Source organism: Camarhynchus parvulus, chromosome 4 (assembly GCF_901933205.1).
Source record: "Camarhynchus parvulus chromosome 4, STF_HiC, whole genome shotgun sequence".
Lineage (NCBI taxonomy): Eukaryota > Metazoa > Chordata > Aves > Passeriformes > Thraupidae > Camarhynchus > Camarhynchus parvulus.
The window spans coordinates 50,666,658-50,738,746 of record NC_044574.1 but is presented as its reverse complement, the minus strand read 5'-3'; positions in this window follow the sequence as shown (position 1 = coordinate 50,738,746).

Genomic DNA, 72,089 nt, shown 5'->3' with positions numbered 1-72,089 from the left:
AATTTTTTATATTTTAAACTCTCCAGAATTATAAGTATGAAGAGTGTCTTGCATAATGTGGTTTCAGTCTCAGCTGGGATCTTGCTCAGAAACAACAGTAACGAGAACATTGTACACCACATTACATAGAGTAGTGACATGTCTCTTTAATCTCTGAAATAGAGATAGAAATCCTATTCGGAAGCAATTTCTAAATGAAATGTATAAGTCAAATATGTGCATATACTGTACACTGAAATGTTAAGCCTTCAAAAGAAAGCTTTCAACAGATAGGAAGTACTGGGACAAGAACTGCTAGTACATTTTGCACTGCAATATTTTCTTTAATAATATATTGACTGATTTTCTAGAGAATCCTTCCAGCATTCAGGTGAAAGTACTTGCTTAACATGTTATGAATTTCCTCTTCACTAGTTTGTGTACACCTTGTACAGCACACTCACTTTTGTCCTCAGCTGAATATAGAACAAGCATCCTTACAGTCTTTTCTATGATGCTGCTGTTAAATTATCCAAAAGCTTGTCTTTGCTCATTTACTTACTCTGTGAAGCAAACACATGTTAACAATTCCACTTTACAAGAGTAAGAGTCTAAGGCATGACCGAAAGTCAAAACTTCCTACTGTCTTTTAGTGTTACCTCTTCTCTGTGTCTGAACTTCCAGCAGGCAAGATTAAGTAGTCACCACCCAGAAAGTCTGTCACTGATACTGAAGTCAAACCTCCCTAATCAATTTTTCTTTTATTCTTTACTTAGGCACAAAACATTATACACTTATGAAACATTGCATGATGTGTGGTAATTAATAATTTTAATAAATTCTTGTAATGATAATGATAAATCATAAATTATCTTATGTTTTAATTTCCTTGGGTAAATATATTGAAGCACAACAGCTCATTTTCACTGCTGACCTGGGGTGAGAGTACAGCAGCATGACATTTACAACAGATTCTTCAACAGTAATTACCAAAGAGTTAATATATCAATTTAATTAAAATCCCATAGTGATGAACAGCATAAAGTATAAAATAGAAGTTAACCCAATCCAAAACAAACAAGAGGATCAAGGCAGTCAGTTGAGGCAAAATGAATTACGGTACTTGTCTCACCAGCTCAGAGGGCTATTTTCTCTTTGGAGACAGTCTCAAAAGGATGTTCATTATTAGACAGTATACAGGAATATTTGGAGAAACCAAAATGAAGAAAGAAAAAAAAAAAACAGGTTGGATTTTCTACTTGGGAAAAAAAAAAAGCCTGTTGTTCGTATCAAGTTCATTTTCTGATAAAAAGAAAGACAAAGGCATGTTATGTCTTGCTGAAATTTCATCTACTGGTTCCACTGCAGAACTTCTAGTCCAAATTCCTGTAATTTCTAGACCAATCAGTTGACCCTGGATATTGTCAAGCTTCTCAATATCTTGCTAACAGTTCCTGCTGGCGCAGTTCTTTCTGTCTGAGACAATGTTGTCATTTAGCAGATTAAGAGTGGCCAAAGTGAATTAACATCAGCAGAAGAGAGTTGATGTACATCAGCAGGAAAGTCTTCTGCCATTAAAATTTAACATCTGAGATTTCCCCATTCAGTCAAATTATTTTTTCATCCTATCTTAAGAGAAATCTATCCTTTACATTTTGCTGAAGTGAAATATTAATTTTTCTTCAATATCATTTTATATAGCACAGAGAATGAGTATTTGAGAACCACAGTGGGAAAGATGCATTTAAGTGTGCAATTTGAGGCTTGGAGCAGGCAGAAAAGCAAAAGCAATTGCAAACACTACAGCAAAAACAAATTATTGAAGTGGATTTCCTTGTGAAGCATGAATACAACTCTTAAGACACAAGTCTGACAAGTACATTTTCCTCTCCAAACAGCAGCACATTCAAGGATTAGGTTATGGATCATGAAGAGAATAATTTTGACATATGAGATTTGGCAATGCCTAAGATTTGGTAACTGCCTAAATGGATTATTTTTTTCTTCTTCCCCTTTTGAAAGTTTCTACAATCTCTTATTGCATGACTGGTATGTAGATGATTTGTCTCACCTGTCATTGACCTGATTCACTATATTGTCTCGCTCTATCAGATTAATGAAATCACTGACTTGAAAATGCTCTCAGCAATAGTTCTAAGAACTTACATAAAATAAACCACATGCTAAATGAAACCAACATGAAAAGTTGTAGTGAAACCCAGGACTAGGTTAGGTGCCAAGGAGCAGTTCTGTGAGCTCTCAGAACAGGATCCAAGTCAAGTAATAAGCTAAGCACAGAGACAAATGTACCCTAAGCACAGCTGAGAGGACCAGCAATAGAACATGCTGCTGGGAGCAATCTGTGTCTTAAATATGGCCCCTGGGTTTACAGTGCACATTATCTGGGCCTGTGTTCACTCAAATGAACATGGCTCTAAAGCAGAGTGTGGTTTTCTAAGGACAGAGGGCTACATCTTTTTTAAAAATCAGTCAGATGTCAGACTTTTAGAATTTGCTATGGGAGTTGATTCAAATGATCAACGCTTACATGAAGAGTGTTTTAACCACAAGGCTATTTTACTTGGAAGACCCTAGAAATCAAAACTGAGCCAACAGTCTTTCAGCTTATACCTAGCATTCCCCTTTCCATGCAAGTGTTCCAGACTATGGATTCATCCCCAAGTTTACTCTTTCTCCCTGACCTAGGAAATGCTTTTGTACTGCAACAGAATTTAAACAAGAACAGAGATGTGCCTGTTCAGTGTCACCTACCTTAGGTGTCTAAACATCCATCTTTTACCATCCACTTTATAGATAAATTCTCTAATTACTTGGTAATCAAGCAAATAGGGTTTTTACTCTACACACCAAGAGTAGGAGCAGTCATCACTGGATTTGGGAACTTGGTTCTGGGTGCAGATTACAAATATTCTGAGATTGCTTCCTGGTTTGAACTTCTCAGGGTGTTTGGAAAGAAGCTCTGGCTCCTGCTCAGGACTGAAATAATACAAGCTGGACATCTGCCTTAATAACAGCTGGACATTCTGTCAAACGTTTTGCATTTCTAGGAACATATGAACAAAGTTGCAGGAAATTTGTCCAATAACTACAGTGCTCCTGGAACTTAAACACCTCTGGGTATAAAGAACACTTAAACTGAAATTTTCATGTCATAGCTTTGAACCTTGGCACCTAGACTTCACTGAGGTTCTGCTCTAGGCAATTTAAATTTGGGGTTAGCTCCCTCTATTTCTAAAATACCCAGTAGTAGTTCTAAGGCCCCTTAAGAATTATTCACTGGAAAGTGCAATGTTGTGCTTACTCTGGTTTTTTTTATGTAAATATCACTCAAGCACAGTAAATTCTACTTAATTTCTGCAATAAAACTTGCAGGTTTTTTTCTGAAAAAAATTGTTTAAATAGCAACAAAATAATAGTGCAAAATAATTTAACTGCTATTATTTTTATTATTATTGTATGCAAGTATTCAGCTGATTCTTAAAGGACATCATCAAGTCCAGCTCTTTACCACTCCAGGGTTCCAAACACATATTTACACTTCCTCATACTTTCCTTCCTTCTGGCCAGCCTACTGAGCTCCTTTGTTGAGCTGAGCTGTACTTATCACAGGAATTGGAGAGTGGGAGGAAAAATCAGCTTTAAAACACTCTGTACTGGAAGTAATGTGGGCCTAGTCTTTAGTTGTTGTTAAAATTTATTTTGGTTCCAGCACTCTCCAAGAATCTGCTTCTCAGTGGAAGTGAACTGAAGCAGTGTCCTGAGGCCCCCTTCCCTCCAGTCAGCCCCCCAGGATTCAGTAGAGAACCAAGCAGGCTTTTATGGTTGTAAGACCCCTCAGACAGGAGTGCTTGCTAGGAGTTTGATAAGGCAGAGAGAGCATATTGGTGTTATTGCATTAAACTGTTTATTTAATTTTGCAAATCTGAATTTATACCTCTAAAATCTCATTAATTACAAAAATACCAGTCATTTTTTGAAAAGCTCTGTGAATCCCTATCCCATCTGCACAGCTAAGACAACAGCTGATGCTCCTATAATATACTTTTCTTTCTACATTTCCAGCATTGGTTATTCTTGACAGATTTCTTATCATTATAAATATATACTCTAGTTTCATCATCTTAGCTACCCTTCACTTCCATATCCACTTTAATAACTTGCAACATTCTATCTATACAGTCATAATTTTCCAAGGCATTCCTATTTCTGTTATCTCACAGAAAAATCTTTCCCCCAGTTTCAGTTTGTATCTTAAATCTAAGTCCACTTTTTCTTTACCACTGTCCATATGTTGATGATGGGATGAAATGAGTCCTAAGAAACCATGAGATGTTAAACAACTTCCAGGAATTTCAGAATCTGTTCTGTGAGATCTAAGGAGATGCATCCAGCTCAGGGGCCCCCAACATGAGAAGCACATGGACCTGTTCAAGTGAGTCCAGAGGAGTCACAAAGATGCTCAAAGAGTGGGAGCTCCTCTTTCATGAAGACAGGCTGAGAGAGCTGGGACTGTTCAGCCTGGAGAAGAGAAGGTTTCACAGAGACCATAACCACCTTCCAGTCCCTAAAAGGAGCCTACAGGGACGCTGGAGAGGGAGTTTTTACTGTCCCTTGTAGTGACAGGATAAGGGGGAATGCCTTTAAACTGAGAGTAGGTTTAGATTGGATATTAGAAAGAATTATTTACTTTGAGAGTGGTGAAGCTCTGGAAGATGTTTCTAGGAGAATCTGTGGATGCCCCATCCCTGGAAACGTTCAGGACCAGGTTGGATGGGACCCTGAGCAACCTGGTCTAGTGGAAGGTTCCCTGCCCATGGCAGGGGAATTGGAAATAGATTACTTTTAAGGTCTCTTTAACCCAATCCATTCTATGATTCTATGATTCCATGATATAGTACCCTGTTAAAGAAATAGCAAAAGAGAAGCAGGCACTAAAAATAGAGGGGGAAAAAAGGTCATCTGTGGCTTAAAACAGTGGGGTCCAAAATTTCAAACTGTTTGAAGTCTTAAGCACCTGTATTCACCAGTTAAACGGAAGCTCCTGTACTTGCAGTGCGAACTCCAATTCCATGTTGAGAAGTTCTAGCTTCAAGGATTTGCTTGTAAAGAGTGGAGCTCCAATCCTCAGAATATCTTGAATTTGTGTCCAAGCTACTTTGCACTAAACTTATATAGAATAAGGTTAGATTGATTTTTTCTATTTCCTTTACTAAAAATACCTACTTTCAAGGTGAAGGACTCAGAATTTGTATGTATCTATTGTATTAAAATAACAGTCCCTTTAGTGAGAGCTTACTTTTGCAAATGGTGTCGTTTGATCAGTTCTACTCACAGAATGCAAAATGGGAAGGAGAGAAGCTGTGCTACTTCCAAACATTTGCAAACCTATTGCCTTTGAGAAACAAAATAATTTTGGTTATTTGTGATACCAACTCTCAGCAGAACAAAGTATGCTTGGCTAGTTTTTATAGCCAGATGGAACTACGTAGATCCTAATCTTGAATACTGGCCCAGTATTTCCAAGGAGAAAGGAGATGGCAGATGAAATACTGTACTCCAATTCTAAGAGAACAGGAGACACTTAGATATCAATGTTGATTGGCATAAGGTACAACTTATATCCAAGGAAATGTATTGTATGTAACCACAAACATTTGGCATTTCAGAAACAAAGCTGCTCTTCTTACCAGTCAAACATAAGAACTCAAATACAAGCATTTTCAATAATCAAGTCTGGAAATGGATTTATTTCCAATAACATAACTTTGCAAATTCTAACAAAGAAGGAGAACCTATTGTAAGTAAACAACTAGAAATAATAAGGATTATTGCATAAATGCTGCTTTCACTCAAGTTATAGTGGCCCTGGATTGCTTTTCTAATAAAATATAATTTATAATTTATGCCTGGGAAAAAAAAAGTCTACATAAAGAAAGTTTGTTTCAGGTTATACCATTGCCACATTTTTTTTCCTAAACATATTCTTGTCATACAGAGCTGTAACTTGAGAGATAACATAGCTGAGGTGCTAATGTCTGATAAAATTGCCAGTTTAAACTGTGGCAGGAGTACTACATTCATTAGCTATCAGCTTGACTAACTAGTATCAATAGTAACCAATCTGCAGTCTCTGGAAAATGACACAAAAGTATCAGATGCCATAAAGAGGCCTCTTGCTATGTTGAAGACCAAATTCTACCTTACAATTCTTGCCATTTATAAAGTATCCAAATTCAAACAACATCCACTTATATACACCAGTTTCCTAGTAGCATTTATTATGTTATAAGCTCCAGAGGAAGAAAACACAGCCACATGTAATTGGGTGTCAAAACCTAATGAGCAATAAGTTCAGAACAGGCTATTCAGGAGATCTAATTGTTTCCAAAGAACGCATGTAACAGGGAAGAGACACTCTTATCATTAACAATCCTATTTGAAATGACAACGAAGTAATTCTATAAATCATTGTCTGCACTTGAATCTCTCCTACTATTCAAAGTGAATTTGAAGAAGGTTTTATTTTTTTAAAACACCAACACAAAACTATTATACCCCATGCCTTGGTGTAGGTCAAACTCTTAAATCCTCCCTGGCATAACTTTCTGTCTTCCTGCTTCCATTTCAATATGTGGGTAGTTAAAAATGTCAAATATCAGGAGAGAAACTTTTGAATTTTTTTATGACATTTTGGAATAAAACTTCAATATACGCAATTGCCTTTACATTATTAAATGGGAAAAGCCTGTAGTCGTAGGCCTCCATTAAATGCATAACAGTTATTATTAAGACCTGTTATTTAATTAAAAATCAAGACTTCTTCTTTTCAGATGTACCTCATGTGGCATTTAAATTACAGACAGTAATGAGATGTGGACATAAAATGAGAAAAGAGCCACACAGGACTCCTTTTAGTAGAAAATTTTGTTCAAATTTCCAATCTTGCAAAAAATTATTTAGACTCTTAAGTGCACTCACCAGGAGCAGTATCACTTATGTAGCAGAATGGTTTTCAGCAGGCAGCATTTAAGATGGCCCCCAAAAGAGTGACCTGAAGGCCAAACCTCTGTAGAAGTGCAGATTTTCAGTAGAAGTTTAACATTGTGAAGGAATATAAACTTGATGCCTTTGGAGGAAAAAATGTATGACTGTGTCACATTCCATGCAGCAGCAACTTTTATGTGCTTTCTCATCTGCCCTTTCTGACAAATCATTCAGACATTTTTAATCTCTGGGCCACTTCATGCCTTGACTTCTTGGAAAATATAAGCAAGCTGGTGCCAAACATGCACTTTGTTTCTGTGACACCTCTAATGTAAGTCTACAGCTTAAACCAAACCTTTTAATTCAAGCCTGTAACATCTGCTGAATGAGTGCAACCATGCTGCTCTTATGGAAATGGACTACCTTTGGCTCCATCAATCTAAATACCATATGAGCATCCTGTCTTTTATGCTTTCTTAGTCTTCTATATCGGGGATATGAGCCTTACTCTTGAATTGTCACTTTTTTATTAAAATCTTTAAAAGTCTTCTGACAGTAATAGACACCTGTCCATCGGGTAGATCAAGGTGACCAGTTTATACCAGATGAGATGCCAATCAGCCATCATACAGATGTAATGCGTTATCTATAGAGCTGAGCTACGTTTTATACATGTGATCTACAGCTTAAAGCTGTGAGCATTGGCTGCCAACTCACTAAAGTTATCCAGTTCCTCTCCAAATTCTTCTAAACACAAAAGCATAACTTAGGAAGTTTAGAGATTTATCTGTTTATTAGGATTCCAGTTACCACTAGAAAATCTGGGATAACTCATCCCATTTCTAAAAAGAGATAGAAAAGAAAATGCAAAGTTGCATTGTCATTTCAGTCCGTGTAGAGTGCTGCCATAAAACAGTGACCAACGAAATTAGGAAAACCCATGGTTTGCATAGGTTGTCAACATTATTGAAACATATCTCTTTATATAATAATGTAACATACATCCTTTAGCTCTGTTAATATCAGATTTCAAAACTGAATTTTGGAAAGATGAAGTATTACCAACTTTTGAGGCACACATTAATACTGCTGACTTATTTTGGAGTTATCAAAACCAGGTAAACTTGAGGGAGAAAAACCTTACGACCATGCTTTTGATAGCTACACAAATGGTTAGCTGACTTTGAAAAGCCTTCCCTGCATTTGCTGCTTTCTTATGTGCACAGTGACAACAACACCATTGTTCTGAAGGTGAAATAATGAATTATTATTAGCTACATGACTAATATTAAATTACAAGTGTACTTCTACCTTGGGATAGATCAAGTGGCTTTTAAAGCTCTTCAGTATCTTTGCCTTTATCAGGCTGTGATGGTTATTAATTAAATCTTGTCCAACTGAATTACTTAGCAACATGGGTTGTGGTGCAGGCAAGATAATATCCCTTTTGTGCTCTTTTAAGACAGATTTTGATTTGCTAAAAGCTTGCCCAAGTAATATGTAAACCCTCATACTTGAAATCTGATGCATGTGGTTCATCTCTGCATGAGACTCCACTGACCACATCAGTTCTGTAGTTTACTCAGAAGAAAATCCCTACTCATTAGCATCCCTCCCTCCTTCCTGATTCTTTAGGAATGCTAATGTTTCAGGTAGCAACTGAAAGCACTGGCAATTATTTTGACTCCTGTAACACAGAAATATAGAACTAAGCACTCAAATGGAGTGTTCACATGGGCAAAAGGCAAGGGAACAAGCTTCAGAACCAAGGACCTCCATTCAAACCACTGTCTTGGGGAAATGTTAACAAAGGCAAACTGCAGAGTCATTTTCAAGACAAGGAACTGTTTAAAAAAAATTGATTCAAATCCATTGAACAATTGAGCCTGTCTCAATTTTGGGATTTCTGCAAAGCCTCCTAGCCTGTAGAAACACCTCCTGTATGGAGCAACTAAACCACCTCCTGCAACTTCCTTTGCCCTGCAAAAGGTATCTCCCTACAGGCAGGTGATTAGGATTTGACTTTATAATAATGATTCATAAGCAAACAATGGTCAAGGTCCCTCAGTCACAAGGTTCAGTAGCTTTAAAGTCCTATCTGAAGAAGTTCCTTCACATGTGAGCTTTGTTATGAAAAGCTCCATGCGATATGACAGATTGATTAGGGGACTAGGAAAACTGCCTATGACACAGCTTGTGATAGTACTTTGTGAAACAACGTACCAGAAACAGAAATCCTTTCCCCCCTTCTCTTTCTTTGCAAGGTATCTTTTATTCTTCATCTATACTTGAAATATTCTTTTATTTCAGTTTAGCAACAATGACAGATTCCTCAGGCATTTCCATAAGAAACCCAGGTAATGCCTCAGGAGCAAAACCAGCTTAAAATAATCAGGAGAAAAATGGCAATGGTGGAAGAGTTTTCCAGACTCTTGTGGTACCAACAGCAAAATTCACAAAGTAACTGCATGATTGCTTTACAAGGTAGCTTTATAGGTTTTGAATAAAAATACCCCCTTGAACATTAAATGAAAAGAAACATATCTAATTTAATGACTAAATTAAGGCCAGTAGTCTTTTTGGGAAGCTTGATCCAGGGATTAAACAGAGACAATTTTAAATGGTATATGATCAGGTAGGTATGTTGAAAGACCAAAATTTTTTGAATGCTAGCCAGGAACTGAGAGAAAAACAGCACTAAAAGCTCAACCTTAAAGCCTTGAATTGCTTCCTTAGTACTTTGACCATACACAGTGTGAGTTAGAAACCATAAGGTTTTGAACTTTCACAAATGTGAATAAAAGAGGTTGTACATAGAATAAAGCTATAATAGTGAAGGCATCCTGGCCTATGCTGGACGTCTTGTGTTCTCCTTTTTAAACTACAAAATAGAAGAAAAATAAAGAGAAAAACTTAATGACAGTTTTCAAATGGATAGATGAAAATCTTTTTCTCAAAATAGATTATATTTGTTTTATTTCTGATGGATTACATATTTGGAAGAAAGTAGGAAATATGTAGGCAGAGGTACTAGCATGCAATGTTTTTAATAAGGAATCAGGTTATTAACAGAACTAGCAGCCTAATAACTCTTTTTTTTTTTTTTTGACTGGTCAAATCTGTTTTATGTCCTTCAAAGTCCCATGTGGTAGCTCTTATTGACTTATGGTGACATTTACCTGAAAAGACAGAACTCTTCCCTCACCATCCGCTGCCTATTGAGCTCAGCCAATACACTGCTCAGGACTAACCAAGTTGCTTCCAAACCCAGAGCCTAAAGTCAATAAAAGCTTTATAGAATTTTCCACTTTCCCCACAGGAGAAAAATAGCTGTGAGTTTGTTGTTTGGAAAGGCATTGATTAGCATATTGCTGGAACAGACTGTTGACCTAACTATCACAGACTCAGCGTGAAGAAGTCCCCTAAGTACAAGTATCTAGCAGAGTAAGAACTCGTTTCTCTCGCCTCATTAACCATTTCCTGAACTTAGAAGTTTTATATTTCATTTGTTATATTAGTCATGCAACACAATAAATGAAAAAAAAATTCAACATCTAATGAAAGCAACTATCAACTCATAGAAGTAGAAGAAAGAATTCAAATTGAATTGAAAAAAAAAAAGAGGTATTATTTTCTTGCGCTTTTTATTTTTCAAGCTATTTATTTAAATAAAATTGAAAATGATCAGGAGATAGTTCAGGTGTCAGGACACCCCCAGAGCATAAAAAGTGTATTTTCAGTCACTCAGCTATCCAATTCAAGACAGCAGGACACAAGCAATGCGGGACTGCTCTACTTGTAACACTCCTGTTAACCCAGTTGAGATACAGAAGGCTTGCTACAAGCTTCCAAGATGTTTAGAGACACTGTGTTTCTCTTGATCTTGGTTGGGGGGGGGGGGGAAAGAAAGGAATGAAAATAGTTATGCTGAATGAAAAAATCTATGTGGACTGTACCAAAAGACAGCTCACTGCAATGGCAATTTGCAGTGGGACAGAGTATTTTTAGGTACTTTAAGAATGGGAACTGTAGGCTTTTCATGTAGAATTAAGGGAATAAGATGTGAGAGAGCCACACTGCCTCCTTTCTTCCTGCCTGCTCTTGGTTTGTCTTCTCAAAAAATTGCTCTAGAATTATTATCAATTCCAGTTTTTGATTAATGGGGAAATCTACACTTCCTCAGGGAAGATCTGGTTTTAAAGTACTGTTTTTTATGTTCTGTCTGTGTTCATTGTACAGCTGTTATTGCTAACAGAGTAATAATGTAAAACACACACTTTTAGCAAAATAATACCCCAAATAGATCTTAACATATGTTTCTCTGTCATTGCTGGACATAGTCTATGTCCCTTGTCCCTAGGAATCACTGTATGTCTCATACAGTTTCTCTAGCTTTTCTGATAAAGAGCATGATGTTTTGCTGTTCTCAGAATGCAGAGTAGTGCTTCTTCACCATAAGAAAAACCTTTCAGTTAACCAGTTCAGAGGGTCCAGTGAAAAAAAAAAGGTTGGATAAAAAGTTTCTGAATTCTGATTCATTTGTTATCATGAATCCACCAGTATGGAATTAGTTTTATAAATACTAGCTCTGTTAGGATACGCTCCACTGTGAATGTATTCAGCAATATAAATCAGAAAGGATTTAGGCCCACGTGTATGTATATGTACAAACACACACCTACACCCCTTTTCTAAACCAACAGAACTGTGTGCAGCATGATTCTCCCAAGATCTAAGTTGACAAAGATTCTGTTTATTAACATACATCCCTGCCTCATGGCAGAAAGCTAAATGCCTCATTACCCAATTATGCCTACAAAATAACTCTGAATCATTCTCATTTTTACAAATGAAGCACTGAGGCAAAACATAAATTGATTGCTCAGAGGCCAAATTTTAGCTGACCCAGGATTGAATCCGAGCCCAAATCTTTATGTACCAGATGATGCTTCCGTAGTTTAGCTCTGAGGTCTAGTTCATATAAAGGGAGAGAGAAGTTTTTCCTGAGAAAAAGATTCTGAAAGAGCAATGGATCTTTGTAAGATCATACACTGTCTTTAAACTTCAGTCTTTGAAGGCTGGAAGAAGAATGCAAGACAAGATTGAACATGTGAATGAGAAAGTGGGCATTTGAGAGTTGTTACGGGAGAAATCTTACTAAAGGGAGACTTAAGGTAGGAATGCAAGTCAACACAATTATGCTAATGTACAATGGGCATAAATGAGGGGAAAAAGAAGCACCAGAGTAATTTCATCTTGCATGCACTTTAGTTGTTCACGTTTGTGTCTATGAACCAGTAACCCATAATTCATCACAGAAAAAAAAGAAACAAAAAAATGAATTTGTCTAAAAACTAAAAAATGAATTTGTCTGTTTAATATTTGGAATAAGAGAAATTGCATTTTGTGAGTTTCTTTTCTTTCTCTCCCTTAGGGGGAAGTAGCAAATTTCCTCAGATGTAGAAATATATTCCATTACTGCATCTCCCCAGCTATTTTTCTGCAACACTGGTCATATTTTAAATGCAACTAAGCATCTGAATAAAGTATGGAGAATTTCTAAAGTGACAAATGAATGAATCCAGACGCTTTCAGTGCTTTCTGTTCTCTAACTCAGATTTTGCCGATTTATTCAGGATTCTTCACTTCAGACAGTTTTTCATTCATTTCATCATCCTCTCATTGACCCTAAGATCTTTGAATTTTCATATCAACTTCTTGTGTGAAACTTTATCGAAGTCAAACAGATCCATAGCATGCCCTAATGTCTCTAATTTCTATGTCCCACTTGCTCCTTGATTAATTCTATCACGTGCTTCTGACAAGATCTAATTCTCTAAACCCATGGCTCTTGGCTACTGCGTAAGAGACTTTTATCTAACATGCTAACAAGTTCATCCTTTATGAATAATTCTAAACATCTTTCCCAAAACAGCAGCAAAATCTGCTGGCCTGTTGTTCTCTGCTTCACAACCTGAGTTAACTGGCAGTGAACAAAATGTCAAAATTACACAATTCTGGCAGTTCTGATCAAATGAAGATGTCCTCTTAGTGTTTTGTACCCACTTAGTGTTACATCTATAAGACAAGGTTTAGGATGTGCCTTGTCATCTGATCTGCTGCGGCATCAGTGCAAGATCGAGCAGGGAAAGAGACAAATAAATTGACTTCAAAGGCTCTTATGTGTGAGAGGATTTAGGGAGCAGGGATTTCTTTCCTGGGATGATATCACTTTCACAGAGTTGCAGGAAAGTATAGACAAAAACAACATGAAAAGATAAACCAGTAACCCACTTACCCAAGTCACATTACCACTGTATCTTGCCAGACAGTTTTTTTCTAACCTGTCTTTGAGGAGAAACACTGACAGATCAGCATAAGCTCCAGTCCACTACAGAGCTCCATTGCCTTCTTTCTGACAGAAAGCTTTTTTGTGGAACTCTTTATTGAAAGATAAAAATATTCTAAATGCCTTAAAAAGTATTTAAAGTACATTTAACACTTAAACCAAAATGATAGCTGAAGAGCATGATACTGACACATGAGAGCATGATCTTTGAACACAGGAATTCCCAAAATTTCAGCTAACTATATTTCTGTGGAGTGCATCAAGAAGCATATTTCTCTAGGCCTATTTCTTTCTCTAAACACTCACTGCTTGTTAGTGATAGGGGCAAGATACTGAATCAAACTGACTGCTCATGCACTATTGCAAACTTTGTGTTTCTATGATCTTTCTCCTCTGCACTGGACTCTCTCAAGTGGGTCTGTTTCCTGAAAAATGACTATCAATTCCAAAGCTCTGTAGGTTACCCTGGCAAAAGCTCAATGTTGCAGTCCAGCTGCTGTCATCTTGCACAACTGGGCCTGCACTGCCACCTCCCCTGTCACATTTATATTTCTGCTTGTTGCATAGAGGCTTTGTAGATCATGGATTCTAGATGATGGCCTAAGAAATAACTCTTTACACTGGCACACTCTGTCTGCCTGCAAAAATATCCCGTTTTCCACAAGGGTTCTTGGGATGATATCTATTATCTGCAGTTAGCTCATCTTTTGCAGTAATTTTTACTCCTTTTATCTACTTTTTGTATTAATATTATTTTATCTGCTCCTTTGTAAGGACTCCGGTGAAACAGCTCATCTCCTTTAGAACTGCTTGCCCTCACCTAGGAGAAAGAGTTCTATACTGTTTTTCAAGGACTGAATTTTTCCCTCTTTCTTCTTTTATCACCAAGGCTACAAGCCTTGGCAACAGGGAAAACAGAACATCTATTTTTAGAACCAATGAGTGAGAAGTGCAAAGACCTAGAGAAGGACCAATTAGTAACTAGTCTGTATCTGTAACATTCAGTTTTGGACGGAATAGAAAAAGGCAAATCTGAAGATCATCTCCATGAGATACTGGAAACAATGAGAGCAATCTGATACTGCCCATGGGAAATATATAATGACAAAATAGTATGGGATCTAAAATTGGATCCTGTAGAACCCCAGCATTAATGACTGCTTCATTAAAGAGGCTTAACTGCAACAAGCAGGCTCCCCTGAAAGAAATACAATTCATGAAATGCTAGATAATCCAGAAGAGATAGTTAACCTCTGCTGTAGAAACTGATGGTCCTGTGTAACAAATGATGCAAACAAATACTAAAAGAGTGGATTAACATGGTCTTTTTTAGTAAATATATGATAACAGCTCTGCTGAATACTTCTATTAAGCATCTGGGGTGAATGACATTTGAAGTCGACACCGAAATTTCTTGCACATGTTGATTACTAGAGGATGTTCTTCCACCTGAACTACTACCTCATATTGAATAAATGGATGCTAAAATAGGCTGTGTGAAAACTAATTCTCCATAAGAAATACTGATCAATTCAGGCTGTATCACAGTTAAATCCAAACATGTAAAATGAAATATGGTTACACAGATATAATACAGGAAATGATAAACTATCTGTGGGGAACCAAATTAGTACAACACTGATTACAAACAACCACTTCAGATTAAATGCTCAATCTTCTATTACTGTGTTGCTGAATAATAGGTTAGTTGAAAGCAGGCCTAGATCTAATTTTTCCATAAGAATATATTCAAGATGCTGTATTATTCCTTTCTTTGGGGAAACAATTGATTTTGAAAACACATTACTATTTATTCATGCTTCCCAGACAATTATAGCTAAAATTTCTACTACTTGAAATTGTATTAATGACATACCAGTAAATACTGAGTGGCAAATAAACACAGCTTTAACGCCCTTGTTCTGCCACACAGTCTGAATACAGGAAGCAGTAAGAACTTACTAGATGGGCAATGAAGCCTTACCAAGACAGGAAGAGTAGTATTTGTGGGATTACGACTGTCATTCAGATCGTTTCTGGAGACTTCTCCTCCTGTAGTTTTGCCTAGACAGTTTAAAGGCTGAGGGTCTCACCTATTGTACTGGTATTTATTGAGGAGAGCTTGCTGCAGATCTGAGCCATCTATCTGCCTGGAGATTCTTTCTCACTCTTCTAAATGTTAATATTTAAATCTTTACCATCCCCATTATACTTCTCAGCCTTTCACAGTTAGGCAAGTTTTAATTTCACCAGCAATCAGACTGTTCTCCTCAAAAGGCTTCTGGGCAATTCCATCTGTCACAGGAGCAACAATTCACTCTCATCAACCAGGCTCTTCCAGAAGCAATTTTGGCTCTCCGCATGGGAAGTACTCTACTGTACTAGTGAAAAACAGATAATTGTGACTCTTTCTTGGTGATTACATTAATTAGCTGAAAATACAGAGGGAACATTAATGTCATCTTATTAAAATAAATTGCGAGAAAAGGAGTTTGATGGTTAAGACCCTAGAATGAAATATCAGTAAACTCACAGCACCACTGTTTGAGTGTCCTCAAAAATTATGCTATCATTACACCTAAACTTATCCTGCTAATTACTTTTTTGTGGTCCTTGGGTCAGGGACTTGGTGTGTTTACTGCAGCCATCACTGCTCTGTCACAAAGATTTCCAAAGTACAGAGAACATGAGAAGAGTTGATTGCAGAATCATGAAGAGATGGCATTAAAGATACTCTGCTGATGCCTTGGAAGTTCATCGATGTAGTTATACAATTTCTTGGCTAGCAAAGGACTGTCAGAAGGGGAAGGATTAAAATCAAGGGTGTTGAAAAGATGAACTGTAATATTAAATGCTGCTCTTATGCAGTCCTTCGAAATAACAGGGTTAGGACTTTTCAGTGTACTTTTCTTTATCAACAACGGAGAAGAAAGAGCTATAGAAGTACATGTATATACACATATATGCTTGCATATGTTTGTGTAAGTACAAGTTCCAAGAGAAAAACCCTCACATTTGTGAGGAACAGAGAAGGACTAGTCCTGTGTCCCATACCACCAGTGTGTTATCAACCAAGTCCAAGCACTGAACTGCTGGGCAGAGCACACTTTAACAAAGGCAGTTTCTCACACCCTGAAAACTTGAACATCCCTTCTCACACCTGAAGTCCCCTAGGCTCAGAGCAACTGGCATTTAGGATTCATGGAACTCACCCGCTATATGGCACATGTCCTTCCCACCTCTGCTTCCTCTCACAACTTCATTATAAAGCTAACTCCAGTTGCTGTGGCCAGGTCATAGCTGTTCTGCCCACAGCTCCCAGTTGTGAGACGAGATCTGAAGAATGTTTAGACACAAATATATGGCAGGAAGAAAACCAAACAAACATAGCAAAACAACAAAACCAGAAAAAAATCCTACTTAATTGATCACAACTGAGAAACTTCCAGTCATAATCCTGGACAACTTTTTCAGTTGCAAGTGTACCCTTTAATTTGTAGATTACAATGAACACTTTTCTGATTAGTCTAAGCTCTGCTTTTTATACACTGCAGCTGAATCACTGCCCGCATTCCAGAACTAACATTGTTTACTGATAAAGATTTCAGTAGATTTTGAAGGTTTTAGAAAACATTGCATATTTTAACCTGTCTTTGGGACATTCAAAATACTGAATATTCAGCAGTCATACAGCACAAATGTCTGGCCAGACTTGAAACAAATCATGGAAGCAAGAATGTTGTTTATTTTCCTCATCCTTCCATTAGGGCTACTTAATAGGTAAGAGTTCTGCCACAAAACAGAAGAATATCTTGTTCAGTGTCAGAAGAAAGCTTGTAACCCCAAACCCCACTCTCATGACCTGAACCGGGCCCCTTGCTGAAAACTGAGCAAGCTTCCTTTCCTGCTTACTCAGAGTCTGGTGTTGCTCATTTTCAAATGGATGGCACTCTTCCCATCTACTCCAGTTCACAGAGCTGGCTCCTGGTTTGCCAGCTGATTCCACCTTCAAAGGATTACATTGTTTTCATCTTGAACTCTGGAAACAAGGCAGTTTTTTAGTGTTTTCGGCCATATTTATGAGCCTGGGTGGTACAAAGAGGGGATCGGTTACACAGGTCTTTTGTGCTTTTATAGGGAAATAAGCTCACACACTGAAGGGGCTACAGTTCCGCAGGGTTAATTGGCTTTCAAGTTTGAGCCCAAATCATACCATGTATTAAAAAGTTTATTTAAGGTCTACGAATGATCACAAGGCCACCATCCTTTGTCTCTTTGCAGCCCCTCTCCTAAATATCTCTATTTTCAGGACTAGCTGTCCAAAAATTCTGAAATAAGCAGTGATCTGAAAAATTGCTGAGTCTCTGGGTTAACATCCTGACTTGCCACTGATGTTGGCAAGCAAAGATACTTGAGTTTACTGTTCACTGATGTAATTGCCTTGAAAGAATAAACCCAAGGCAGAGCCCTAGTAGGTCACGGGCTTACAGTTTTAAAACTTTATTACTCATTAAATGGCAAGGTCACAAAACTGCAGTTTCCCTCAACATTTTTTTTAAACTGTCAATCACACCTACGTATATAGTAAATAAAGTTGAACTGACTGCTTCACAGGAAAGTACCTGGCTGGAGGAAACAACATTGTGAGCTAATATTAGACCATGGAGCTTTGCGAACAAAGTTATTCACTTGATCAATAGCCCAGCTACAGCTGTTTTGATTTGTGATGCTGATTACTTAGTAATAGGGAAATATGCACCTTCCTGAGGACACAACCACCAATGAATCTAATTTTTAATTAGACATGCTCTTAAATAGTAGGGTTTTTTTCAACTAGCATATCTGGAAGGAAATAGAGAAGAGATTTGCAAAGGAAGTTTAGAGGCGGTTACTTTATAAGCAATCTGAAAGGTGAAAAGGGGTGTAAGGAAAAGGTGATACTGAACTTTGAGATCAGTGTCAGCAGGCACCTGACACTGATCAGCAGTCAGGCATCGCAATAATTTAATCCCTTTTTTTTCCTCCTTTTTGAAGTTTCTGAGAAGTTTTTATTAATGCAAAAATTCAGGTCTATTTGGGTTATACAGTGATTATGTATCTAGGGAATTTCTCTTAGGAGTAAAACTAAACTCTCTGCATTTTATCAGTTTTATATGACATACAAGAGAGGGAAAGTAATAACTAACAAAAAAAATCATTACACTTGGAACTCTAAGAAAAGGTGTTACATCTTAGTCCACTTTATCAGCTATTTCTCTGACAGCACAATACAATGGTGATTCCCTAAAGTAGAATTTCATCATGACACAGATGTTTTTGCCACTTAATTCCTGGTCATTGTATCATGTAGTATTAGAAATTATACAAGAGTAGAGAAAGAGCTTCTTCTGGCTGCAGAATCAGTCTTCAATGGCCATTACAAAGAGTGATAATTGAAATGGGATAAATGTGTACACAGGTAGGACAATGTCTGTAGAAATATGATTTCTGTAAAGCTGGTTTGGGCTTTCCTTTGTTTTATGTGACATGCAGAGGAAGCCACAACCTCACAGTTACTCACTCTTCCCTGCCAGCACTTTTGGTAGGCTGATCATAATTTTATAAATAAATGCATCCATTTAAACCCTTATTTCATTAAGCTGCTTTTATCAACAATGACTTTTCAACATGTGCATTTTTAGAAATTGTGGTCAAACACATGGACTGGTAGCTCTCTCTTCTCACCCAAACACATTTACAACCTTAGTTCCCATTTGTAAACACTCTGCATAAAGCATTTTTTCATGTGAAACAATCCCACAGTATGTGACCTTGCAATTTTAAACCTAAATTAGAAGCAGGGAGAAAGACACAGCACCTGTGAATCAGAATGGATTTTCCCAGCAAGTTTCATTTCCTATCATACCCAATTCAAGATTAGAGACGTGATTTCACTTCAGAAAAGTACAATATTGATTGTTATCTTATGTCTTTCTCCTTTATTCAACATACAATATCATCTCAAGGACCCTGATGCTTTTGCAGCTGTGTAACAGGTGAGGAGTTACATATATGCAGAGAATTTTCACTAGTGAATTCTTCATTGTGCGTGACGCAGGGTCATGGCTGTTCTTCATTTGTTTGGGAAATTGATTACATCTCTTTAAAGCCTCTCAAGCAGCACAAAGCAGACAGAAGAATTACGAGCTAGTTTAGTGCACTTTACCTTGATAGAAAGAGCTTGTAGCTCAGAGAAGCAGGTAGGAAATTATATATACACACAGCCTTCAGGTCGAGGCTTTCACTGCAAGCTGCATGACTAAATCAGAGGCTTATTAGTAGCTTGCTGATGACTTTGCTTTGAAAATGTACTGGGGGAGGAAAAACGTTGTTTGCTACTGGCTAGGGATATGTGTAGCTGGAATATTTATCAAACCACTCTACCTGGTTGACATATGTTATTCAAAGAGCAATCTTTAAAAAATGGATTGAGGTATAATAAATTGAGTTTATTACGCTAACTGATTGAGTCTATCCTGTGTTTGTCATACATTTTACATTTGCTAAAATTATAAGCAAGATTTCATACCAAAGTTAGATTTGAATCCAAACCTAAATTTCATGCGGTATCTGAGGCTGGGCATAGGCATTCCAGTTTTGATATTTAGTAGCTTTTCCATTATCTACAAGATTAGGGCAATTTGGTACCCTGGCCCACTGCTGTGATTCCCTCCCTGGCCATGAACCAAGCCCCATGCAGCCACTCCCTCACTTCCTCACCAGTAGGGCTGGGGAGAGAACTGGCAGGGCAAAGGCTAGAAAGCTTGTGGATTGAGATTCAGACAGTTTAATAGAAAAAGCAAAAACTGCATGTACAAGCAAAACAAAATAAGGAATTAATTTGGTGCTTCCCATGGGCAGGCAGGTGTTCAACCATCCAGGACAGCAGAGCCCCATCACACATAATAGCATCTTGGGAAGATGAACACCATCACTTCAAATGTCCCCCTCCTTCCTTCTTCCTGCAACTTTACATACTGGGCATGATGTCACATGGTCTGGAATGTCCCTTTGGTCAGTTTGAGTCACCTGTCTGGGCTGTGTCTGCTCCCAACCTTACAGGCGTCCCTGATTTCCCCACCAGAATGGCCATATGAAAAGCAGGACTGGCCTTGGCTCTGTGTAAGCCCTTCTCTCTATAAACATCTCTATATTATTAGCCCTGTGCTCAGCACAAATAGAAAACACAGCCCCACATCAGCCCCTGGGAAGAAAATTAACTCTACCCCAGGCAAAACCAGCACACACATTGAACAGGAAAATTCTGCAGACTGCATAAAATGTATCTGACCTATCATGAGTATGACATTCCACATAGAGCTAACTGTGGATACAAGATGGGTGTGCCTCAAATATGTCAGCATCACCAAAAGTCATGAAACCAAAACCATCCAGGGACAAGTATGTTTAATTTGCTAAATGCCTCCTGCATTGTCCCAGACTCACTTCTAGGGGTAAGTTCCCTAGGATGTACACCTTCTGCTTTTCAAGTAGGAATACCAATCTGGGAGATAAAATCCAGTCAAGACATCTAAACTGCAACATTTAGTGAGAACAAGATCAGACCAGATTAGACTAAAACAGAACACTAGGTAGGAAGGGACCTCAAGGATCACTTGGTCCAACCTTTCTTGGTAAAAGCATCTAGACAAGATGGGACAGTACCCTGCCCATCTGAATCTTAAAACTATCCAGTGTTGGAGAATTCTCCACTTCCCTGGGGAGATTGTTCCAATGGCTGATTGTTTTCATTGTGAGCAGCTTTTTTCCTGTGTTCAATCAGAATCTCCCATGGAATAACTTGTACCTATTCCCTTTCCTCTTTTCCATATGACTATTGGTAAAAAGGCAGTTTTCATCTGTAGCCACCCCTGAATACTGGGACACGGTGATAAGGTCTCCCCTAAACGTTATTTTCTCAAGGCTGCCCAAACCCAGGTCTCTCAGCCTTGCCTCACAGGGCAGCCTTCCAGTCCTTTGATCATCTTTGTTGTGGCCCTTCTCTGTATCCTCTCCAGCCTGCTTCTATGAGCTATGATCCTGAGGCACAAGGCCAGATCATCCTTTTAAGGCTGATACAGAATGAGGAGACGTTTAGGAAGACTGTATTTTAATCAGTTGTAGGATAGGGTCTGTAAATTTTTGAAAGTCAGTTTCATAATTTCCATGCATTTATTAAATCATTTATTGAATCTACAGTGCCTTGTTTCAGAAAGTCACTAAATAGGTTCTTGTTAAGACTTCTGGTACATTATTTCACTGCCAAAGACTGACAGTATTCCCTCCCTTTCCTTGCCCCACCTTTTTCCCCCCTGAGAACTGCTGTATAACTAGCACTTCCAAAAACATTAATTTGCCCTCTGCTTGTCAAAATTCATGTAGTGTTTTCAAGCACTGACAGCAGATACTTACAATTACATCATTTGCCATTTGTTGGGGCCATTTCTTGCCCGCGTAAATAAGTATAGTAACACAATAAACTGGAAGAAAAGTCTGGTTTGAAAACTAGATGCCTCAATTGAAGATGTCACAGCAGAATCTGTACATCACTATTTAATAACAGAATGCAAGTGGCAGCATTTGCAGACAGCAGAATATTTAGATTGTTCAAGCCTAAAAAAAAGACTGAGATAATGTCAAAAGGAGAGATAAAACACAGTGACTGCTGTCATTCTATGACAAAAGCATTGTGTATACTGAATAGATAATTAGTGATTGTAAATATCCTGTGAGGGAAGAAAGATTTTGAACTTGAGACATCACTAAAAATACCTACTACATTTTTGTCAGTAGTGAAGTATAAGATAAACACAAAGACCGAGGTAGCAAGTAATTGAAAATACATCATTAAATCAATTATAGGTATTAATGAAAAATAACACTTTCACTCCCCATTGCTTTTGAGAGAGAAGTGCAGGCATACAAGAAATCCAAACACAGTTAAGAGAAGTCTAAGGGAATGGACAACTTTCAAGAGAAAATGAACGTACAGAACAGAACTAATCAGTCCAAGGAACAGACTAAGAAACAACATGACATAAGTATACAAATAATGAATAGCATGCTTAATAAGAACCATGATACATCTACTTATCCATGATTATTCTGCAATTAAAAATCCACTTAACCTCAGAGGTTTAAAAAAGTTGGGTAGCGGTAGCAAGATTTTACAACTTCATATGAATACGATGGTCTTCAAGACAATCAAAAATGTTCAGATTCTGGGGACAATGAGGACACCTTAAAGTGGGAAAACAAAGAGCATAATTGTTTGAGTTTGGGTATAATCCAAATTCAACTTTGTTTCTAGAAGACATTATTTTCTGCTGCATGCTGGTCATTCTCAGTGTCTCCCACTGCTATGTTTAATTTCCTAACTTATCTAGATCTGTAAGTTTGATCTGCTATGGTGATTCCATTGTGCTATAAATCAATTAAGTTATTAGCTTGTTGAGGATCTTTCTTTTTTTTCCTCCCCATGACAGCATTATCTTTTTTCTAGAACAATCTGAAGTTTTCTAGCAAATATTGACACTACTCTGGAAAACAATAGATATGGTTGGAGGATGGAATTTCCATCTTTCCCCTAGAAGCAGGCACCACAGTTACGTGAAATTGTAACAAGAAAAATTACTCATTTGTGCAGGAACCTTAGTCTGAAGTTTCTTCTAAGGGTCCTTTTTCCATTGCTCCTTAGGCAGGCAACAGAGAGATGAACCTTATTTGGAAGTGTAGACTGCGCCAGATGGAGCAGGCTGGTTTAAAAATCAAAGGGACACAAGGGCCTGTTTTCTGTAGGACATAAACACAAAATGTTATGCACTGCCAGCACTTAGGAGCCCTCCTGTACCTTGGTGCAGCAGGCATCAGTTGGCTTTCAACTGCTCTGACGCCCACTTTGGCTGAGCTGCATCGAGTCTGGAAGCACCATCCCACTGAATGCTGCTTCCCAGTATTATCAGTGGGTGTAAAGTACTGGTCCTAATTTGCTGTATTTAAAATTGTTAGGTCTAGTGCCTGAAATAATCAGTGAAAAGCTATCTGCAGGATGGTGTGGACTCCACATACCATAAGCATCAGTTCAGCATTAGAAAAACCCTCAAGTTGACATTTCAGGGTAGTTTTTTTTAGAAGGAGTAATGGTGAAGAGAGGACAAAGTAAGAAGAAGCCTTAAGCCATTGAGTCTGAGAATCCCTTTGGTGTTAATACCCAAGAACTATTTGGGTGTCATTTAGAAGTCATAAGCACTATGAAGAGTTGCAGAGAACTGTAAGTATTAACCACACATGAAGGTCTCCCTCTTTCTGATAATAATGTCAGAAATCTCTTTAAAAATCTTATAAACATCACAAGATTTTTTTCCAGCTTCTTACTGCACTCAACTCAGTACTTTTTTCCCTCCCTTGTATAATAACCCCTCATAGCTGGCAGTAAATATGAAACAGGCATACAGATAAAGCAAGTAATACTTAGCAATAGGGGATTTGATAAAATTCCTATTTGAACTGGTTTTTATTTATTATTTGCATCTAGAAAAACCTCTTGCAATATCTTTGCCTAGTTAGGACTTGGTTTCCAGGCAGTAAGATGAAGAGTCCTTTATGAACTTGTAGATACACACTTAATATCGGTAGTCAATTATTTTCCAAAATACACAAACATTTTTTCTGCAGTATAATAGCGATAAATAAGGGTTTCTTCTGTAACTCTGGACAGTGTTTTTACTATACTGTACTGTACAAGACTTACAAAAATATGAATGAGAAATGTATTCACAGACTACAGGTCTCTGACAGGAGGCTGTAGCCAGGTGGGGGTCAGCCTCTTCTCGCAGGCAACCTGTGACTGAATGAGAGGAAATGGCCTCAAGCTGTGCCAGTTCAGGTTGGACATTAGGAGTTAGGGCGTTAAATATTGGAATGGGCTGCCCAGCAAGGTCGTGGAGTCACCATCCCTGGAGCTGTTCAAGATACAACTGGTTGTGGCACTCAGTGTCACATAGGTTGGACTCAATCTCAGAGGCCTTTCCAAGCTAATTGATTTTGTGTGATTCTGTCCTGCCTGTGCTCCCTTCCTCTGCGCCTGCTCACTGCCAGAAGACAGGGCACAGAAATGTTATTGATTTAGAATAAACACTAAAAAACAAAACATCAGTGTGTAATCGACATTATTCTCATACTGAATCCAAAACCCAGCTCTGTACCAGCTGCTAAGAAGAAAATTAACTCTATCCCATCTGAAGCCAGGACCAGGCTGCACATACTATAGTTTTTCCTGTCATTTAAACTCTAAACATTTTTCTGAACTAGTTCAAATGGTGTGATCTCTAATTTACCCTTTAAACATCTTTTCAAGTAATGAGTAGACTATGAGCATGAGCACGTGGTAATTTTTTGAGAATTTTTGAATTCTGTAAGGACAAAAATGTATCTAAATGCATTATCTTGAGCCCTCTTCAGTTTTTTCTTTGAGGCAGTTATGTGGATTAATGTTATTGAAAACCATGCTATACAAATGGAACCACACCACTTGAAGAAATTAAGGATTTTGAAGGACTGGAAAAGCATCCCATCTTCCTACCATGACGACAGCAATATGTTCTGTTCAAGTTCTTGAATATGATCAAGAGAATCAGATGATAGTGTTGTTACTAATAGCTGCAGCCCTTTATCTGTTTGACTAGGTAAAGGAATCTATTGAGGAAGAATATGATAGATCATACTAAGCTGGTTTAAACCCAGAAACAAAGTACCATGAAATGACTGGTGTGTCTCAGAAGTCGGTACTGGGACCAGTACTGTTTAACATTTGCATCAATTACTTACCCAGGGGATCCCTGGAAACACTCAGTGTCAGACTGGATGGCGATCTGATCAATCTACTCTAATTGAAGATGTCCTTGCTCATTTCAGGGGTTGGACCAGAGGGCCTTCAAAGGTCCCTTCCAACCCAAATCACTCTATGGTTCTAGAACTTTATAAAGCACTGTGTTTGAAGTTTGCTATAATTAATTGGGATAGGAAGTCAAAACAGGGCTCTTCCCACAGTGATGCTTCTGAGTGATCTTTTAGAGTCCCTAAAAACAAAGTCTGTTTGAAAAATAAAGTGAGTGAGCAATCTGGTACCACACTAGAGCCCAGACAAGTCATTGGAAGCCTAAGCCATTCAAGAGTTCCCTCATTTACTAGAACTTGCATCATAAGAAGAAATTTTATGTAATTAAAATAGTTACTTGTATCATACCTGTTTAAATGGCACTAGCAGAGTCCCTGAATGACAGATATCCAGTATTTCTGGTGTTGACAGATTTTCACAAAATGCCATTCATCAGTCTTGGCATAGTTACTCCTATTAAAATAGGAGCCATATTAATGCAACACATACATAGCATTTTAGGTTTAATCAAAGTAATTCTATTTTTGAATTTTTGATTGACAGACTCTTCTTTCTGCTCCCTTAACTCAGCTACGTCATTATTAGCACACACACTTCTAAACAACATACCAGTAAATTTCCAGGTTGATCTAACCATGATTTACCCACAGAAGAGGGTAAATAATATTGTTTGTAATGCACGTTCATTAACCTCCTGCGTAACAGATCATGCTGTTGTGTTCCAGGCATGTAGACCCTCCCTGCAAGGAAAAGTTCATCTCTGCATCTCTTCAACAGATGCTGCAATACTCATTAATACAAACTTTGCAATGAGAAGGCTTTGCTCCAAGCTGGGCAATTGACAGAGATGGGTTTGTCTCTATGTACTTATCAGCAGAATACAGAATGAACTGGAGGCTTGGGCTGTCGTAACAGCTGCTTTCAAATCTTGAACACTCATTTTGGAAGAAGGAGTTTTTAATATTAATTTTAATACATTTTAAAATGTAATTTCAAACCTAGAAAATCAGTACTGATTATTTGGTTATGAAAAACAAATAATAATAAACAGATTTATGTTCATTAGCATTTCTCACAAGTGGACCACATTCATCTGAAGGCAAAATGCACTTTCAAGAATTTTGTTCAGCATGAGTTGTGAGCTGATATAAATAAAAATAAAGAAGAATGGTGTTCAAGCTTTGAGGATGGCTATCAGAATTGGTGTTCAAGATTTGAGGATGGCTATCAACTGGTAAATCAGAAGCCAGTAGCTTCAAAATACTGGCATTCAAGACTGATTCTTTATAGCACAAGATTTCTTTTCCTGGATACATACAAACCATTCATTCACATATAAAATGCATGAAATGCTGAAGCTCACCTTTTGGAAACCTACCTTGACTTCCACTTCAATAAGCTTACTCTCATCTCACAAAGGCCTACTGAGAGTACAAAATGCAGAGTCCTGTACTTCCAAAACAATTCACGTTCCACTTACTTCTTTTTTTTTTTTAACCCAAGCTAAGTAGGGATAAGTTTAAAACACACAGAGAATGTGAAAAGTACTGAAGAAATTAAAAGGCTTCTTTTTATATGACATTTTCAGTAAAAGTTCTCTCACTGCTCTACCACTGTCACAATATCTGCCTAGCACTTTGCAGTCCTACTTTCTCAGTGGTGCTGATATTCGTGTACTACACAGCACCACTACCTGTGCAGAAAGCCTCATTTATTTTGTGGCACTTTGTCAGAGATAAGCTCAGCAAAAGCCATCCCGTTGTTTAAAGAGGGGAGTATGTCATTGCAGAAGGGACTGTGACCATTGCCTGCCAACTGTGTTGATAAAACATGAAGCAGGAGTACAGCGAGGATTCAACTTTTGATCGTGACTTTCCAAAATAATGTTACACATCATTATACACATCACAGAGGAACAGACAATTATGCAAGATACTTCACAGAATTCATTTTTTCCTCTGGAATTGTATGTATGTGAGACAGCATGAGGGACAGAAATGACAATCCCTCTGCAGCAAAGGGACAACAGCGAGTTGTGCTCATTTCAATGCTTGAGAGCCCTTGTAGCAAAAAACCCAAAGCAACAGCTATGGGGAGAGATGAAAGCTAGCACAGCCAGCAGTGTCAATGCTAATGAGGAAAGACTATCAATGCAAACTCTCTGTTGGCCACATCAGTAGGACAATGAAGCTCAATCGGCTGAATGTTCCAAAAATAAAATGATAAATTACGCGTCACCTAACACTTCTAAGAGTATGACAACAGCTTTTATGCTTCCTGTAGAAAACCATATATTATTGTGGTACACATGTAAATACACATTGTGTATCACAGAGCCATTCTTCACCCATAAAAATGTGCCCAGCTGAAGTCTGGCAGGCATAAATGAGAAAGTTTAAAAATTACCAGCAAAAATATCAAGGAAATAAAATACACAGTGGATATAATTTCTACTGGCCATCTTCACAAACCAAATGATGGACAAATATTAAAAAACATCTGTACAGATGCCCTACAGATGACAAACAATTCATTTTTACTAGTGATCTGTACTGCTTGAGATTTTAAATTTGAATCAATAGGTGTGTTGCATTACCACCAAAAGCAAGATCAGAGAAAAGAATAAATGTGCCACTTACTGAGAATAAATACAGTGTCTCATGAAAGAGAATGGTTATGAGAAGACCTGATTATAGGCTGACACTGCTTCAGCTTAACCAAATATCACAGGTATTTTCATAGGGAAAAAGGGCAGCATCTGTATTATGGGGAAGAGAGTTTTGAACCTGAGCCTTCCAATACTCTCCCAACTAAAGTAGCAGGTGTAGGAAGACCTAAAGATCTTGCAAGAAGCTGCATAAATTTAACTCACTGCATGGTTTGTATCACAGAATAATGTGTTTTGTCTTGGGAGAAGCACAACTAATCACATCAGTATTTCTATTTTGCAAATGTTTTCTTGATCAACTTGGCACATGGAACACTCGACAACACAACCACCATACTTACAAGAATCATACTGAACAAAAAACTGATAGGCAGACCTTGGTGAAGGTGCTGTTACTTAATCTCCAAAACAGGTCAGTAATTTGTCACATCAGCCCTTCTATGAACCATCAACCTCATTATCGTAGTTCACTGCACAAGGTACCCTTGGGAGTCCAGTGCTAATAGTGTGCAGAGAGAGTTAAGACACACAGCCCAAACTCCCTCATTATAGATCCACTTTAAGGAAACACTTACATATTAGGGTGAAACAAGCATTACATTTAGAAAAACAAAAATCAATACAAGGAACCCAAAAGCTAAATGTGTTTTTTCAAGTAATACCATCAAAATTAACTCTGAGAAGCAGCCCAGGAAACTACTCATGTGACAAGTATCATTGATCTAGCTGTTATCAAGCCTGTATGAATGGCATCATTATGCACTCACCCTTACTGGCAAAGAGCATCAGAGAAGAACTGCATATTTGAAGAGGAACATGCTTTAAAACAAAGGATAAAAAGATCTTCAATTTTGCTTGTATGTCTGTATTATTCTCCAGGGGTAAATGACAGCAGTGCCTAAGGCCTCAAGCCTTTAAGTTGCTGGCTGTTCTGGGGAGCTCTTACTGCTTTTATTGAATTTATTGGAGCTGGGGATATTTAGTGCCTTCTTGGTATGATTGATACAATTTTCTCCCTATGAAGCTTTGAAAATCTCTGTTACGGTAAAGCAGAGATAAGTTTGGTCATGAAACTTCATTAACAACACTGAATATTCTAAATGGATTGCACCTCTATTTTTTTATGTAGCTACTGGCAAGTAAATAAGAGGACCATCAGTCTTTTTCTTATGGATGAAGCTAAGTGAGAGGAAACTTAAAGGCGAGATAATTTGTTGGCAATAACAAAATACTTCTTTTTCTTCAATAACTCAGAAGTAGATGACCCCAAAACCTCCAGTGCTTTATCTCTGGTAAACCCACTTGTTTTTTACCCTTAAATTTCATCTTGGCCCTAATGTCCTCTTTGTGGAACTACTGTACAATTCAGTAGGAAAAGGGTAATGCATTAAGCGTCTGATAAACCATTGTTGAGAATTTAATAGACACAAATTTTGTGTCAACTTTACATTTTCAGTTTAGATCTGAAAACAACTTACCCATGAAGAGAAAAAAAGTATATTGTTAAGACATCTGGAGGTCTGAAAGCAGATTTGTTGCTCATTTCTACAAATTTTATGGGTCATTATTTTTCTTAAAATTTAAGTGGACTCAGATCAACCTTCCCTCATACACATTTTATTTGTTGTCATAAAACACCAGTGATCCAAAATAGCCTCTGTGGAGAATTTTATTCTTTATAGCATGCTTTGACTAGATGTACTAGTACTACTTTTCTTCAGAAAATAATGTTGAGAAAAAGGAGGTGGATGAGCAACAGGTCATAGAAGGCTAGACAAAACAAATACATTTCAAATGCATTTCAATAACTTTAAAAAAAAGATATGATAAAGCAGAGTTATCAAGTTCTGAAAATTTTGTCAGCTTGAAGTTTAAATTACACTGAGTTACTTCAAGTTACCTTGAAGGCTGGAAAACAATTGGAGGAGCTAAAAAACAGTAGTAGGGTTTTACTTCCAAAATTTAGTTCTGCTTTACAGACTAGGTCAGCTAAAAATGCAAGACAACAGTGTAATTTTTGGTTAGTTACCAGCCCACTGGAAGATCATACACACCCATTTTGATTTTGTTTACTTAGATGTGCTGACCTTAACTGACCTGACACTCTTCAGTACATTATTTTTAGTGATGCTTTTCCCTGTTTTCTTTTCCATGTTCTGCATTGGAAGTAGAGCAATTAGAATTGAAATACAGTAGGTTTCAAACAACATGGACCAAAATAAGAGATGGGAAAATAAGATTTTCCATGTTTTTCTACCAATCTGTACCAGGTAAGCCTCCAGCTCTTTGGACTACTTGTTTCTATTGTGGTATGATGGTTTCAATTTTAAAATGTCAGCCAAACAACCTGCGGTAACAAAGGGGTACTTCTGCTACCCTCCATCCTCCTTTCTTTCAACACTTCTCTGACTGAGGAGTAGCAAGTTCAGGAAATCACACTGGGAACTCACAGAATAGGGGTTCCCCAAACCACCTCATTGTGGGGTCAGCCAAACCTTAGAGCCAGCCCAGAGGAGTCAGATGGGACCATGAATGTGAAAGTAGCACAAGAAGCCCCCTGTTTGGTCCCAGCTTCTCATTGGACTGGCTTACTAGCTGAAGGCACACTCTCAGAAAGCCTATTTCTTTTCAGAAATGTTCCTTTGTAAAACACAGAATGTGTTGGAAATGTGTCCTCTAACAGTATTAGCAGAAAATTTCAATGTCTCCTCTAAAACATCCTGGTAAACTCAAAATATTGATACAAACAGCCTTGATGCTTCCTTCTTACTGTTACAGGTGTTTTTCTTATTTCCCCTACTCCTTTTTTTTTTCTCCACACCTACACATCATATTTCAGAATGTGTTGGTCTAAAATGTGGTGTCAAAATTCACATTTTACTACTAGGATCAGTAGTTTGATTATTAACATATAATCTGGCAAACCTTCAATACCACTGAGAATCAGACCCCCTTAAACACACAGAGTAATTATCTGCCTTTGAGATTTGCTTGTGAAAGTCTGTTTTCTTCCCATAAGGAGCTGACAAGAGGTGAAGATGTCTTCTACTACCTGCACAGAACCTGAATAAATGTGTTAATTTACTTTTCTTTAGCTGGCCCAAAATAATGAAAACAGTGTCTTGCTTTGGTTTACTGACTCTTATCCCTGAGGCAGAAGAATACAAGTGAAGAAAAAACTGTGACCAAATCTTAGAAAGTGTAATGAATCGATAGGACTGAAACGCACTGTGAGCTGCTTTCATATTGTGTGATAGTTCACATAAAAAATCCCATCAGAATAAATTGGAAAATGCATCTACTGTCTCCAACATTTCAGATCTTATATGAAGAGTATCTCAAGTTGCGCAAAGAAAAAACTGAAACAACATACAAAAGGGAAATGTGTGATGTCTGCGATAAAGATATTTCAGATATGATTGAATGAAGGTTTTTTTTTTTAAAGTACAGTTATTCTTGAGTAGCATGAGGCCTTCTCTCGCCTCTTTGCCCTCTTTTTCAGCACTTAAAGCCCTGGCAGAAGTAATTTTGAAGTTTTCTCTTGAGACAAGAGCGAGACAAATCACAGCACCAATAACCTTGATTTCATTAAAAGGGAGAAAATTTCCTTTAAAGCACCCTCCTACTTGAGGGACAAAGGACACAAAAAGCAGAGTAACACCGGTGGGGCTCGCAGCACTCGCTGGGAACTGTGAAAAACAAAGCACTCGGTGCTGACGAGAGCACAAAAGGGAAAACAAAAGCAGCGGTACCTGACGGTAGGAGCCTGGCGGAGCTCAGAGCGCTCCCGGTGGCGGTGGCGATGCTCCCCTCGGTTTTCCTGGGAGCGCTCCCGATGGCGGTGGCGATGCTCCCCTCGGTTTTCCTGGGAGCGCTCCCGGAGGGCAGGCCGTGCCTCGCTCGGCCCCGGAGGTGCCCTGGGGTGCGCCGCCCCACGTGCGGGCCCTCAGCCCTCAGGCGCCCCGGGACGGCCTCGGGAAAAGGAGTTCTGGGTGCCTGGGCTGGGAGCGAAGCGGTGCTCACTGAGCGGACATGGGGCGCTGTGGTCCGGGGTGGAGGGACGGGAGGAAATCCAACCTTCACTGTCTCCTTGCTGCCTGTACTCAAGGTAGGTGCTTGGGCACGCTCTCCTGTGTTCGAGTGACTTGTTTCCGGCAGATCCCAGCCTGCGAGTCCTTTGGATTTGAGGGGAAGGAGAGGCTGGGACAGGGGCCCAGCGGGGCAGGTGCCATCAGGCGAGGCTGGAGAAGCGCCTCGCTTTGCTCTGTGCTGAGCCCAGGCTGGAGCGGGCCGTGTGGGATTGGAGGCGCTTTCTCTGCGCCCTCTTCCCCCTTGCTGCGGTACCAGGGAGCTCTGTGGCTCCTTCAGCTGGGAGGGCATAGACAAGCTTTCAGAGGAGTTCTCCATGGGCTGTAACTCCGTGCGAGCTGGCCTCATCAAGCTGTAACCCGCTTGTTTCCCCAGCCGGGGCAGCGCTCACCTGGGCGAGCTGAGGGCAGGCAGGGACGGGGCTCTCCCCGCGGCCATGCTGTGAGCGCTGAGGGCCGAGACCTCCAGGCCCTTGTGCTCATCCTCCCGTCTAGTGCTACTTGCAATGCCTGAGCTAATTATACAAGATTATTAGATTTGGAGCCAAGGTTATGGAGTGGCACTTCCTCCAGTTCCAGAATTTTTTTTTGAAGGTCAGGTAATTAGATTACAGTGCATTGCCTTGTATCATAAATTTTAAATCTTATTCCTGTATGTTTACTGTCCACTTTAGATCACTGCGCCTATGAACTCTACTGAGAAAAAGTTCAATATTTCTGTATTACCCTTGAATAACTAAGGCATAAGCTATGTAAACCAAGAATTTTTGAACTAAATCACATCAAAAGTCCATCTACTTCCCAAATATTGAGTTGCAGTAGGAGCAAGACTAGCCAAAGGATACTTCACATACTCTTAGCCTTGTTGCTATTTTCAAGAGACTTGCTAGACTAGAAATAGCTCTGAGTATTTAGAAACTGACTTTTTTGTCTATCATCCTTGAATTTATCTGGTCTTTGACTTGAATCTTTTCTTAGTGAGTTTCATAGCTGTGTTTTGTAACTTTCCTAGTGAGTTTCATAGTTTGTTTTGTAACTTTCTTAGTCACTTTCATAGGGCTGCCTGTCTGTGAAATAGAAGTGCTTCACTCTCTACAGCCAGCTGTGTTTCTGGTACAGACATAGTGCAAATGATGAACTATCCATATAAAGTGGCAGTTTTTCATACATAAGTTAACTAACTTTTACTCATGTTCTGCAATAAGGAAGAGAAAATGAACAATCAGAAACCCTTTCCTTTGAGGTTCCTGGTGTGTAAACACAGTGCTTCGATACCCAATGCAAGTTCTAATTTCCCTCGAGACTGCAGAATGCCAGGCTAAATTTTTTAACATTTTAAAATATTTTAACGTTTTAAAATATTTTAACATTTTAATCAAATTTTTGCTCCCACTAGGTGGCATACATTGTAAATGCACACCAGTAACCTTTGGGGGAGAGCAACTCATTATAAACTTAAGCAATCATAGATTGTATTTTTTTTTTTTTTGCTTTCCTAGCCCATGCTAGCTATTTTAGTTACAATTCAAGACTCCTGACACTGCTTGCCAATGGATGCAAATAAACAAGCCTTATTACTGTTAGTCAGCACAACTCACAGGGTATAAACACCTTAAATTAGTTGTAACAACCAAAGATTTAACGAAAATTGATTCCAACTCTCAATCTGAAAAACAATACATGTCCATTTGGGAAATTTTCTGTCTGTTTCCTTTTCACTGTGCCAGTCTTGTTCTTTATTCATGAATGCATTACAGTCCCTAATTGTTTCTGTTGTGGTGTTAGAAGGTGTTTGAAGAAAATTGGAAGAGTGTATTTATCTTTATTACCTCACTTAGAATGTGATACCTTTATCAACTCCAGTGCCTACTTCTTTATTAAGTTGGTATTAGATGAAGGAGTCAGTAAAATAAAAATAAACAAAGAGCACAGCAGACATTAGTGTTCAAAACCTTTGTTGTCCTCACTGTTTCTCTTCAATTACTTTTCCTATGTGTAATCTCACTGCTGTATATACCGTGCCACATCACCTCTCTGCATTTGGAACACCTTGCCACTGTGTTGTTTGCAAACAGCTTTCTGCATGTGTGTAAAGAATATAAATTAAGAATGAGCACTTCTTTTTTTGGATATCATGAAGTTTGCAGTAGGGATGATTACCCAAACACCCCAGTTCAGGCATAGTGTTTATGAAAAGGCAAAGAGACATTGATAACTGTGAGAGGGGTGTAAAAACCTCATGCAAGTGCTGAAGTAAAGATGGTTGCCTCCTCCTTGGGGTAAAATGCTAGTGGTGAAAGAAGTATTTTGCATTTGTTAACTAGATTGTGACTGTATTTTTTTTAGGTGTGGATCCTGGTCTGGCACATCAGCATAAATCAAGAGCAGCATTATGGATGATTGTAGGCTCACACTGGTGTAACACCAAGTAAGTGAAAGGAGAGCTACCTCTGCTGACAGTCAGTTTTCCAGAGAGAATCCCTAACTGTTCAGGTATGGTGCTTTCTGCTCTGTGTTGTGTAGAAGGGAGCAAGGATGCATCCATGTCAGATGCAGAGAGGGAGGAAGGGGAATGTGCCTGAGTGTACTGGATCATCACTGCTCTTAGGGGCAATTGGAGCAATGCTGGTACTTGTGATCTGACACAGCTCAGGGTTTAAACTGCTAACTGTTAATTTGACCAAGTAATCCTTAAAGACCTTCTCTGTGCTGTGGAGAATCTTAATGTCATTTGCAATTTATTTTACTAATAGAGAATTGCAAAACTCTTGCAAGTGTGAGCCAATAAACCAGGAGTAGTAATATCAAATTCAGTTAGATTGCAAGGGGAAGTACTTGTTTATAAATAATGAGGAAAGACTACTTCTTTCCCCTTTTTTCCCTCTCCAATTTCAGATGAAATTGAAAGGAAACTAGGTTGCTAACCAAATAGGAAGTACTATACATGAATACATGTAATTCAAACAGGATTTATAGACTTCTCAGAGCATTGCTGTCAGTTTTAGAGCTTGGAAATTTAAATTAAAATAAATATGCTACCATTAATTTTAATCATTAATAGGTGGAGATTAGGGAATTAAAATTCCTTTTGCATTATTTTACAAAAGGAATTTTTTTACAAGGAACATTTTTAATAGTGGCTCTTTATTGGATTCTTTATAAGATGAAAGAAGTTTATACTGTGAGAGCACAAAGCACATGATCTTTAAAATTCTAACTACTTTAGGAGTGCATTAATAATTTTTTGACATCACTTGTAAAAGTCTTGGCTGTATGTTTTCTCCTCTGCACCTCTTTTCCCACAATGGCTGCTTTTTTCTCTTTGAATATACTATGTAAAATATTCTAAGGGAAAACTTTTGTTCTTTGTAAAATTGTTACAGTAGTAACAATTAACATTGTTTGGACTTCCAATGAAATCCATGGGACTAGCATGCTCAGTGATTTAGCTCGGCTTCTTCCATGGCTATCTTCTCCCTGTTTTTACCTTCTGAGATACTGCTTTGGTGGGATTTAGATGGAAAGATTAAACAAGCAAAATTTGCTGTCATTCTTTCTTTATGCTATGAAGAAAGAGACCAATGCAAATCCCTCAGTTGGAGACACTGCCCACACTTGACTTATGCTTATGAATTCCACAAAGAGAATATTGCATTACAGTTTCAATCCCCACTTTCCAACTGCAGACGTTGATATTGCTAGAGTTAGCTCAAAGCTATCAATCATTAGAAAGCTTATTGACTGTTCAACATAGTTCTATCAATATCTCATTTGCTGTCTGATCTAATGCACAGGCTGTTTAATGCCAATGCAATGGCTCCATCTTTCAAATGATAAGACATAATTTCTTTCAAGCTTACATTTTTATGTCTGGCCCATTGAGTCAGATGGATGTGTTTAGCTTACTTTGCTGCTAGGCTGGTATCTGCAAAGAAAAATTGTTCCTACAATGTATGTTTCAAGTACATATAATAAGAGCATTTGAAGAAATACCTACTTTGATGAAGTACTACTCAAAGTTAGGCTTTTGGAACAGATTCACAGAGTCAAGGTTAAACAGTAAGCATCGCCTTTATTGGATCAAATCCAATACAGTATTTTACTAAACCTGATCTAGCTGAACCAATAAGATAAACCAAGATGGTGAGAAAATCGAGCTCTAGATCCTGCTCTGGCTTTGCACCCTTCTTTGGATCTACTGACTTGTTCCAGAACAGCAGCATGCATGGAGGCAGCTTTGCCCTTTCTTTTACTGCAATCAATGAATGCCAGATTGTGATTTGAGTATCAGGCCTGAGCAAATCCAAATGATGACCAGCTCTCTCAAGATTTCCCACACTGCATTTCTAGGAGCCAAGCACAGAGCATGTATGCTGATTCTCTGGAGCAGATGGAGCAGATGGACAGAGATGTATTTCCATCCTTTGCAATTCAATGGCCAGCACAGCTGAGCTAATGTTTAGGGGCAGGAGGGGTTAATGATTTGCTGCTGGTGGAGGCCAGCAGCTAATTTCTGTCTCCAGCAACAGGGAAGCAAGATGGAATGGCCTCTGTCTAATTTGCAGTCATTCCTGTGGAACGCTCCAGTGCAGAAACATGCGGCTCCAGGCTCTGTCTTGGTGACATTGCCCAGCCCTCAGTAAAATATGCAAACACTTCTCAGGTCTTAGGGGGATAAGAAGACTTAGCCTCTGTAGGAAGTGTATGGTAGCAACAAACTTTTCAATACATCCTGGCATCTGAATAGGCAAAGGGATTCAGAAAGAAGTAGATTTTCTCAGAATTGTACAAACATTCAATATATTTTTCTAGATATACCCAAACCAAGGGCCTATGTGCCTTTGCATAACTTTGTAAACTAATTAGCTCCTCTTAAGTGCAAGTATGATGTTGAAACCAAAAGATTTCTTCTAAGATTCTGGGTTTTCAACATTTGTTTAAGATAGAAGAGCAGACAGGCTAACAGGAGCTGATGTTTAATCTTAGCTGAATCTGAGATGAGCAGTCATGCGATGAGATGGCTTTTTTGAGATCACTTGCTGATATACAATTTAAAAATGCCAACAACAGGCATTCTGAAAATCTTGGTTTCTTCCTCTCTCCCCAAAGAGCAGATCAGGGTGGTCAATGACAAGTTTTTCCTTCTGAAATAAATGTAATGTTCATAATATTTTCAGGAATTGAAATTAAAATTTCACAATTGCAAATCTCAAAAATTGCCTTTAGGAAATGGCCTCTCTCTCAGTTTTATAATTTCAAAATGTTTCCAGTATCTGTTTTTATTACTTTATCATGTGTTTTCTCCTTTTAGAACTGAATATGCAAAGCTAGGATTTTAAGTAGGTTTTAATAAGGAATGCTTAAAAGAGTTTAAAAACACTAGCACATTTCTACAATTTCAAAGAACATATTTAAGAAAATATAAATTTGAACCTATGTGTTTTGAATCGGAACAATCCCTTTTTGGGCGGGAAGAGCGTGGAGAAAGCAAACCCATTTAACTACCGGTGGCATCAGACTCTCTAATGCATAAATATTTGCTGCTATCAGGAAAAGTAATCACGACTAAACAAGAATGTCATGCTTTTTTTTACTGTTTGTTGGTTTTGGGGTTGTTTTGTGTCATGTGTTGTCGTGTCCCCCTTTGTCCCCTGCCTCACCCACCCACTTGCAGCTTGGAATACAATGGCTTCCTGGTGCCACTGAGACTTGGAAATGCTAAAATTTAATTTAAATCTGGAATAGGCTGTTCTTCAGTTATAGTTGATAAAATTGAGATTATGTATCTGAAGATTAAGTCAGCAAAGTGAGTGCAAAACAACCCGTATGCATTCATGGGGTGGAAGTCTGTGCTTTTGATCAGAAACTTTGATCAGAGACACACAGAAATGTCGACCAGTAAATGGAAATTATTAAGAACCACAGACAACGAAGTGCAGAATCTCCTCAGGAGACCAAAGTATACAGACCTGAAAAACTAATAAGTATCTGATGTTTCTTCATAGAGAGAATACTTGGGACTAACTCCTGAGAGTTATGATAATAACTGCATTAGAGATGCAGGAGAATTTAGAAGTAGTTATGGTAAACATGAATCAATAGAAGTGAGTGTTTGAGGTGGTAAAAAGTTGAATATTATCACTTATTTATACTAAATAATGATTATGTGAGGTTCTTTCTCAGTTTCCTCAGGCTTATAGCACAGAGTAAGGCAGCCTTGGTTAAGCTACTGTTTACTCTAGATAAGAAAGAGTAAAATTTAAATTTTTTACTTGTGTGTGTGTCTAAGTTTTGATAAGCAAGTATGTACCCGAGAGCTGCCATGGTTGGGTTATTTTCCAGAATCTACAAGCAAATTCTAGGTCTGTGGCATTAGGTGCTGTGTACAGAGCATCATAAGGCTCTGCTAAAAAAATAAATTAATATGACTTTTCTAGCACAATTTAGGATTCAGTACTATGCTACTTCTGTTTGTTGACTACTTAATGGTGCCGAGAACATCAATGTGACACTGCATGTATGCATCACTGCACACTTTATCATGGCTATTTTATGCAGGAAAAAATACAGTGTTGCTCATAGTTCTTGGAGACTCTCAGTGTATAGTTGTAAAATATCTTTTAGTTTGTGGTTGGTACTGTAGCAAAAAAAATATCATTATTAAGAGTGCGCATTTAAGTACCTAGACTGCAAAAAATGCCACCCTTTGGACTTTCAGTATGTAAGTAACAGAGATTAATGACATAACCTCTTACACAATTTTCTGCAATTTCAAGTGATATAATTAATTTATTTATAGATATGCAGGTTCATTTCTGTTCATGAATGTAGTTTGCTTCGGTGAATGATTTACCAGACAAAGTGTTGTTAAAATGTTTGGATTGTGGAGTGTTACAAAGAGCTCTCATGAGCTGAAACAGTTGTCTGTGAGAGATGCTGGGGTGCAACATTACAATATGTATGCTACATTTGTTTTCTATATATTCTGTTTACACCACTGTGTCTATAAGTATTATTGATGACAATGTGAATGTTCTTTCAAAGATACCATAGAACTTCTATATTATTGTAGAGCACTGCCAATTTGAGTGGTAAATCAATTTAGGACCTCCTAAAATAAATGATCTTTGTCTTCATGCAAGTGCAGTCAGCTATGAAACTGAGGAAGAGATTACAAAGGTGTTATCTCTGCAATGCTTATAAGGATGAGAAGCTGTTTTTGTTAGAACTGGGACAGAGATATATAGAAGAGACAACTCTCATTGTCTTTTGCATGGTGGATGAAAGCTAATGTGTGCCATTTTCCTTTTCCTCTCCATGAAAAAATCATATGTAGTCCTAAAACTGCCTGGGCCATGTGAGGAGATGCTATTTTGAGAGTAGGTCAGTTCTGGACAGGAGGATGTCCCTTGGAAACAGAGAAAGTAGCCACGCTGCAGGTGCTGTCCAGCTCTCCTTCACTGCACCTGGCATGAGCTATTGTTGCCTTTGAGCTGAGAAATGTGCTATGTGCTGCTTCACAGCTTTCATTGTACAGGCAGCTCTAGAAAGACACATAACCCCATATGATGACTTGATGGCAGTGTACATGAGCTGTTGGTCCTCTCTATAGAGAAATGTGTCAAAATAAATGCAGCAGCCAGCTTTGCAAAGAGAGCCAAGACCTCTTCTCATGGAACATACTGGTTCCTCAAGGATCTGCCTTGCAAAGTGAGCTGCTGCAGGCCCCATAAACTTACCATGTAAACTGGAGTCACAAGAGGCTGAAAGAATATAGAGACATTGCCAGTCAGCACACAAGCATTGTTGAATCAATAGGTGCTTGATGGGGTTGAGCTGAACTTCTACTGGAGATGTGATAGAGTTGTGTCCTGCAAATGTATATCATGTTAAATACAGCAAGACGGTTCAGTTGGAATAAAATCTAACTACCAAAATGTAATGTCAGGTCTAGTGAGAGATTAATTTTTCATACAAACAGCAGTAACATCCATTGTTCTTTGGTGTGTATTTGTGTGTCTATCCTTGAGTTTTGTGGCTTTGCTTTGTTGTTTGGTTGATTTTTTTTAAAATCATATACTTAAATATAGTTTCTCTTTATCTAATTTCCTTCAGGATTTTACTTTAAGAACTTAGTGTTTTTATAGATATTTGGTTTCGCCATGTTTTCAAAAGATTTGGTATAATGTGATGCTGTAGAATTGCAGCTTTGGAAAAATCCTGGCCAATTCTATTGAACTATCAGTGAGTTAATGGGAGGAGGAGGAGGAGGATGGGATCAGTGTCCTTTTCAGTCCTGCAGCACTTTGGAAAGGTTTAACCCTAAGAGATGAAGTGAGGATGATAAATTGCACTGTCAGTTTTGACCAATCAAGCAATGAAAGGGCAATAAGAGGATGCTGCTTTCTAGCATGTTTGGTTTTGATTTTGAGGGTTTTTTAAAGTTCTTTGTGACAAAATTTTGGAAGAGACTGTTAGTTTCATTTCCTCCAGTCACCATGTTTTCTTTAGAATGTTTTCCATCCTTCAGAAGAAAGTTTCCGTGGAAATTGTTCAAGGTATTCCTTGTCTTGGGTAACAACTACTGTGCAAAAAGGACCATAGTTTTAGCAGTCAATGAGAATTGATACAAGTGCTTTGTATTAACTCCAAATGATACTGTTGTTTATTTTGAACTAACATTGTACCCTTGTATAGATTAGCCCTTGTATAGATTTGTTGGGAAATCAATTAGTGAAGCACCCCTTGGGATTTTAGTTTCTGTCAAACAACCAATTCTCAACAAACAATTGAAGAAGGCAGTTCTGTTTGTGTTTTTTTTTTTTTTAATGGCCAGGTGATTAACCCTATAGATTGGAGTGGCAGCTGGAAGGATCACCTTTTCTAATTGTGAGCATCAGACAATTACCTTTAAAGCAGAAGAGTTTAAGATGCTTATTGTGAATCTTAATATCAGTGATCAAATCAGTATGGGTTCTCTTTTCTCTTCTTACATTTCATATTTGAGCTGTCTTGAGGACTGAAGTTTGTAAACATGCCTAGAATGAGCATAGCCTTATTTCCTTTGACTCCTTGGAAATTATTTTATAAATTTTAGGAACAGGCATAGTCCGCTAATGAAGATTTTATTCTGACATATCCAGTATAATGAAATGCGTTTTGTGGGACTTAGAAAGATTGGTCTGTGAGCAGAAGCAGTTTTCTGATGGAGCTGTAAATCACTTATGGGTGATTTACCCTGGAAGGGATTGCTGCCTGAGAGAAAATTTGAGGGGTTTTAATTTCTCTGTCCTGAATCCTGACATAAACTACACCTGCTTGGCCATGTTCTCTTGGATGGAGAGGCAATGGGGTGGTCCTGTGTGTAATCAAGAAGTATTGACACACTCAGGTCCTTGCATATAATGAAGTAGAGCTCCACACATTTCATAAGCCCAAATATGGTGAAAATTGTGAGAGGACATGACACAGCTAAAATTACTAGATCCATTAACTGTGGTGGGGATTTATTACCTGTGCAAGCAGGTGCTGTAGAGCTAATAACTCTTTTCTTATAACTCTACTGTTCAGTAGAAAGTCTGTATCTTGGGGGAACTCACAAGCACAGTTTTCCAGAATTGCATGAGCTTTCATTTAGCTCCAAATGACTTATTCATAGGGGTCTTAATTTGAAGAATAAAAAAAAAAGGGCTTCAGAATTCTAACAATGCATAAACAGAATATTTTACAGTATTTCCAGTTAATATCTAATGAGACAACACATCCTTCCTGGAATTCCTGCTTCTAACTCCAATTACTGTTAATGAGAATTTTATGCCCTCTGCATTAAAAGGAATATGTTAAGGATACAGTCATGCAGCAACTTGTGGCTATATAGTCACACTAAACACCTCAAAGGGAGATAAGGATAGTATGTGTGTCTGTCTGCATATCTGTAATTAGCATTGTCATTAATTATAAATATAGCAGCTTGCTGCAAATGTGGAATTTGGATTCAGCTAGGGACTTGGAGCATCCCGCATCCCAGGCTTTGTGGACTGGAGTCGTTGGCAGATAAGATTTCTGAGAAGTGTGCTGTATTTTAATCACAAATTTCAGCTCTACCAGCAGCTATGTTATTTCAGAGAAATAAAAAAGACATCTGCTACAGAAGGCCGTCAGCGTAGCCCATCTGACTGTATCCTGTACCCGTAAATGTTATGTATATTTTACAGTCTCAGGTTAATGGAACCTCCTAACTGCTGATATAGGAAAATGTCTTTTATGCTTACAGTGAAATATAGACAAATCCATAGCTTGTGTGGTTCTCCAAGTCTGACCAAACAGAAAAATAATTCTTGCCTGATCAGCTGTTAATCTAATGGGAAAGTGTTGAGATTTTCATGTTTCATTTGAAATTTTGAGGTACATTATATATGAAGAGGATACAAGAAGTATTAGATTCTTTAAGAGAGAAGTAACATGAGAGCTTATTTTGGACTTTAAAACCTGTGGCATTCTTTGATTTAGTGGCTTGCACCTTTGAGTGATTTGTTCATCTAGCTGACTCTTATTAGTGCTTTTTCACCTATGTCCACAGACTTATTTAGCAAGAACAATCTTTAGAAATGACCTTGAGCAGTCAGTGCTCATTTTCTTTGTTCTTATATTGGTAATTTTCTACAGGGAAAAAAATCCCCCTCTGATGCTCAATGGTATGATAGTTTGAGCCAAGTGCAAGTGAAATCCAATATGGCATGGATGGCAATATGGTCATGTACTCATTCAGTCACTTAGGTTCTTAAAAAAATTAAAGCAATCTTTTTTTGCTTGAAGTACAAACAACAGATCTTCAAAATATGTGCTGCACACGGTTTGTTAGCCTCTGACATACTGTACAATTTCTAATGTGAAACAATCTGTGGAGTCTGAAACATTTTACAGGGAGTTGTTAAGACTTTTTTGACTTTTTATCATTTGCTGACATCCTTAGTCAAGTAGTTCTCTTTATATTCTTGAAAAATGCCAGTCATTTTCAGCACAGTGAATTATCTGCATGTTAAATTATTTACATTAATTTGCAACATAATCCATAAAAAAATGAAGCAATTCAAATTTTGTATGTATGCCAGATTGTTATAAAAGAAATAAATAGCTATTTTTTTCTCTCCTGCTTCAAATTAGATGTTTTTGGCATATGGTGAAAATATAAATACACTGTGTTCAGACAGGATCCAAGTGGATGTTATGTGGTTTTATATCAGCATTCAAATTCAGTTACATTTAAACATTGACTTTTATGCAAAGGTAACAGACAAAGGATGGTTTCTTTTCACTTGGGGTCTGTCATGACCTCTAGAAGTGCAATCCCTGCTCTGTTATTGATAGCTAAATGTCAGTTTATTTACAGCTGGAAGATGTTTTTGGGAGCTAGACATGTAAATCAGAAACGTTTCTCAGACCTCCATCTAGCTCTATAGGTATGGTAGTTTTTGTAAAGCTCTCTGAGTGGCCAGTTCTCAGTGTGACTCTTTTAGACCTGCTTAATCGTCATCACATTAAATGAGTCCCAAGTCTCAGGAGGAGTGGCTGTGCTGGGGGTTTTGTCCCTGGACAAAAAGTGACTCATGGGAGACCTTATTGCTGTCTACAACTACCTGAATGGAAGCTGTTGTGTGATAGGACAAGAGGAAATGGCCTTAAGTTGCACAACGGGAGGGTTAGATTGGATATTTGTATATATCAATATACAAATGTGAAGGGTGGGAAGATGACGTTGTAGAAGTGGCATTAGTGTATTGCAAGGAAAGGAAGAGGGCTGACTACTTGGAAACCTGGTAAAACTCAACCGTCTGAAAACATGTGGTTCACTTGAGAGGGCCAATAAGTCTGTCCCCTTAAGCATCATGAGGACTGGTGTCAGAATTCAGTGAGTGGTAAGCTGTAGGCAAGCAGAATTTAGGGACAAAATGCTACCTGATTGGCAGGAATGGCCACAGCACATGAGGACATTGTCTGTGTGTTTTCCTGTAGGGCTGGCTGTTGTCAGGGAGTTTGGCCCAGAGGCTAGGAGGTAGTGTAAAATGCCAAATATGCCTTACAGAAATTTGTGTACATCTTACTCTGTAAGCCAAAGCTTTCCTATAAAGGTTTCTTAAACCTTACAGTTAAAGGAAATTTTGAGATAAGAAGCTCTATTCTCCTTTTCAAATTCTCTAAGCTCACTATCACCATACTTAATTGGATTGTATAATAATACTTTTGTTTGGTTGGTTTTACACTTGAAATGTAGAAATGGAAAAAGGAAGTCTATCTGGTTTTGCATTCTGTCTGAGTCCTCAGCACCAGCAGCCTCAAGGGTAAAGGAAGGAAGTGCCATAACAGGTGGCTAAGGTGCAGTTCTGGAACAGTTTGCCGATTGAGAAAGATTTTTAAAATTTTTTTTCCCAATGCCCACCAGCAAGAAGTTGCCTTATTCACTGAAGCATGAAGGTTTATAGCTCACATGTTGGCTTTTTTAATCTCATCTAAGATAGCTGTGGCTGTTCTCATTATGCATTTAGATGTATAAATCCTTTTTGAATCTTGCTAATCTCTTGGTCTTTGTAATAATACCTTCAGTAAGAATACCACTGGTTAGTTATGTGCCATGTAGAAATATTTCCCCCACTTTTCTTTTCAAATTGTTTTGTACAGCATCACTGTCCACTTATTCTTGCATTATAAATTGTGGTAAATAGTACTAATATGTATTTTATAATAATAGTACCAATTTTTTTGTTGTTATTATTTTATAAATCTCCACAAATTCTGTTCATGCCTCTCTCATTTCTCAATCACAAGGTCTGAATCTCCAAACTCTTAACCCAGATTATAAATCTTTAATTTCCAGATACAAGTATCTTCCATTAACAATTCCAGCTTAGTCATGAACTAGACTGAGAATAAATTGTAACTCAGTGGTTGTTCTGCCTCCTTCCCACTAATTTTCATGAGTGAAATTCAGTTCTGTCCTCCACTGGCACTCAAAAGAGAGCAAAATTTTGAGTTCTGATCTGAATGCCTTGGGATAGCTCATACAGTTAAGCTTTGGATTAAAATTCCAATGGACACCTAATTTATTCCTTGTTTCTGTAGAAGAATGACTCCCTGAACCACGGTGCGTATTTGAGGAACTCACGTAATTACCCATGGTGTTCCAGAGGACTGTAGAGATGAAGCATTTCCCAGAAGAGCCAGACCATATGGTTCCACTGACCTTCTGTGAACATGCTGTGCAATCCCATAGTTCTTTGAGTATTTGAGGGCATAATTGGTATTTTTATTGGTATTTTTTTAGTCAGCAGTTCTCCTTTCCTAGTGATTATGCTTTTTAGGTAATTTGGGCTGCTCTTGACTCCTGCTGAGGGAGTATGAAGGTATGGAAGTATGGAAGTGGTGCTGATCACTTGAATATCATTTGAGGAACTGCCAGGTCCCACTCTGGGTACAGCCTGAGAGGCTGTCACCATAGAAGTGCAGGATCCTTCTGTGGAGTCAGCAATCTTTTGTTTTGCTGTGTGTGTCATTTTATCCCATAGCTGGATGAATTGAATGTGGGACTTTGAGGTTTGCCTCATGGCATACCTGTAATTAATTGCTGAAACATAGATAGAATTTCACATGGACAAGAGCAGACAAGCAGCAATCTGCAGGTTTAATCTCTGTAGCTATTTGAGGCCCAAGTAACCATGGTAGCTGGAAAATGCTCCCCACTTTTGTGTTTATCCCTTCTCTGTGTTGTAGCTTTTCTTAACCTCTTTCAGACTGGACCAGCTGGGTTTGTTTGTATGGCCCAAAATAACTAAAGAGCTATCACTTCAGTATCTGTGCCAGCAGGGGCAAAACCCTCTCCAGCTGGTAAATTGAGAAATGAGGGGTACTAAATGTCTGCCCAAGGCCTCATTGTCTGAGTCAGCAAAGCTGTTGTGCAGCTTAGCCTTCAGTGGTTTCAGGGAGGCTACTGGAGATGAAAGCTGCCTTTGCCTTAGTACTTAGCTTGATTGGGTAATAGAAGAGAGAATTCATAGTAGATTCTTCTCACTTCTTTTTCCAGGCACATTTGTGAAACTGCCTGCAGTTGTTGGGTGACAGCACGAGCCATTGCATTCTGTGGCCTGAAAACAGATCTGTATTTCTACCACCATACTTTTGTGTGCCCCTTAATAGTTCTTGCACACATACACTGCACTTAATAATATCTCTAGAACAGGTGATTTGTGTATTACTGTGATGAACAGCAAGCTGTAGAGTGGTATCCATAGCACTGGAGAAATCCTGTTAAAATTTCTGGAAAACTGTTGCTCGTTTATTTTTCTGAGGTTACTAAGTTTCTTGAGCAGGAAGTTAATTATTGTACCATATACTCCATTAAGCATACAGTGATCTTTTACCTCCTTCATGATGTTTTTGATTATTCCAAGAATTACTTCATATGAAAAATTATCTCATCTCATTTCTTTTTTAATGTGGAATCTGCTGGAGTAATTCAGGATGAAAATTCTGTATTAAGATAATTTTTTTCCTGTAGTAGTCTATGAGCAAGCTCATGTCCTAGATTTCAAGATCAACATGTGAATAACACATTAATTTATCAGGCCAGGAATTCCCTTCATTTTGCAAAATACTAGAATTGTGCTCTAAGCTATTCTTGAATTCTCTGCAAAAATTGGCAAGTCCAAGCAAAAAAAATCCCATATAATTTGGCCAAATCAGGTTTTTAGTGAAAGAAGTCCTTTTGCTGGGCCAGTGTTAGAATTACAGATGACTTTATGCAAAATAAAGACTGTGATTTGATAATTATTTCCTTTAGCAACAGTGTATGTCTTGGTCCTTTATCTTCATTTTGCTGCTATTTTCTTTCTTCCTGCGAGATTTCAGTGTATCCAATAGTCCAGCTCATTGCTGCATCTATTTCCTTTTCCCCCCTTGTACTGCAGTTTAATTAGGAACTCTCCATGTTAACTTCTGATAGAAAAAAGTGCAGGGGAGAAGTTTTGTGGGAGGTTGGCTGTGCAGTTACAGAAGTTTTCAAGGTTTCTAACTGATGATATATCAGCCATCAATCCAAATCCATGCCCAGAGAGACACTTTAAAACTTTAGTGCTCAACAGAGCTCGAAATATGCACCTGTCCTGCAGTCTACCCTGCAATTACAGACTGAGGGAAAGATAGACTGTAGTAGTTATTTACATGTCAAAACACTGTCTGCCAATAGCTGTCTCACTGTTGATGTTTGTTAGTGCTCTGTACTAGATGTTCTCATCAGTTTGATAGCACAAAGCTCAGCACATGCAAAAAAAGTATAAGAACCAAAAGCTGTCATCTGTGGAGAAAAAACCAGTGTATTTTAAGAAAAAATAAATATAAAAATTTTCTTTCTCTGGATCCAAAGGAAATAGATGACACACATGTTCCCTAAAGGGGCATGATATTTTTGAATAATGATATTCCAGAATTCATGCTTTAATATTTGTCGTTTTTGAAACGTGGAATTTTTAACATTTTTTTTATTGAAACTCAGGTTATATCATCAGTGTAGATAATGAATGAAGCAGTAATGGGTTTGTATTTATTGCTGCCCAATACTCCACTGGTAGAAGATAAAAAATCAAGAGAGAAGAGCAAATTAAATGATAGTCATGACTAAATATATCATAGCTTATAAATTAAGACTATTAAGCCTTCTGGGTCAGATATAGCTTTAATAATAACATGTAGTGTTAACTAAATTTTTGTGTCTTTCATCTTCAAAACATGTAGAAAAATTCAGGTAATATACACTTCTGGTGGTGTAGCCAAATATTTTTTACCTTTACTAGTAGCCAAATATTACCTCACAAGTAGCTAAATATTTTTTACTTTACAAGTGGAAATGAAGGTGCCCATAGAAATGAGTAAGCCAAAGCCTCTAAGTGAGGATGCTTCAGATCCAGGATAAGAACTGAAAGTCCAGCTTCATATGGTTGTACTTAATGCTGACTCAGGAGTCCACATTTGTGAAGAAACTGACAAATGTCTAGGTGTCTGAACAATCTCTGACTTTGGCACTATTCATGGTGTTGGCTTTAGCATTGTTCTTGTGCTCAAGTGTTTTCCTAGATTTAAAGCCAGAGAGACATCATTTAGTGTATTTCATATTTCAGCATGGAGTGACAGTCTTTGTGAATACACAAGCTCTTTCATTAGAATCTCAGCTTTTCACCATAGGAAGAAGCTTTGAACACCAAAATGAGATGCCTTTTTTTTTTCCTTTCATTGGTATAAACTTTGTAGATAAAGATATTGGAAGCAGAAATTGTATTTTTAGAGTGATATGCTTATACTTGTTTCATTGGAGTTTTTTCATGGCAATACTCAAGGGCAAAAACTATATGTACTTAGTGAGTGAATCTGAGAGATAACATTGCTTTCATTTCCAGAACACAAATGATGCTGCAATTCTAACACCAGCATTTTTCTACATCTGCTGCTCTTCCCAGAGATGGCTCCCAGATGAACCTCTCTGCATACCCGAGTACACCTCCTGCCTGGCATGCCATAGGTCACACTTACATTTTCTCATCTCTGCTCATCCCCTTCCCCATGCTCACAGCAGGGCTTCTGTTTCAGTTAGAAAATATTGTTGTCTGCAATTGTTTGCAAGTAAAGTATTCCCTTGATACTCTTTTTATGATTTAAGTTTTGGTAATGTGGTTGTCACTGCTAAAGATGTGTGTTAAAGCATAAATATGGATGAAAAAGTTACCCTTGTAGGTATTTAAAATGAGATTTAAAAATCCCAACCCTATAGGAAGGCAGGTTATTAAATTCCCCTGAGAATAAATTAAAGATGTTTCCTGAAAATGCTGGCCTTGATTATCAATGCTCTGTGTCTTTTCCATAATTTTTTACAGGTTTGAGAATAACCAATGTCTTACTCATCATGCTGACCCACCAGACAGGTGTCAATCAAACATTTGCACAAGCACAGGTCACTTGGGGTTGCTTGGTGTTTTAAAGGGAAGGCATTTTTAGCTTTTGCCTTCGAAAGAGCAGGTCAGGAACTCTACCCAGCATTAATGATTTTTGCCAATTCATCACTCAATTGACTCAGTAACTTGACTGTTATTAACCCAGACCATTAAATGCTTTTAAACCTTTTCCACAGAAAGAACAGACCTCTCAAGAATTAGCAACTTCAATGAATGTATTAATTTCATGCAGTTGCCATTTGTCCTACAGCGTTAGACTGCTTTAGTGATATACTTTATAAAGAAAATTCAAAAAGCAAAAGAAGTTTTTCTTGCAATTTCTTTTGCTGCATTGAAAAATTCTGTTAAGACATGAAGCATTCTGTGTTGGAGATGTCAGCAAAACTGTAATAGCAGAAGATATTGTTCCATACAGGTGTGAAGAGTGTGTGCATTTGAGGCATGCTAAGACATCAAGGGGTGGGGGCAATGCAATAAAAATAAATGGCAGTGGTAGAACATCCCTTTTGGAAGGTATTTAAAAATAGTATTTGTCTTAATATACAGTGCTGTCATTTATCCATATATTCTAAGACCAGAAGTGAGGGCTGTTCCAGAATTTAGTACAAATAAGAGTTTAACTCCCACTTCTCCAACCATGTTAAAATTAAATATACAAGGAGTAAAACTCTAGCATAGAAAGGACTGGGAAGTGATTAATTACCAAGAGACAAGATTAATCTCATCTCCTTGGTAATGGCCACTGCTGTGGAAAAGGCAATGAGTTCTCCACATGTGAAGAAGGCCTATGAATACCTGTTCCTCAAACTGTGTGTGTATTATGAGGTTTTGCAGGGGATCCATTCATCCTGATTTCTTAGGGTTTTGTTACTGCTGTGAAACATTTCTGGGGAAAGTTTTTTCAAAAGCAGGGAAAGCTTTCTTCAAACCAGAGCAAATTTAGTCACTTGCTGTTTTCAAAGAGCAACAAAGAAAACAGAATTCAGCACAAACTTTGTTCTGTAATTTATCAACCAGCAAGACCTGCATCTGATGTGGAATGGGTCATACTCCATCAGTCAGTAGATGCTTGATAAATGATAACAAAACTGTTCTTATTCAAAAATATTACTGCCTATCAGTAACCACTCTGTTTTAACTCTGGTTTAATTTCTTTTAATCAGACCTACCCCCACCCAGGTCATTAGATATTTACTGTAATTGTAGCTCAGAATTTGGGTCTTCTTGATCAGAATTTCAGCAGGTAGCACCTTTTCCTACCCTTTTTCAGGGAGCGGATGTGACAGGAAAGTAGCAGACTTCTCTTTTTTTCTTTATTATTCCTTTTCCTTCAGAGTAATCACACTCTGCATGATCATCAGAGAAATTGATTAAATTCTTTGAGGTAACAACAATATGATTATAACTAACTGCTTAAGTGAATGAAAAGTCACATTACAGATAATCTGCTTCTCTATGAAAACTTAATAATGGCCTAAAAAAAGATTAGATAATGACACTGAGGTTTTTTATTGTGCAAAATGAAATCAGCATTCTCAGACATGTAGATGTTTAATAATGCTAGAAAAATTCCTGTTAAAGGTGATCACTTGTGAGGCAGTCACTGTCTTTCCATCTTTCACTGTATTTTCTACTGTTGGCATAAAGGAGCTTGATGCTTTTAGTAATTTTTATATAACTAGCAAAATATTTTTTGTGGGGATGTCTTTTGGTCATAATTTTTAATGATTCTGCTAGCTTCTCATAAACTTATTTGTAGATTTGGCACATTGACATGAAGACAGTCTGATTCATGACTGGAATGGAGCTTTTTACCTTGCTGGTGAAAATTTTAAACCCTGTTCAAGATCAGTTGATGCTTTACAGACATATTTGAAAGAAACTTTTTTCAGATATATTTATAATCAGAGCACTACTGGGATTGATTTATAAACGTGTGTATGTTTCATTATAGACAAGGTGCATCCAAAAGCCCTGCAGGTAACTGTGGACTAAAGAATTTTTCAGGGTTTTTAAAGCACGGTATTCCTTCAATGGAATCAGACAGGTGTTTTGGCATATCTACTAAAACACAATCCTTGTCATGCTGTGAGAGAGTTCATCAGGTACTTTCCGTGCTTGACTCTTTTTGAGCAATCTCTTTCCATTTTCTTTGCTCATGAAGAATACCTAAGAGAACTTGTATACTTGAGAAACATGCACTAAATAAGGACTGCCAGGCCTATATATTTCTGAAATGGAGTTGAAGTTATTTATTGCTCAGAGGTGCAATGAAAACAAATGCAGTAGAAAAACATCAAGAACAGGTTTTGTGGTTTGTGGTTGTTTTTGTTTTGGATAGTGCTCTACTTTTCCAAGTCCCACATGTGGCATCCGTGTTCAGCATCTGTCTCCACACTTGAGTGCTGGTCTCATTCTTCATTCGTAGACTTTCCCTTTTCTCAGTTAACTTTCACTTCATGCTGCCTGAATTCAGCCGGCTGGGAACTGAAAACAGGGCAGAAAAAATGTTCACTGCTTCCCACATTTCGCTCAAAAAGGTAAGTCTTGCTCCATCTGAACTCTTCAGAGACTTCTGCAGTAAAGAACCAGCAAATGTATGCTAGACATGCGCAAACAGTGGTTTTTAACCCAAAGTCTTTTCACTCGATGTAATTTAGCAGAATTTCTCAGGGATGCGTAGAAGCGCACCTCTGGAAGAATTCAGTACATTGTAAGTTTTGTAATTCCTATTTTAAGATCACAAAAGTATTAAAAATCTTTTCTAAAGAATCGTCAATAAAATGTTGAATGGGGAAAAGACACTGATTTTCCATAACATTTTCCTTTTTCTGTCTGAAAATTTTAAAATAAATGAAACAAAAATCACTTCAAAAGAGATTTTTGCATGTACAATGGTAGTTCGCAAAATTTGCTAAAAATATCAGCAGTCAAAAACAAATGACAGCTTTCAATAACAGGAAAAACCATCAGTTTGCCTATAATATATAAATATCAAGATTATAAGATAACTATCCCTGTCTTTAGAGTTATCATCCTAATTCTCTGCTTTACAGCAAAAAAAAAAAAGGTTATGTGGTTTTCTGAATCGCTTAGCAACTGAGATCTGTATTAATTTCAACATATCTAAATGTTTTTATTAGGGAAAGAGTTTTGTGCAAGACATCTTTAGGCTAACATAATTACAGAAAACCATCAGGCTCTAGGTTACTAGAGCTCTAGGTTACTACATTATTATCTTTAAAAATAATAATGAACTCTTCCATAATTAGAGATAACAATTTTTGCCCTTATGTGCTTCTGTCAGCTGAGGATCAAAAAGTCTTTTACAAACATTACATAAGCTTACAAGTTATCATTATATCCAAAGACTCATACACTGAGTTATTTGGTTTTCAGGAGCTAGAAATTAACTAGTTCCCTTGAGGTTCATCTAGGGATTTGAATTCATTGTGTATTGAGATGCAAGAGGAAATCTTCGAAGTGCATTTAACTTTGCTCTCTAACTTCCCACTTCTTTCCCCATTTTCAGAAGTTTTATGCCCTAGTTGTGCACATAAAGTGTAAGAGAAGATGTGTTTTGATGGGCCATTGCTCTCAAACTGTGAAAATGAGGAAGGCCTGTGAATTTAGCAGCTCTTCTGCTCCTCAGAGACTCTTAGGATGCTTTTATTCATGGGCAAAGGTTTATGAGTATGTCTGACTGTTGACACCAGCTATAGATAAGACCCAGTTATTTTTACGGCTTTTATGCTGTACCCTAGAGAAAGTTATATGCTGCTTCAGATTACTACTGAAAAACTTGGGATTTGCTAATGACACATCAGATAAAGTGCTATCACTGTAATGACATGCAAGGATTGAATTAGACACAAATTGTTATTGGTTTTGGAGGTCTTTTTTACCCCTTACTACTGTAAGTATCATAGGTAAGCAGCCAAAAGAAATTGTTTTAAATTCCCAACAGAAAATTATTTTCTTGATCATTAAAAAATAATGGTCTCATTTCACCTTCCTTGAAGATTTGACTTAACTGTAGCTGACGCAGACAGAGTAAACCTTTTAAAAGCAAAAAACCTCCAACAAACCTCTAGTTAAAATGAAATTATCTGTGCTATAAATTATTAAAATGAAGCATCACTTAATAACAAAATTACTCTCTGGACTAGCAACAGATTTCTCAGCTATAAGTAAGTTTACATTATTTGTTAGATGACTTCTAAGATTAGGAAAACATGCTAACAACCTTGTGTATAAACTGCTGCAATACAGCTAGCATTTCTTTCAGTCTAGAGAAATAATTGGTATTTTCAATGCAAAAATGGGAGAAGAGCAGGCACCAGGATCTGACTGTATCTGTCATCTATAAGGCATTTGTCACCATCTGCATGGAAGCCAGGGTTTTTTGCAAGCTGATGACCTTGTCCTTGCAGCATTCCCTTCTTCCCTCTCATTGTGGCTCCACCAAAAAGAGCCATTATGAAAATAGTAGACCCTGGGATGGGAATGAAGTAGACTGAACTTGATAGATTAGGATTTCATGAGAGTTCCTATTAGATAGTGGTCCTATTTAAAAGGTGGAAAAATGGTGTCTGAGGCAGATGCATGTTTTTGGCATATAGGTCCTGATGGCTGATTAAACCCTTAAAGTGCCCTGCCACTTTTTTTTTTTTTTTTTTTTTATATAGGTGATTTGTTGGCCAGTGTGAATAATCAGCAGGTGAAGTGGGAAGAGTGGTTGGAAAGATATGGCAATATTGCTTCAGATTAATTTAAAACTAATTATTTTAAAATCTGTTGAATTGGAACTCTTCATTTCAGACTTAATCCATTCAAAAGTTTGTTCAATTATTGGCGCATTTTAAGGGCAAAAGACAGCTGCTACTGGAAGCTTCTCAGTGCTGTCTTTGGATAGCTCAGGATTTATAACATTACCCCACTGAAATGTAATTTATTGCCCCCTTTCCTTGTCATTGGAGGCTGTCTAACTTACAAGGAACCAATAATTTGTCTTTCTTAAACAACTGATTCTTTATAAACTATGAAAGATTATTAAATTTAAGTTGCTTAAAGGGTGTGTATTGTTGACCTTCATGTACTTTCTTGTCTCTCTGGGCTACATAATAATTGTTGTAGGTAAAGTAGAACACGTTAGCAAGAGAATCATATTCCCAAATTCCCTCTAGCCCACTAGTGCTCACACAGAAGTTGGGACATGTCAGTTCAGACTGTTTTTGTGGATCCAAGGACAGTTTGAATCAAAGTGACCAGCATCCTACTTATCTCTCAGGTTTCTACACTGTTCATTGTTAAAACTGTTCAATCTTAGCTGTTAAACCACTGTATTTTACCGTTACCAAAATGATCTGGTGTGATAGTGGTTTCATATAGGAAATATTAATTCAAAATTATTTTCGTAATTTCATCTGAAATGATGCCATTCTATCTTGATTAAGTTTTGTCTGGCAAATATAGTCTTCCCTGTTCCTTCTCTACTACCTTATTATAGCTCAGCATTTATGATTTGACTCATCAGCCAGCACAGCACGGCTCTCTTCTGAATCTGATGCAAAAGTGAATAGCTCTGTCTGTCTGTAAAGGGGCTCATCATTATTTTTATTCTACTAACAAATTATTCTTATCATGAAGTAATGCTGTGTGCAGTATACATATTGCTGGTTATCACATGATTCCCACGTGGGAGTCTGGGTGGAGGTAGGAACCCACTAATTCTCTTGTCTTAGAAATGAGTGACCACTGGCACTTCCCCAGCTGCTGTGACTTGCCCCAAGCGCTGTGCTGGTGCCATGCCAGACTGAGCTGATGGGAATATAAAGGTTGGTTTAAGGTCCCTTTGCACATTGCTGCTGCCTTTGTCAGATACATTCTGCACTATGAGCTGTGATTGAGGTCTTAGATCTATGAATATATAATACTATATTTGCAGATGTTATGGTTAAAAGGACAAGGAGGGAGGGAATGTATGTTAATAATACTTTGTTTCTGCTATATTATTAGCAGCTTGCTAAAGTGGCCTGCCATCAAACAGTATTTATAGCAATGTATAAAACACATTAGTGACATCCCTTTTAAATTCAAAAGCTTTAGCTAATATTACCGTCTGCATTCAAAGCAGCGCTCAGTGCCTAAAAGCTGGTCAATAAACATTTTAGTACTGCTCTATTCCAGTGATCTGAATTCAATAATGTTACCTTTCCAGAAGCTGCAAAATGGAAAGTGAAAGAATGATTTATGAAGCTTAGCTATGCATGGCCAGATAAGAAAGCTTTAACTGATGCTTGCAGGATTCTCTTTAATGAAGTACAAGTTGCCAAGATAAGTTTAGGTAAATGAAGCCTCTGTCACAATATGTTACAGCAAAAGAAATGACAGAGACAGCAGAGCAGATGGAGGTTATTACGAACAGTGGTGTCAAGAATTGTAGTCTAGGTAACTGCACAAAGACAGAACAGATGCATTGGGTTTGTTATTAATGATTTCATGATAGCAGTGAGTATTTCTAGAATCTGTTTAAATTAAGCCTTGCAAGGTTCTTCCCTTAAATTGTCATTTATCCTTCATTGAGCTCATATTATTCAGCCATCACTCTCTTCTGAATAGAATCTTTCTCTTTCAGTACCACCCTCTGTTTTTGATGTTGTCATTAGCTGTAAGGCCCTGGTACTTTTCAAAATGTTGTTTGATTGTTTTCTAATGCCTGCCTTGACAATATTAAGCAGCATTAGTTCAAATGAGTAAAATTCCTGTTGTCTTTTTTTAACATCCTAATTTAGCATGTACCAGCCTTTTATGAATGAAATGAAACAGGTGAGCTTGTGCTTGTCCCATGGAGCACAGGACCTAGAACTAGCAGATGTTAGAAACTTATATTGAGTTGTGCCCTTTTTAGGAAAGAACTGGGACCAAGTCAATGTAGAATTTGTATTTGCATTGTGTTTTGTCCACTGCTGTTTTATGCTGAGTAGATAAATTATTTTCAGGGGAAAAGATGGATCATTATGGAGTTAATCCTAAATATGAGTTTTGAGACTGTACTTGCAGAGTAAATAAGATTGGTGAATTTTTTTTTCCTTGAAAAACATGGTTTCTGCTTCTTATTTTCTTAGAATTTAGGGAATTTCAAACCAATGCATCATAAAAATATAATTTTGTTCTTTCATTCTGTCAAAAAGGCTCTCTTGGCTTCCAAAATGATGTCTGTCACACCTGTAGGATGACAGCCTCTGTGGTGAGCAGGCTGACAGACAAGTACATTGTGTTTCCCTACAAATATGCATGAGATTGAGTCTCACAAGGTTGTGTCACAACGGTCTACTCTGCCAGGGTGCTTTGTCCTTGTGCTTGGTGTGACTGTTGAAACCCCAGCCCTGAAGGCACATTCTGTCTTTATACACTGGTGGGTTGATTTCATAGACTTCCATAGACATATTTGAATGCTTTTGGATGGCTTTTGAGTGGAAGGGGAGCAGCTGAAGGTAAAGAATGTTTTGCAATTTGCCCATTGAACAATGTGGAATACTTCCAGAAGAATGAAGATTAAACCAATCAGCGGAGACTCTCTTTAGTACAATAAAATACAGAAATACTTTTCTTTTCTTCTCCTTCTTTATATTTCAAAAGTTTTCCCCTTCCTTCCCGCATTTAAAAATTAATGGCTTGGTGATCTTTCTGTGATACCCCTGTTCCAAGGCTTTGGTTCTACCTCTTCTCTGATGCTGGAGTCTCTTTTCAGCATCTTTCTTGTGTTAGTCTGTGTGGAAAGAACAAAAGAAAGGGAGGAGTAGAGAAGGACGGTAAGCTAGTAAAAATAGGAAGAAGTCAGGAGATCTGCAGACAGCAAATTTTTTTTGCTAAGGCTAAGAAAATAACTGGTAGGGTCTGCATTTGTTCTGTTTAATTCATATGAGCTTCTGTACAGTGATGTTATTTATTAAGAAATTACATTCATATTGAGACAGGACCCTACTCCACTGTGAAACCTGTGTATTACCAAAGCTTATTTTTCCTATTTCTATACTTCTATTTTTATGTCTTCAGATTTAGTCTGATAATCTGTAGTGCCTTTTAATTAAACATCAGCTGATGCCACCATACTCACTTCAGACAGATAAACTGTGTTTTATTTTTCCAGATCTGAAGATTACTGACCTTAATTAAAATAATTTTTTCTCATTTTTTGTTGTTGTTTTTTTTTTCTTAAATAATAAGACTAAGATCTTACAATGTACAGAGAACTGAAACATTTCCATCTTGGTTTTGCTGATGTTAGGCTTTTTGTAACAATTTAGCATGTATGTAAACAAAGACAGATTCCACTCAGATGCCACAATTGGCTGAGCATCCCATGTGGTGTTTTAATAACAGTTTTAACAGCAGTGCCTTTTTATCCCTGCAAGTCTTCTTTCCTACTGCTGTGTTTGTGAGAGGGGGAGCCTAAGAGAGAGAGTGAGAGAGAATTGAGCAGTAATTCTGTGAGGCTTAGAATTAGCTTCCTGTATTTTGTTCATACATTATTTGTCTTTAGGACTCTAACTGCTAGGGGAGTATAATAAACTTTGGGATTTATTTTTTATGTTACAAAATCCGAATGTTATCTGGGTTCTGTGGGTCCTCATAGACTCTAAAACAATGAAGGAAATTAGTTTCTGCATAGCTTGGTCTACACAATTGGCTATTTAGAAATAGATTTGTTTCTTAGTCTTTCAATAAATTGGGGCAGGAATCTGTACTTGGAAAACAAAAGGAGAACAGTTATTACTAAAATTCAGTGAGTGTTGTGGGTATGTTTTTGGTCTGAAGAGAGGGAAGATAGGTAAGAAATACAACCCGTGAATCTTTCTTGCCTCCAACATATTTTACAGGGATTTCAGGAATTGTTGTCACAATTAATTAGTGAACATTTGAGGAAAGATAATGGGTGACTTGGCTGTCAGTTTCCAGTCTTCTGTTCACTGGGCTGAAATCTGAGCAGACTGGCAGAAGGACCTGGAATTATTTTAACATCTAGAATTCCATAAATGCAAAAAACCTTCCATTTTAGTATTTTTTTTAAAGTAAAGGAAAAGTGTGTTGTCTCCTTTTAGCTGCCAAATGATTCCAAAGAGAGGTCTTACTTTTTAAAGGGATATGCTGAACAATCTGATGTGCCTTTTAGACCAAGACATGGTGTTGCACCTGGTAGACAGAACAGGTTATTAATACCCTCTAAGTAAAGGTTCAGTATTTCTCTGAATTCTGGGGAGAAGAGCTACCAGCTCTTCTCTTTCTTTTTGTGGCAGGGACAAACAATGCTCCCAAGGAATTTACTTGCTTCATTTATGGTGTTTGTCTGTGGAAAGAGAAGTTGTTCTATATCTCTTCCTGCTTGTCATCCATCCGTCCATCCATCCATCCATCCATCCATCCATCCATCCATCCATCCATCCATCCATCCATCCATCCATCCATCCATCCATCCATCCATCTATCCATCCATCCGTGTGCTGTCTTCATCCCTTTTGGTACTAAGGCAAATCATGGCATCATAGACCCGGCTATCTTTCAAATTAAAGACTTCCACAGAGCTCAGACCCTGTACAGAAGGTTACTCATGTGGGGAAGATGGCAAATCTTAGCAAGGTGCTTCTGCCAGCCAATAAATTGTTTCTCAAACACACCTCAGAAATGTCAGCATTGTTAAAGTCTGCCTTAGTGTTTTGACCTTCAAAATTAAGAGCTAAGTCACATGTAATTTTTCAATATGGTTCAGTTTCAATGGTTCATGCAAGATGCTTGGCTCAATTAAATAGAGAATTAAATCATAATTAGTTCAGAGTTAAGGGAATCAATCTTATATTGGGCACTGGGAAGCTTCTCAGTGAGCAGTGTTCTTTTTCAACTACAAGGGAAAATGAAAGGAAGACAAGCATAGATTACCTTTGTTCTTATTTTTAAGAACAGGTAGATAAGATTTACATGAAGCTCCTATTAAGTAGTGAGAATAATAATGAAATAATTAATGAGAGGTTTACCTTGGGTGTTTAGGCAGCTGTAAGGCAAATACTTCTACTCAGAAACATATAATTAAAAATAGCAAAAATACACCAAATTCCAAAGGGGTAGTCATGCTGGAAACATGTAATAAAAAAGAGAAAAATTATTCTATATCATAGTACTGACATAAAAGAAGGATTCAAATTAAGAACTTTATGTTTTGCTGAAGTGACATAGGTCTGTCTCACTACTTTAACAAAAAAGTGCACCAGTACTAATCCTATTTTGTTTGAATAATTTTTCTCTACACATTTCTCTTTCCAATTTATAACAACCCATACAAATCTACCAGGTGTTGCTCCAGTTGCGTGTTTGGTGTGAAGGTCTGACAAGTATATTGGATTTCCAAATTTCAGAATCAGTAATAAGTCTGAGTGAACATGAATCCGTTTTGTCTGGGAATAAATTTTTGCTATGCTCAGGTACACTATGCTATGACACCTCCTGCAAGCCAACATTTTCTGGTAGACTAAAAGCTCTAGAACTAATTTTTCCTGTAATTTTTTAAAGCAGGATATATTAATTAAAGTACAGAAAATTACCAGTAAGACTAGCTCATGAAAGTTTTGCTCTTAGAAGGCATTCGTGTAATATCTTTAATGGTGAAAAACATGGAGAATTCATCATCCTGATGCCAGATATTTTGGGATATAAGCAAATAGAAGAAGCAGTAATACATGTACTACTTTCTTCTTAAAAGCTTAGGTATTGTGCCTGTAATTTTGAAGAATTTAATTTGATTTCTTAAGAGGTTTATGTCTGAACTACTCCATTTTATTAGGTCCCAGTAGTTTGTGGTATTGATCTTTTAAGTAAATACTAAGTGATGCAAATGGAAGCTTTCTAAAACCTAACTCAACTATTTTTTATTTCTTAAAGATGAGTGTTTATCTTAGATTTTCAGTCCATTGGAAGAGCAGTCTGTCATGTGTTATGCCCCTCATCTGGTGACCAGTGAAAGTCTAAATCTGATAAGCTAATCCTCTGTGCAATGGTGTAGAATCAATATAGGGGAGCTGGTTTCAGCATTTATGCACAGAATAAAAATTCCAATCTGCTTGGTAAAGAAAGAAACTTTTCAATGAGTTTTGGTTATATTTTTACTTAAAAGTAGTGACTTTGCTGTTGATCCTAAGTAGATAAATTCCAAAGCAGTGGACACAATTTCTAATTTTTTTTCCCTTATAGTCTTTCATTTTAGGAAGGATTTAAGTTCTTATTTTTAGATACATGTTACAGCATTTTTGGCTTTTCAATTGGTTTTAAACAGTTCAGTTCTGGACAGAATTACAGGTTTGGTTGAATACTGAGACTTGCATAAACCAGGTTCCTTATGTGACAGCAGGCACATTAATCCTGCCTTCTTAGATGTAGCCATTAGCTCATTGACTGAGCAGAAGTGTTCACATTAGGTGTGCTAATCTGTGGGTGCTGGGTTGCGTGACATGGAAAGCCTTGACTGGCTCCAAAGGAGAGCTTGGCACCTGAGGACCAGCAGGAGATTTTTGGGGAGCATAGCTGTAATGCTCTCAGCCTTGAGTAAGTAGGTGTGAGTGGTGCTGAGCCCTGCAGGTTTTCCCAGCTCAGCCCTGCGTGAGGATTTGTTGCGCGACAGGCGCAAGTCCTTTTGTTGCAAGGAAACTCTAAATATACAAATAATAACCACTGGATATCTTTAATTTTTTGCCCACCACGTTGCAGATGGAATGTATTTATTTCTGTATCCCGTTTGGAACAGTTCCATTAGCAGCTAAGTAATTTGCTTTTTATGTGTTTACTAGTCAGAATACTGCTGTGCTTTTTAAGCTGTCACTAACTGGAACAGTCTAACAGTATAATCATAGTGGGCTGATGGAATATAAAATGAGCAAAGTTTTGCTAGAATTAAGTGCTCTTAACCATCTTTCTGGTCTTTGATCATAATAGGGTGATAAATGCGTTGTGTGAAAGTGTTATATACGGAGGATAAACAATATTCCAAGAAAAATCTCTCCCTTCTGATCATTGAAGTGATTTGTGATACCTGTATTGATCTCTATCCCAAAAGGCATAACAGTTATTTTCTCTGGGTTTTCTTTGAAAATCAATACTAACAGTTTTCTGAGGAGTTCAAATCAGATGAGAAATTTTTGTAAGCTGTGACTTGCCTTTTGTTTTCTAGTTAATGTTATTCACACCGGTCTTGAAAAGATTAAAAAATGGGTGGCTTGTGTCACAGATAGTTTTTCTCTCTCTATTACAAGACACAAACTATTTTAATTTTTTTCTTCTCTCTCCATTACTTAAGCATAGTGGATCTCTTCACACATGGTTAGAAATGAGATTTGAAGGTTTTGTTAAACAAAAAGAGTTGTAATGAACTAAGCACACACACTATGATTAGATGGGATGCTTTTCCCATGCATTGAGAAGATGTTGGTGTACTCTAAATATACTTCTCTCTGAAAAAAAAAATATATGGGAAAGCTTCACACAATGTCCAGGATTATAAAGAACTGGGAGAAGTTTTAAAATGTTTTAAAAATACACCTTTCCTTACCACACAAGTTTTGACCACCAGCCCTTCTGAAAATCTGGTTCTTTAGTTTGGTGGAAGCTGCCTATATGCTGCAGAGGGAAAAGGGACTGATGTTCCCAGGATATAAACAAACTTTTCTACAAGTTCTTCAAGAGGGAAATAATGGTGACCAATTCTAGACCTTTTCTATGAGAAAAATACAAAAAATTGCCTCTGAGATCACAAACGTTAAAACTTCTTGAATTAGTCGACTGTTACAACAGTTCTAAGCACATACACACTTTTTTCATGTGATACATTTAAAAATTAAAAGCCTCAAATATGTTGTCATCTAGAAGATGCATTCATTCCCCACAGTCAGATCCAGGTAAATACCAATAAAATCTTTCCCTTTTTGTTACCACACATATCTTGATATTCCTAACTGTATACTTTGACATGGCAGAGATAACCAAATCACAAAGAGAAAACAGGTAAAAGAAGGCATGAAAGTAAAGGAAGTTTCTTCATCATGTGAAGGACTTGATTTTTTCCCAACAGAGGCAGCAAAATAATAGCAGGCAATGAAGCCTCAGCTGAAACTGAAGAGACAGAAAAATTCTGGGGAAACTGTGGAAAAGATAAAAGTGTAGCAGATGCACCAGTCATGTATTGAAGATTTCTGAAGAGAAGATGTGATTATTTCAGCCTCCAGAATGGTTCCTTGAGACACTTAGAAAGAAAAAGATGTTCATAAAATCAAATATATATTAGAACAAAAAACCCTCAAATTTTATAGAAAGAAAAAAAAAATAGAAGAAAGGTGAAGGGTTTGAACACTTTTAAAATGTTGTGAGAGATGGCAAGTCTTTAAATATATTTCTTCTATTCAAAGATAGTTTTAAGGTTATAGACTTAGTGTATGCTCTTAGAAGAGTTTAAGGCATTCCTGAAATATGCTTCCAAAAACAAGTTATTCTTCCCTGTTTCATAATGGGAGGGGAGAACATCCCACCCTCCCCTACCTTCCCACAAATTTCTTGAAGTTTGATGTGGCTTATTTGAGAGTGAGGTAAGGATTTTTTGCCTACCTCTTTTTAGTTGCCTTTGACGTGAAAAAAAGCACTCTTGGTATTGAAAATCCAGTTTCCTTAGTTTTAATTTTCTTTTTAGTGTCATCTTACTGTCTTAAATTATTCAGAATACTTCTGAATATTTTTGCTGCTTTCTACCTACTTCTGTTCCCCATTAGTTTAATCAGTCACATTATATGTGCTGGACTTATTTTTTTAACCTGGTATTTAATATTCTATCATTCATTTTTGTTAGTCCATTCTTTTTACAATAATTAAGACCTGTATAGATAAAAATTCATTCAGCTTTCAAATAAGTTTGTGTTGTGCTTCTGCTCTGAGTGTTTTGTTTAACCTTCTCTTATTTTTATAGACTCAAATTTCCAACCTTGAGCTCAGCTTAAGTGTTGTTGGAATTGCAAATTCATTCATATTTCAAAATCCTGTTCAAGACTAGGTCCCTGGAGCAATGAAGTTTTGTTAAATGTCACAGCTCCAGCTTATGTTTTATTGTACTTAATTAGGACTCCAAGTACCGTATTCTGCTGATGTTTTTAAGTCCGAATGATAACAAGAAAAAAATAATCTTTTGCTCAGGAACTTTGGTGCTAATAAGCTGCAGAATACCTGTCTTCTGAACTGCATATACCAAAGTTTTTAAATTTCTTTTTTAATGAACATTAATTAGGTATTAACTAAGCCATAACATTATCATCAGTTTAATGCATGTCTTAATAGATATATGAGGAAAACTGCTGCATGTACTGAATTATTCAGATATTTTTCAACCAATGAAGGCAGAGATATGTATTTTTTATACTTAGAGTGAATATTCCCTCTAGAGAACACTGTGATTAATTTAAAACTGAAATTCATATTGTAGTTCACTTCCTAGTTCAGAGTGTTCAGCATTCACAAAAACCAATAATAAGGGTTCATCACCTTCAGCTAAAAAAAAGCTCTGAAATTCCAGATTTCAATGTATTTCGTGTGTGGAAGAATACTGTGTAGGTGAAGGACTTTAATATGGAGTCCTAGTGGAAATAGCTTTGACAGTTACTAAAGAGCTGTTTTCCTTCAGTGTCACTTAAAAATCTATTTTGGAGCTCAGCTGCTGGCATTATACTGGACACAGCAGTATGAGAAATCATTAAAGTTAGGCTCTCTCAGCTTGTGTGTGTCTTGAAATGTACACACACGTGAGCCTGGGTACAAGCTGGGCTCTCTCTCTGGGCTCTTTAGGAAGTCTTGTTCTCATTTTCAGTAATTTCTAGCACTATACACATGGAGTTTGGATAGCATTGTAAGGAGAACTCTGTCAATGGGTGGCATCAGGACAGAAGAGCTATAGCACAGATTTAAGTAGTTGTAGGAAGTTTTGCTCTCTAAAAAGGTGTTTCTTTGATTTAATTTGATTGTGTAAGCTGATCCACTCTTACTACTTTGCAAAATGTTCATCATTTGACAGAAGAAAAAGAGCAATATATGGATTATGTGTATCAATATATTATACACCCAACTACAATACATTTTATGTATTCCAGTGTGGGGGGATAGAATGTAAGAAAATAAAGATTGTGCAGAAGGCAATCTCACCCCTGAGGAGTTGCAGCTGTATTAATTACCAAAGATTAGGAACAGTCCTGCCCTTAACAGGCCACAGCTGTGTCCAAAGAGGATGAGTGCTAAAAAAGAGTGGGTTGGCTAGTTGAGAAGTGAAGTAGAGTTTGTTGGTTGTGCTGTGAGGAAGAAGGAGTCAGCCCTGTGAGGAGCTGCCCATGAAAAATCACCAAGAAGCTTTGGGAGCTTTTCAATAAGATGATAACATTCCAGAGAGTGGCTTTGGAATTATCTGTCAGTGCTGTAATGAGGTGTGTTTTGGTACATTGAGAGAAGTTTCACTATGGATGCTTTCAATCCTCTTTATTATACCTCAGGATTTGAGTTCTGTTCCATATTATTCTAAGAAGCAAAGCAGTATTCCTTTATAATTTTAATAGGAAAATTGACAAGTTCTAGATTCAAAGTTAGATTGTAAAGCATTTCAGGACTTTTCTTCAGAGTTTGTGATTGATCCTCAGCACACCCTGTGCATTTGGATAGAAGAGCTGGATAACAAATATCAGCATTTAAAAGGATAAAATAGCTAGAGATTGCAACAATACCATTCATGTCAAAGAAAGCACTATCTGAAACTACTACTATAAGTGCTCTTTTCACCTTCCCTCTGCTCCTCTGCCACTTAGGCTAAATATAGCAAGTAAAGGATAAGCAAGTGGTGATGGGCATTGTGTTTACTTTCAGATTATTTAAATTCAATTCATTATAAATTCAGAAAAATGGTATTTTTCTTTCTCACAAGGATTTTCTAAAAGTCAATCATTATAGTTCATCGGGTATTCAGGTTCTGTTGAATATAAGTAAAGCTTTATAAAATAAAGGCCTTGTTACCTATGTAAAATAAGATATTTGCACTTTTTTCTGATGAGAGTATCTGTCATCTGACCTAGCACCCCTTGAAATAGAGCAGTTCTGAAAGGGTCTTAGAGAATTTTTGTGGTTGCATTCCAGCACCAAATAAGACAATCATGGCATTTTTGCTTGGTTTATTTGTTTATGAGAATCAGAATTGGAAGTTTATCTTTTATTTAGGAAAAATTAAACATGAGATGGAAGATAGCAAGTGTATCTGTCTGAGTATCTCAACTAGTTTCATGCCTTTATTAGGAAGACAGTAAATCTATTTTTGGTAAACACTACCCTTAAAATTTTTAAATGTGTTCTTTACCACTGGACATCTTACAAAATGTACATTCTGTACAAAATTTATTCTTTTGTCTTTTGCGATACTCAGTTACTGACTATTCATGACTTCTGGCATCTACTCTTTCTTCATCACCACAGAATTAAGGGAAGGAATAGCCATCTATTCCATGTAGTTTATGATCATCAAGTAGAAATTTTGATTTTCCTTTGCTTAGGGACTTTTTTTTTCCAGTGAACCCACCAAATCTGTTTAGTCTGGGGCAAAAACAGACTGTACTGTCCCTAATGCCTGAAATGAAACAGACTTTGTGTGTTCTTTAAGGTATGGTGTTCCCACAAGTTATTGCAATGTGGGAAAGGATTATATTATTTCTACAAACATATATTGTTCTCTCTCTTGGAAAACATCTCCTGTTGCTTGGTGGTGATAAAACAAAACACTCAAGTCAGGTCCACAGATGTGGAGTTTTTTTATAGAGTATAATGAGTGTCTTCAAACTTTGGTTCTTAAAATTAGGTGTCTGCTTGAGGTTTACCAAATGAGATTCAGAGCTCAAATGCCGGATTCTGTTGCATTTCAATAGATATGTCAAACTGCGCTGAAAGTATCAGCAGTAGTAAAATATATGTGTGAGAGGAGAAATACTTGCACATGGTCAAAATATGCACCTAAATACTGAGCCTTTGGAGCAATCATTCAGTAATATCAAATTGGTTTAATATCTGTAAAGGTCTTTTAAGAAGCCAAAAATATTTAGTAATGTTTACTATGTGGCTCAAATTAAAGAAGTTTTAATTGCTGACTAAATTTTTAATTTTTGAAGAGACATGGAAATATTTGGAAAATTTTAGAAATATGCTTTTTAGTAGTTGTTTTCTGTCCAGTTTAATGTTAATTCTGGCTTACTGGGGTGGCTGAACAAACAATAGTGCTAGAAATTCACAGGTCCATTATATTAATTGAGATTTTATTAATGATGAAAGTAGTATATGTTTTTTCCACTACATTAATAATCTATACGGCTCAGTGTAAGCAAAAATTGCTGATTTTATGCTGCTAAGATCTGTAGTCATTCTGGTGGTTCTGATGAACTATTAGAAATTCCCATGAAGTACATCAGCTCTGCCTAGCTGCTGCTATAGAAATAATCTTCTGCTAACCACAGACACTTCATCAGGTGTGAAAGTGCAATAAAGGGTAAGGCAGAAAATGAATTATTATGGCATTTGTCAGTAATGTGTCTAATCTTGAGAGGCTGTGCAGATGGATATTCAGATGTGTGAAGGCAGAAGATGGTCTTTTCATCACCTGGGTTAATCTCCAGAGTAGGTAGTAATTTCTGACAGGAGTTAAAAGTTGCCCCAAGTCTGTCCCTCATACTCCATTGCTGAGCAGAATAAAGCTCCTTTGATAAGCTGCATGGGCAACAGCAACTCTTTTAACCTCTATTCAAACTTAGAAGTGAGTAAACATCAGTATTTTTTTCCAATATTTGTTACTGTGAACTGGAACTCTCTCTTTACATGATATAATGTTCAGGCAGAAAGTGTTTGGCTTAGTTAACAATTCCCATTGAAACTCTCTGTGTCTGGTTTACTGACTTCTGTTGAGATTTTTCTGATGAGGACAAAGCAGTTAAGTATTTGCCATGATGTTTAAAATACTTTGGCTTGTGCAAAGAGATATGTAAAGCATTTTAGTTGAAACCCCCAAACAGGTTATTTCCATGCTACTTTATATAGTACATATTTATGAAACATACAGAAATTAATTTTGCTCTCTATATACACACACAGGGAAAACCAGTTCTTATTCCAGCAATAAAAAATGAATTGTCTACTATTAGGTACCATTTTAGTGTAATTGCAGAAAGCAGTGACTCATTGCATAGTTGCTTTAGGCTTCTCATCCATACACTTCCATGGACTGATCTTTGGAATCTACTCAGCAATCAAATGTAGTAAAGATGACAAAATATATTATGAAGTTATCTTACAATAACTAACCCTATGATTTCTGTTTCTATGGAACAATGATTGGAAATGGGGCACTGTACAGAGAGGAAGTGTGTGACAGAGGGCAAACAAATTCACCTCTCTTTCTGTTTCATTTATGTTCTTTGCCTTCCCTGATAAGACTGTAAAATCTTCAGAACAAGGAGAGCTTTCTAATATGTCAGTGTTTGTAGAAAATAGCTTCCTGACACAGCTGGTGAAGGAGCCCACTAGGGAAGGTGTCCTGCTGGACCTGCTGTTTGTTAAGAGGGGAGGATGAATCAGTAATGTGACAGTGAGAGACCATCTTGGGCACAGCCACCATGAAATTATTGAGTTTTTGATTCTTGGAGAAGTAAGGAGGGAAGTCAGCAGAACTGCTACCTTGGATGTCCAGAGGGCAGACTTTGGTCTCTTTAGTGGACTGGTTAAGAGAGTTCCTTGGGAGCCAATCCTGAGGGACAAAGGAGTCTGTGAAAACAGAATGTGCTTTAAGAAGGACATGCTAAAAGCACCTGAGAAGGGGGTCCACATGAGCCAAAAAATGAGCTGGTTGGAAAGACCATCCTGGCTGAACTGGGAGCTTTGTCTGGATGGGTAAAAAATGAGAACTTATGGCCTTTTGAAGAAAAGACAGGCAACATCAGAGGACTTACAAGAATGTTGTGAAGTCATGCAGGGAGAAAATATAAGTGACTACACCACTGAAGCTTGCACAAGTTGTCAAGGTCCAGGTGGGATCCAATCCTGTTTAATTCCTTTATTGATACTCTGGGCAAAGGGATTGAGTGCATCCTTCGTCAGTTTTCAGGCACAGTGTTGATCTCTGGAGGGCAAGACAGCTCTACAGAGGGATCTGGACAGGCTGGATTGATGGACTGAGGCCAGTGGGATGAGGTTCAACAGGATCAAGTGCTGCATCCAGCCCTCAGGTTACAGCAGCCCCAGGCATCACTACAGGCTGGGGATGGAGTGGTTGGAAAGCTGCCCAGTGGAAAAGGACCTGGGTGTGCTGGTTGAGAGCAGCTCAACATGAGCCAGCAGGTGCTCAGGTGGCCAAGAAGGCCAGTGGCATGAATGCAAAATAGTGTGTCCAGCAGGACCAGGGAAGGGATTGTTCCCCTGTACACAGCACTGGTGAGGCCACACCTCAAACCCAGAGTATGTTTAGAAACAGTTCTGTGAGTATTTCAGGCAGATGGCACTATACAAGGACATTGGAAAGTATGTAAAATTAAGCATATGTGGAAGTGTAATCAGGCCACATATAATGACCAATTTCCTGTTATATCTTTAAGGTAATATCTCAGATTCACAACTTTGCGAGTACTATATCTGCATACTGTTCAATGTATTTATGGACACAGTTAAAACTAAGAAAAAAGTGTTATAAGAATGTACAGAATTAAGGATGCTTTTGGATTTTCCTGGGTTCTTTCAAAGTCAAAGTTCTGTAGGAAAGAAAACACACAGTTGATTGCTAGGAAGTTGCCTCTAATTGTGTTTCTGGGAGGTTGTTGCTTAGCATTAAGAGGGCAAAAGTCTCTATATAATGACGAATCAATTTTTAATACTAGCTCTTTTCAACAAAGACCCAAAATTTTGGTTGCTTACTCTGAGTTCCAATGGTTTGTAGTCATGCTGCACAGGAATCAGATCCTTGCTGTGGCTAAACCTGTAGCTACACTGAAGAGTTTTGAGCGAGGAACGCACATTAATGAGCATTTCCAAAATGCCCTCTTGGGAAAAGTCCCACTCCCTGATTAAGTCACAGTGGTGCTATCGAATGCAAATACTATTAAGAACTAAGTGTGGAAGTAATCAGAATGTTCCATGGAACAAAATTTACTGAAAGCACAAAGTGGATTATTCAAGGTAAAATGGTGTCTGGTATGTGAAAAATTGGATTTTGTGCATTTCTAAAATGACATCACTGTGGCCTATTTGGCTAAGTGTTTTAAATGCCTATTGTAAATTTGATGCCTAATGTTTTCTTTTTCTCCAATGTGGAACACTTTAAATATATCTTATACATCCCTCTGCTCCCCATACCGGTGTTGTGAATATCCAATAATATTTAAATTTTATCAAGATGAACATGAAAAATCACTGCTCATTTTGGAAAATCTTGTCCCTGAGCTATAGTTATCTTTGGTTTATATATTGGGTATATAGCTGTGACTTATATAAAACCAATAATTTTATAAGGAATGGATCCTCATTCTTACTCCACCAAAGCACTGAATGTAGCCTGTTATGCTGAGATGAATGAATACTGACATCAACTACATTCCAGTGTAGGTAGAGGGTTTCTGTCACCATCTGTTGTTGCATGAATCATGTTTTCCTTATGATTTTATGGGAGAATAAAAATAACAGGAAGGAGAAAAAGTGGAAAAAAATTGATATGGTCTCCTAAGAGGATTCATCTGGTTAAGAAAGCAGTACTGCTTGTGCTTGCTTTGTGTACAGCTGGCTAATTTTCACCAGTTTGGGGAAAAGTGAGATTAGAGGTTATCCTGCTACAGAAGCACAGAATAGTTAAGGTTGGAAGGGATCTCTAAAAGTTACCTGGTCCAACCCCTGCTCAACCAGGGCTATTTAGAACCAGTTACACAGGACCATGACCACATAGCTTTGTAATACCCCCAAGGAGGGAGACCCCCACCTTTCTAGGCAATCTATGTCACTGCTTGGTCACCCTCACAGTGAAAAAGTGCTCCCTGGTGTTCATAGAGAACATTCTGTGTTTCATCTTGTGCCCATTGCCTCTGGTTCCATCACTGGGCATCCTGTAGTCCTCAAACAGCTCTCCCAGTTGCCGAGAACTTTCAAAGATTACTGACAGTGATCTTGCAATGACATCAGCCAGCACCTCTCTGCTTAGATAGAAAATTTTACTAGTGTGGAATATGCTTCTAAGACTGGGTTATTTTATGTTCAGTAAGTAGAAATGCCTAGGAAATGGACATTGGTGTTTTGAGCCTGTCTGGGTATATTTCTGAAATTTTTAGGGGTTTTTGTCATGAATAAGAAGGATGCCATGATTTTTCAATATGTACAATTCATTTAAAGAAATTTAAAAAAAATAGAAGAGTATATGTGTATAATTTTTGTACACACATGTGCCCACCTTTCCTTGTAAACATTCATTTTTAACCATTTTACATTCAGCTGAGGCTACTATCAGCCAGCCTGTGATGTCTTCTTCAAAATCCTGCTTACATACATATTTATTTAATTCATTTTTTTTACTTTACGTGTGTAGAGACCAGCTCTAAGGCATGTTTGGATGTCTAAATAACATTTGCCAGTCCATGTGACTTGAGAGACTAGGCTTTTCTGAAAGTCACAAAAGATCTTATGCTGCCCCAGGGCGGTTTTGAGTATTATGGAGTAAGGAATGGGACTTAGACACCAAAGTTTTGTTCAGCAGCTCACTGAGAATGAATTTCCCTTCACTTCCATCAAGGAAGACTATTCTTTTTTTCAGTGTAACTATTTTGGTTTTATCCTGTGCTCATGTGGTGGAGTGTTTGTGGACTGTGGCTTCTTGTTAAATAAAATCTATCCTTATTACAGTGAATCAAAACCTTAGCAAAGTTGGCCAAATGGCTTTCTACCAACAGGCAGGGGGAAGTGCTTCATGCAAGTAACACCCACAAACCAGTAGTCTTCACAAACTGGCATAATCACAGTTTGCTTTCCTGAGATAGTGCTTCTGCCTTGCCCAGAACAGATATGTAGGTGGGTGAATGAAGCAATGTTCTGGAAAGCATGGCCCACAGAAAAAATCCTCCACACTACCTGAAGGACAAGCTGTCAGCTTATATCCAGGTTATTTTTGGCTTCGAATAAGTGATGCCTAGAAGAAATCAACAGTATTAATTGTTAGAGAAAGACAGGGTTTCAGAAGAAAATAAAGCAAACAACTGGGATTATTATTGCTCATTAACTTTCATTGGCTCTTAGGCAATTATCTGTAAATGCATATGGAATGGCTATTGTAAAACATAGCAGCAATTAAATCCCATTAGGAGACTTCCAAAAGTCATTAACCCAAGTAGGAGGGAATCAAGTAGCACCAGCTTTCTATTCTGCTATCAGGAATTGTTACAAAAAATCGAATGGCCAACATAAAATGAACCCATAGAATCTTCGGGAATTGCAAGCTGTTGCATTTGCTAGGGAGCAATGTCTGTACAAAGGAGTGAAGACTGAGCTGTACACTAACATAGCTGTGACTTCATAAAGGATGACATTCCTGGGGCCAGACTGGTGTGCAGCTACTCCAATTCTGCGTTAATGGCCCTTCAATATATTTGTTTTTCTTACCAGGTTCACTGTTTTCACACAGCCTCCATGATATCCCTTCTGCCTTAGCACTTTCTTCATCTCTTCTGCTCCAATTTTTAGTGTTCTGCTTTTAAGACTATGTCTTCCTGGGGACATATCCGTTGATATTTTCATAAAACTCTCTGTTCAGAGTGCTTTGGGACAGGTTTAAATGTTTGCAAGGTAGTAGGCAGATGGTAGCTGCCAGCAGATCAATATCTGGCTCCAAGTCTGTCAGAATTTTCAGTTTTAGATGGGGTATACTTGTCTCAAAGTGCAGAACAGGATCTTTGCACAAGAAGGACTGACTGAAAGAGCTTTAAACTGGATTTGATGGGGGAAAGGGATAAAACCA